Consider the following 72,089-nt stretch of genomic DNA (forward strand, 5'->3'; position numbering starts at 1 on the left):
AGATATATTATTAAAATTTATTATATCTGATTCTTTTTTACCTTTAAAAAACTTTCTTTAATGTTTATTTTAGAGAGAGGGAGGGAGGGAGGGAGGGAGAGGGACATACAGAATCCGCGAAGCAGGCTCCAGGCTCTGAGCTGTCAGCACAGAGCCTGATGTGGGGCTCAAACTCACAGACTGAGAGATCATGACCTGACTCGAAGTCAGATGCTTAAATGAGCCACCCAGGTGCCCCTCTTTTTTACCTTTTTAATGTAGCTATGAGAAAATTTAAAACCACAAAAATTTCTGCCATGATAGTTTTGTTAGGCAACACTTGTCCAAACCAAAATCCTGCTTTTACATCTCTTCCCCAGTTTCACGTACTACTCTCAGTTCCTATAAAGTATAGTGCTTGGCGTTTGCATGTATTATTTCTTCTATCTAGAGCACTTATTTTTCTCCATGTCTTTGCAATGATCTCTTCACCCTATGTCCCCCTAGAATTTAAGGTCTCAGTTAAATGATCACTTCAGAAAGATTCTTTAGATCTCTGAGTAGGTTAAATTCTTGCATTAAAATCTCTCATGGCACCAGAGGTTGCTCTGTCATGATGTCATTCACAGTCAAAATTTTAAGAATTTATGTATATTTTTTTGTGTTTTTCCCACTGTCTTAGTCTGGGATGCCATAATAGAAATACCATAGACTGGGTGGCTTATAAACAACAGAAATTTATTTCTCACAGTTCAAGAGGCTGAGAAATGCAAGATCAAAGTTCCAGCAAATTCTCTATCTGGTGAGGGCCCACAGCTGTCTTTTTGCTGTGTCCTCACATGGTAAATGGGGAAAAGGGTCTCTCTGAAGTCTCTATTATAGAGGCACTAATCTCATTCATGAGGAGGACCCTCACAACCTAATGACCTCCCAAAGGCCCCCACTCCAAATACCCTCACATTGGGGATTTTCAGTACATGAATTCTGGGAAGCATAAACATAGTCTGTAGCATCTACTGAGTGGTGTTCTTTATAAGGGCATAGGCCATGTCTGTTTTTGCTTACCATTGTATGCTCAGCCTCGAAAGCAATACCTGTCACATGCTGAGAGATTAATAAATAGGAATGAAAACAAATGGATCAAACCATAAATATGGAAATGTGGGAAGCCATCATAACTATATCTTCTAAAAGGATCTGGCCAGAGATAAAAATGGGGAAGCTGAGAAACTTCTTATACTACTTTAGGTTACTGTACAGCAAATCATCACCTCACTCCCCCCTCTGTGGTCCTACTATACTTCTGGGATCCTTGACTTTGAGATCAGTCCCGTTACTTGCTTTGTTTAAAGGGAATTTAGGGAGACATTAGCATAAGTAGAAACTTGATTTGTGCGTGCACAGGGAGCTAATCTTCACACTTCCATCAATAACATGTGGAAGACCTTCTCCTGGGTAGATACTGCCTCGTTAGCCTGGACCCAATTTTCAGTAAAACTCACAGCTTCGATCCAGTCTCAATCAGCTAACTCATGTGCAAGAATAAGTTGTTGTTTTAAGGCACTGAATTTGGGGATTGTTATTTACACAGTAATATAATTATCATGGCTCTCATCTCAGGAGCCTAAATGTAACTTAAGCAAAAACAATATTTTGAATAGTGGAGTAGTTGGGATATATCCCTGGATTTAATACTGACAAAGTTGGCCTTAATGTTCCTCTCAGCTTGTCTAAACTTTAGGCAGGTTTCTTCCTGACTGTAGGTTCCTTACTTCCCTTTCCTTAGAGCATTTACTTTAGAAAGTTTTCGATTATAAATGCTTTCCCTGCTCCTTTGAGGAAGCACTACAACCTAGGGGTATCTTTCACAGAGACCTGAGAACCATCTTTTTGAAATGTAATCATCAGGAAAGGTAAGGCCCCTATCTCCTAGTCTCTGTGAAAAGATAGGAATCTGTCATAAGCACCAACTAGCAAACACAAATGACTTGGTCACATTGACTAACTTCCCCACAAATATTCTCCAGTACTTTTCTACTAGCTTACTCAACACTCAAAAACTTCCCTGCCTTTTTTTCAACAGAGTTGGATTCAGTCTCTCCCCAATTGCAATAGTCTTGAATAAAGTCGTCTTTGCCTGTTTATTTCCACCTGATGCAATGTGCCTTTGGTAATACACATAGAATTGTTTTCTAGGGAAAAAATTTAGTACAGGTCATGGTCATGAATAATTTAAAAGTAAGTTCTCATGCTTTACAGAGACTATTAGTTTTGTAATACATGTGATATCCACAATCTGACAAGTACTATCTTTCATGTAATAATGAAACCAGCTAATAATAATAGTGGTGGTAAAATCTATTGCAAATTTATATTAGGTATAATTTTAAGGACTTTATAATATCTGATTTTTATTTTTTATTTTTAGTATACTTTTTTAAAGTTTATTTTGAAGAATGAGTGGGAGAGGAGCAGAGGGTGAGCGAGCAAGAGAATCCCACGTAGGCCCCGTGCTCATTGTGCAGAGCCTGACATGGGGCTCAAACTCCCAAACCATGAGATCATGACCTGAACCGAAATCAAGGTTGGACACTTAATTGAGCCACCCTGGTACCCCTACAATGTCTGATTTTTAAAATTTTAATGTGAACACTCTTTTGGTATGGTTAGTATTATGGCCATATTCTACACTGATAAAATAAGGCTTAGCAAGGTTAAATATATTCCTCAGGTCACAGTTTATGCATAAGGAATCTCAAATTTTATTTTTTTAAATTAGTTTCTATTTCCCTATACAAAATATCTTACTTTCAACAAGCAAGAAAGGCATGTGAAAAATCAAGAGAAAAGACTGTTAAGAGGTAAAACAATTTACAGCCACCCCTAGATGTAACATAGATGATGGAATTAAACAGAAGTTAAAATAAGTATTATTTTTTTAAGTTTAGTTATTCATTTTGAGATAAAGAGCATATGTGTGTGTGTGTGTGTGTGTGTGTGTGTGTGTGTGTGCGCGTGAGTGAGGGACAGAGAAAGGAGACAGAGAATCCCAAGCAGGCTCCACACTGCCGGTTCGAGCCAGATAGAGGGCTCAAACTCACAAACTCTGCAACCATGATCTGAGCTGAAACCAAAAGGTGCTTAACCAACTGAGTCACCCAGATGCCCCAAAATAACTATTATTAATATATATACATTATTTAGTTAAAAAGTGGACAACACACATGATCAGCTGGGTAGGTTCATCATAGAGATAAGGAATTTAAGGTAATATGAAAGAAAATGCTAGGATACCAGAAACACAGCAAGAGAGTGGAAGTGTGGCTTGAGAGGGGTTATTTGTAGACTTGAAACAGTCAAAGGTAGAATCAGTGAATTTAAAAAGCAATCTGAAGGAATTTCCCAAATTGAAGTAGAAAGTGAAGAAAAAAAAATAGAGCATTCAGGAGTTATGAGAGAATATCAAACAACCTAATATACATATATATTTCCAGAAAGAAAACTGGCAGAACCAATGTTTGAAGTTATAATGGTCAATAAATTTCCACAATTGACAGCCATGAAACTGATCCAAGAAGCTCAGGAAACACCAAACTGAATAATACAAAAACATGAACAAACAACACATACACACCCTAGACATATGATATTCAAACTAATAAGACAAAAATCTCAAGGCAGCCAGAGGGAAAAGGACCATGACATAAAGAGGAGAGAAAAAAAAAAGATACAAATTATAACATTTATTTGTCTTTTTTTGTCTGATTTATTTCACTTAGCATAATACCCTCAAGGACCATCCTTGCTGTTGAAAATGGCAGGATTTCCTTTTTTGTTTTTAATGAATGAATAATGTTCCATCATGTATGTATGTGTATATATATATATATATATATATATATATATATATATATATATACCACCTTGTATTTTCCCATTGCTGGACACAGGTTACACCCATGTCTTGGCTGTGGTTAAGCCATGCCGCAGCGAACATGGGAGCAAGGAAGTGCATCTATCTTCTTGTGTTAGTGTTTGATGATTTTCAACTTCTGTAGCATAGGAGGCCAGTGGTTGAAAAGGAGGAAAAAAGGGAGGATTCAAAAATTTGAGAAGGGAGGCAATATGAAATACACCTTGTGTTAATTATCTTACTGCCAAAATAATGTAGCTGAAATAAGTGTTTTCAATTCACATTTCATAAGTGGAGGGACTGGTTTAGGGACATTAATGTGCAGATACCCCATGTTTCATGAAACCTGGACTGTCCGACTCCAAATAAGTGTCAGTTTGTAAGTGTTCAATGGATACAGCATATTACCTGTAGCCCACATACTTCTTTCCTATTTGAGTGCTTGTTTACAAGGAAGTTCCTTAGTTAAAAAGAAGAAAGCAAGATCATTCAGATGCTTTAAAAAAGAGTAATTTCTCCTGAAGAAGAGGCACAAAATCAAATGAAAGGAAATGGGAAAGTGCAAAAAGTAGAATTCAGAATGGCTGCTCTTTGTTTTGTTGACATTGATTGTTAAAATTTCACTTGTTTTTTTTTTTTTTTTTGGAGAGGATAGTATTAATAACTTTTGAATATACCAGATAAAATCCAGTTGTTGGATTTTTGGTTAGAAGGAAATTTAAACCTAAAAGGTACAAATAGCCACTAAAACATTTTCTATAACCTGAGGTGTCATATGCAGATTTCCTTTTAATTTGATTTTTTTTTCCCTCTAGCAAATAATTTTGCGGTGAGGTCATTTATTCAGATAACAAACTAGAACTAATAATTTTCACATGCCTAAATATTGGAGTTTCCTTCTGACTTGGAATTTCACTTTTTAAATGAAATCGCTCCCCCGCCCCATACATATTCTTTTTTTTTTTTTTCTCCTTAGGAGGCTTGCCATGACGTGTTGTACAGCTGTTCTCTTAAATTTTTCATCTTGTATGTACATATATTTTAGGTGTACATTTTATTTTATATAGGTTATTTTCCTTTCATACATTAATTTTTTTGACATATCCTTCAGAAGAAAGGAGGAAACTGAGTAGAAAAATGAACCAATGATACAAATGGGCAGTTCATAGAGTGGAAAACCAAATCACTAACAGTGCTGAAAGGATACTTAAATTCATACTCACTTAAAAAAAACCCTGCAAATTAAAGTGTGAATGACCTATTACTTTCCATCTATCAGGTAGGTAAACATTATAAATCAGAACAACACTAAATGCCAGAAGAGATGTTGGATTGTAGGAATCCTCATGGTATCCTACTGGGGAGGTAGACTAGAAAAGTCATTCTGGAGAATTATCTGCCAGAACTGAGTGTAATAAATCAGGCATATGCATACTTTGTGACCAACAGAGGATTTCATTACAGCCTTTCCTTAGAAGCAGGAAGTTGTAGGCAATCCTAGTATCTGTCTCTGGTGTTGGTGATAATGCAGTGTCGTAGATACACATTTCTGAAGCACTTACTAGAAGCACACAAAATAACACAAATATAAAAAATAATCCTTTTGGAAGAAAGAATGGTCTGAGGCACGTATGCAAGTTAAATGCACGTATGCAATTTATGCAAGTTAAATATATACAAAAACAATACATAAAAACAATGTAATGTTTTATGAGGACATAGAATAATAAAAAGGAAAGGCACAAAAGGCTTTAGACTAGTCATATAAGTGGTGAAGGAATACATGTGGGGAATTAGGACAAAAAGTAAAATAAATTCAGTGAGGGGAGGGGGTCTTCCTAGTATAGCCAGAGATTACAGTGTGTCACAAACAAAGAATAATTAATTAAACCTGTAAATTAGGTTGAACAAATGACAAACTAAAGTTAACTTCAGGGTATGGCCTTGCCTTCACACAAAAATAAGTGCATAAATATTTAATATTAAATCTTTTGTTATTAATTGAAAAGATGGATACTGGAGGATACACCATGGAAAATTAATGCAAGAAAGCAAAGATTGGGAAGCATTCATTAATCAAAGAATACAGGAGAAATGCTTGAGATCACCTGTGAGAGTAAAAAATCTTATTAATGGATTAAAAAGGATTAATGAAGAAACGAATAATTCTTGCAGAGTATTTTCTGAATTCTAAGAACATTGTAAGAATAAAGGAGCATATTACAATAGAAAATGGAATCATACCAGCTGTGAGCTTTTCTTCTGCAACATTGGAAACTAGAATAAGGTTTTCAAACTTGATGACAGAATTGCAAAGAGAAAATGTGATAATCCTCAAACTCTCAAGAGAAGCAAATGTAAGACAATTTAGAAATGCAACTTGAGAATTTTTACAAAGTATACCTTTGGTGGAAAATACTCAAAGAACTACTGCCATATGAAAATTGAAACAAAAATGAGGCAAAAAATTAGTGAATTTGCTAAATAAAACAAAGACCTGGTTAATGTTTAACTGACCAAATAAATGGGTAAATCATTGAAATTATGACCCAGAGAAGAAGAGGTAAAAAGTGGAGTCTATTAGTTGTGAAAGAAAAGGTGTTATCACAGATGATATAAAGGACAGTGTGCCCATTCTCCCTTGCTTCAGAATATGAGAAGGCACTAAGTAGATGGGATGATTCTCTGTGCCATAGAGTTTAGGAAAATTTAAAGAGATGTGCAAACAAAAATGGTTTCCTTTTGGCGCTTTGCTGGGAGAGTGGCGTTTTGCCTGCTGCTGTACCGCTGCCCACAAGGACAGAACCCATAGTGTACCCTTCTCACCAGAATACTGCTGCTTAGAATGCTCTGGAAGCTGAACCTAAAACCTGATGCAGACAAAATAAAATCACGGTACACCGTAAAGAGTCCAGTGATTAGGGAGAGGAAGAAACAGTATTCATGATAGAGGAAGCCCTTAGCGAAGCAGTCCTCCTAAAAGGGATCTAGGAGTCAATACTAAAAATGAATTTAAAAAAGAAAACACACAGTCTTCCTAGAAGTAGCAAATATAATGTTCAGACTAATAATATCAGAAAAGTGACTGGTGAGGTCCTAATTAGTGGCCTTGAAAAATCCAATGCAAGGAGTGTGAATAGCATCAGTCACTAGGGAACTGCAAATTAAAACCACAGTGAGATACCACAGCACACCTACTAGAAAGGCGACATTAAAAAGACTGTACCAAGTGTCCATAGACATGTAGAGAAACTGGAACTTATTACACTACTGGAGGGGATGTAAAATGGTACAGCCTTTGTGGAAAACAGCTTGGCAGTTTCTTAAAAGTTAAGCACACATTTACCATACAGACAGTGGACAGGCAACCCACTTTTTAAACACTCTAGTCAAAAGTCACATACATCATTTCTCACATTCTATTGGTGAGAACTAATCTCAGGTCAGGCAGGTGAGCCACCTGAGGCATGGTGTTTAAGGCTGCACATTCTCTCAGGTTTGCATAAGTCAGAGCTAACAAGACCCTGCGAGAGTAAGTGCATCCTTAAATTTTGCCTCACCCTAGTGCTGGCCCTGCACTGGGCCAAACCTGAGTGCAAGAGGGGCTGGGAAATGTAGCTCTGTCTAGGCAGCCCCCTCCCTGGGCAGTGCCTCACTCTGGAAAGCAGAGTGTAAGTTCTAGTGAATAACTTGCCTTCTCTGCCTTTCCCGCCAGTTGGAGAGGTCTTGAAAGCAGGGCCTGTGATTACCTGTCTTATCCCCTGGGCCCAGGATAGTAATCACTGAAAGAAAAAAAATGTATTTCCAGGGAAAAGAGAGAGGAACAAGGGTCAGGGGACACTTCTGCTGTGCCATGTCAACAAACTGAGACATATTAAAATTGTCCATGACAAAAACAATTATGTTACATGTATAAAACACTCTAAATTATTTCATTTGACTCTTCCACAACTCCCAGTGGGAAGAAGAGGAAAACATGGTAGCATAATTTTACAACAGGAAGGTTGAGATCTCTTTCAGGCTACCTATTCTTGTGTCAGAATCCGGTTGTCAATTTACATTCCTCTGTCTGGCCTCATATCTCTCCCTATAGTCATATAGGGAGTTGCAGTAATCACCTTTTACGTGCCATCTATAGTGAGAACTAGCCCAATTTGTGATTAAAATTTATCTTTCATACCTGGAAGTGCAATTGTTAAATATTTAAAAAATGTTACTCTCTTTGTCATACCTTTATTATTATAAAATAAGTTTTCTGTAATAGACATTTTTATTTTCATTACACTTAGGATTTCTCCAGGTACTACATTGCTTCAGTTTTTCTCAAATATATAAAAAATATTATTTTAATTTTCTCTTTTTGGTTATAATTTAGATAATTAGATATAACATTTACATAACAATTACATTAGTTCTATCATTTAAATAATCAGCTTCCTTTAGTGCTTTGTAGATGTAGAAACATATTTAAAAGATAAGTGGTAGGTTCCCTGGCATTGTGGTCAAATGTATTTCATCTGTTCTACATCAAAAATGATATGACAGCCTCAGGCCTGCTATATGCCAGCACATTCCTGTGCCTCCTTTAGTGTTACCTTCTTTAACACAAAGGCTTTCATTTGTTTGAATTTTTAAGTCTGATTTTCGCTTGGTTTAGAATAATAAGCATACTGGGAAAATGTGTATATGCATATATTATGAAAAATAAATAATGTACACCTAATTATTAAAAACACACTATCTAGATCATCTCTGCCTTGTGTTTACGGAGCTTTTCATACAAATCTTTTACCAGTAATTTAAATCATTCTTCTAGTAACTTCTGTACACGGTGGGGAATTTAATTGTTATTGTCCTCTCTAGTAATTTATTCATCAGTGGGAGACATACTTCTAAGAATCTTGATTGAAAACCTGCTTATTTTCTTAGCTGGAATCTAGTAACTAAAATGTGTTTGTGGGGTATCTTAGGGAAAGACCAACAGGAGTGCCATTTCAGAAAACACTTGGTAAAGGAAGTAATTTCATGAACACTTAATTGTGGACTACCTGCTTCACCATATAAATAATTATTTATGATTGAACTACTGAAATGAGGCTAAGGAAAAAAATCTTGAATCTACACATTTGCTTTAAAACATATTTTGCTACTCGACATTTCACAGAGCTTTTTGCGTGATGTATTAGAACTGATATGTGTTTTTACTGCGTGCATGTGCACCTGTTTATGTGTATACGCAAAGCGTATCAGATATGCATTACACACTGTATATATGTAGGAGAAAAGACATTTAGTCAGGTGCATATGTAAATATATGTACGGAGATATGCATATAAGAAGTTACAATCTAAATAACAATATACATACAACTGAACACATACATACTAAGAGTAACCTAGGATAGTGGCAAACGCGTCAAATTTGTGGTATGGGCACAAGTTGTGCAAGAAGGAGCTTTGAGAAAGCAGAGTTCGCTTCAGGGGAAAGCAGCTTGGAGGGAGGTTGGATTAGGTCCGAAGGGATTCGCAGCACGTGGGAAATTAGAGAGAGGAAGAAGCAACGTGGTGGCCTCTGAGTGAATGCTGGGTGAGAATGCTGGGGCAGCCTCGGGCGCAGTGAGCGAAGCGGTGCGGACAGAGCAAGGGGTTTGCGTGTATCTTAGAGGTGGGCCGTGGACGTTCTGTGGTGGAGTGTAGTATCATCCGAATCCAAAGGTCACAAAATTAGGTTGCCCTGCGAGCAACACTGTCCTCCCGTTCGCGGCTCTTTACACCATTGTGGTGACGTAAAAGCCAGCTGTGGATAGCAGCACCTACTCCACATTTTTCTTCGGAACACCGGTGTCCTTTGTTGTTAAGTGGTTTCTCCAGCTCTCCTGCCCTTCACTTTGCTCTTCGCGCCAGGTTTGGTGTTTCATTCCGGCCCTTGCCACTATCAGTGACTGATTCTAAATCCTTATCTGACTTACGTCTGCCTCCTGCACAGGCTAGGGAAGAAGAAATCTTGCTGGTCCTGGTCTCACAGATATTTCACTAACTGGTTCCACGGATGGGGGATCCATCATATCAGACCCACAAGTGGTGGTCTCATGTGTCTATAACTATAAATAACCAAATGAGTGAGGAATTATGCAATTCCCGTTCAATATTTATTGAGCAAATAAAAGATTTAGTGTAGAAGAATCTTTGGCCATTTTTTAGTGCCAGCCCAGATGCATTTTCTGCCTCTCTTTCATTTTCCATTCTCTCATCTTCTGCTACTCCACACTGTACTGCTGACAAGACTCCCTCCTTGCCGGAGCTCATGTTCCCTGCCTCCTCGCATCCGAAGCCCTTTCACAAATCATCACCTCTCTCCAAATAGCTTTCTCAATCTTATTTCCAAAAATATGTCACCAGCGTCTCCAAGAACTTACTGACTACTCCTCTTTCTTTCTGACAGTTTTTAAAAACCATTCCAAAAAAAAGTTTGACTAACACTCCATTCATTCCAGCAAATACTTTTACGGAAGCTATGCCAAATTCCCACAGTGCCTTCCCCCTGCCCTTTCCCTGTCTGAAGTTTATCTGTTTATCCAGCTTCGGTCCTAGCTCGCATCTATCTTCATGGACCTGACCACCCCAGCCCCAAGTGATCCCTCCCTCTTCTGAACTCTTGTAAAATTTATTGTCTGAATAATTCATCTGGCAATGCATCATGTCTGCCTTATGACATCTCTTTTATAACTGTCTGGTGCTGTTATTTAAATATTTTGGTGTTTTTTTTTTTTTTTTTTTTTTTTTTTTACTTCACATGGTTATGTGTTTTCTTTTCTAACAAAGCAGCACTTGTATATTGTATGTTTTCTACAGTTCCTAGCTAACAGCCTTGAAATGTAGGCATTTAGTAAATATCTATTGATTTTTGTTGATTTCTGTTTTATTAAAACTTAGTCAAAGTCATTCCTATCATTCCCCCACTCCCCCACTGCCCCATCATCGATTTTGGTTTTTATTTTACTTAAGGATTGTGGCTCATTAATCTGCTTGAATCTATCCTGTCTACAAATGACACGATTTTGAAGAAAATCATATTAATGAACACAGGGTTGGAACATTAATAATGGTGAAGTTTCTCAGTGTAGTTGGGTCACATCAAAAGGTAAAGAGGTGAGATGATAGTTATGAGGTTATAGGATTAGTAGTTAAATGAAAATCCACTTGAGAAATATATAAGCAAAAAAGATACAACAGAAAATTTAAAAATATCAGTGATTAGAAAATAAAGATTCTGGTGCGCCTCGGTGGCTCAGTCAGTTAAGCATCCAACTCTTGGTTTCAGCTCAGGTCATGATCTCATGGTTTCATGAGTTCAAGCTCTGCGTTAGACTCTGCACTGGTAGCACAGAGCCTGTTTCGGATTCTCTCTCTCTCTCTCTCTCTCTCTCTCTGCCCTCCTCCGACTCTTATTGTCTCTGTCTCTCTTGAAATAAGCAAAGAAACTTAATTAAAAAAAAAAAAGAAAGATTCTATTCAAAGTCACACAGCTGTTTAGTGAGTAGAGTTTTAGGCTTTTATGTTGTGGATGAAGAACAAAATCAGGACCTGTCATTCTAATGTTTTTAAGTATTAGAGAGGAGTTAGTCATAGAAGTGTTGCAGGCAAGGTATATATCGACACTGACTTAACATCACCGAGTGTGAGATTGGCACAAACGGAGAGAACAAGGGCACAGTTAGGTAGTTTCATAATAGGTGGTAAACTGTACCCAGAGTTCTTACTGATGGATCAGTGCCAGCCTGATGGAGTACTGTGGAGACTTTATATAAGTCTCCTTTATAGTCTTTGTACCTGTTAACATTTATTTATTTAGAACTGAAAGAATGTTCGTGATTACCTAGAAGCAAGGAGAGACTGAAAATAGGGGTCAAACAGTTGGTACTTGTGGTCTAATTTTACAGATAAAAATTATATATATGTATGTAACACAGACATAGTACATTCATTCTGGGAATCTCTCTCTCTCTCTCTCTCTCTCTCTCTCTCTTTCTTTCTTTATCTCAGTTCATCTAGTTCCCTAGTACAAGTTGCACAAAGGTTGGAGAACATCAGAATGGAGGGTATGATGGGGCTACTCAGAGAAAAGACATGGAGTTTTAGTTATTCAAGTTCAGTATGAACTGGACTATTGAGTTTTACACACTGCATTACAATTTTTTATTTTGCTTATTTTCATTTTAATTTGAATTTACTTACGGGAAATCCACTAGAATATTGGGAGGACTTAGAACTGGTCAAATGCAAGGTAAGGAAGGGAGTTTGTTTAAAAGGAGAGGACTTTGGAGGCCTGCACTAGCTGCTTTCAGATATTTGAAAAAAATGACAGAGAAGAGGGGTCCCAGTCATGGTACTCCTGCTCTGGGGGACGGAGCAGTAATCAATGATTGGGAGTTATGAGGAGTTGAATTTGGTTAAATGTAAGAAAAAGCTGACATGTGGAGCCCAAATCAGGTGAGGTGGCCAACGGAAGTTCTTACATTCACTGAGGAGTATCATCTAGGGAATCTGTTTAACAAAACCTGTTTGGTTAAATGACTCTTCAAGTTCCTTCTACACCTGAGACTAATTCTAGGACTATCCTGGTTTTCCAATTCATCTTCGATGGTATCCTCTTTCAATTACGGCTCTTACTGTACGAAAACACAGAAAACCAGTCACATACCTAGTAGGGGTGCCCTTTTTATGTATTATGGAGGCTACCTACAGATACTGTGAGAAATGTGTCTTCTTTGTGATTTTACTTTAAAATTGCTTCTATGTCTTTTCTAAAATACAGTTGTTTTTACTGTTTATTTCAAAATATAAAGTGAGGCTAGGAGTAAGATGGTCTCTGTGAATTGTCTTCAGGAACATTTTCTTTTCAGCTTTTAAGGCCCTGGTCCCTTGTATACTCAGTGGCATCTGAACTTAATTTCAGAGACTGTTATTAAAACCTGGTCTCTCGGATGTTGGATGCCTCCTAACTGCTGCTAGGAGGTTAGGGCCTTATTACTTCACACTCACACTGTAGTTTTCTAGTAATGGCTTGATTTCAGTTTTTCCTTCCTAAACTGACCTTTTTTATGACTACCTTACTGAATATCATTTCAATATTACTACAGAATGAACCACTCCAAAATGAGCGATTTACAGTGACAACCATTTTTTCTTGTGAGTCTCCCAGTTTGCAAGGTTGTTCTAGTGACTTGGGCTGGTCTGAGAAAGACTTACACTCGTGTGTTTGATCAGCGTATGGTCAGCTAGGTAGCTCTGTAGATCTTTGCTGGGCTCTGTATCATGTAGGGCATCTTTCCTGGACAACTGGACTGACTTGGCTCTGCTCGATATGGCCTCCCATACCTCCATAGGCACACTTGGGTTTATTCTCATGCAGGTTTCTGGGTTCAAGGAAGAGTGAAAGAATGGAAATCTGCTTAAGGTTTAGCTCAACAAGCATGTGGTCACTTCCTTTGCACTTTACTGACTATAACTAGCCAAAAGGCTAGCCCATACTTAATCACATTGCAAAGAGTATAGCAAAGGGGTGGAGGATTGGGAACATTTTTGCAAGCAATTCACCATATAGATCTCTTGAGAATACACCAGTTTTAAAGTAAAGAATTAAGAGACTGCCAAATCCCTAAACTGACGTAAATTCAAACTTTCCAGCCTGGAGCCAAGGACTTCTGCATTCCTGCCTAGCCTTCTCTAACAAGTCTCAACAGTAAGAACACTCTGCCTCTAGAAATGTGATGTGGCTTGGCAGGGAGAGAAGGAGCTATGGACTCAGAAAAACTGTAAATTAGGAGTCATGTTAAATATTATAGCATATAATTTATAATTTGTACCCTAGAACTGTGTCCTCTCTTTCCTTCCTCATTTTGTAGTTTTGCTGTATGTCTTGTTTACTAAATTGAAATGCACGGCAGGAAAGCTTCTAAGATGGCCCCAAAGGTTTCTGCCTGCCTAGGCATTCGTGACTTAGTGGAATCTTCTTCCCTTAAATTACTTGCTTCTGGCCAGTAGAACGCACCAGCATTGATGGATGCCACTTTCATGCTTAGGTTAGAAAACACTTAGAAAATGATTGTTTGGCATCCATCTTGCAGATTCTCTATTGCTTTCTCAGCGTGTACACTTTGATATAGCAAGCTGATGTCCTCGAGAGGCTGAGGTGGCAAAAACTTCAGGGCGGCTTCTGGCCAGATGTCAGGAGGAAACTGAGACCCTCAATTCAACAGCCCATTGGGAACTGAATCTTTCCAATAACCATGTGAACTTGGAATCAAATCCTTCTCTAGCTCAGCCTTAGGTGACCATAGCCTAGCTGGTGACCCCTTGATTCGGAGATCCTGTAGCAGAAGGCCCAGCTTAACTGTGCTCCAATTCCTGACCCACAAAAACTGTGTGATAGTAAATATGTGTTTTAACCTACTGAGTTTTGGGATTCCTTATTGTGAAGCAAAGATAATTAATACAGGTTATAAGGGTATAAGTAGTTTGTATTAGAAAACTTCAATTTCATGAAAAGAAAGAGTCTGCTACTCAGTCTTTATGCTTTCAAGCATGTGGCCAAATTCTATTTCATAGAACTCTATTTCATAGGATTATTGTGAAAATTAAATAAGATAGCAAATAGTCTGTACACTGTGTGAAGTTGTACAGTGCATTTCATCTGTCTTGCTTTCTCCTTTCTCTTTCTGGTGTTCTCTTTGCAATTTTCCCCTTAATGTTCCTCTTTTACATTCCGCATTCTTCAATATTTTTGAATGAATCAACCAAAGAAAGATATACAGGTAGAGAGTGGTGAAATTGAGTAAGTTATTCTTTTTTTCCTGAAGTAATTTTATGAAGGATGACAAATGATTTGTCTTAGCCTGGGCTCACCTGAAAGACCAGTGTGAAGCCATGGCTTCGTTGATCCTACTTTCTTTTTTTTTTTTTTCTTTTTTTCTTTTTAACGTTTATTTATTTTTGAGACAGAGAGAGACAGAGCATGAATGGGGGAGGGTCACAGAGAGAGGAAGACACAGAATCTGAAACAGGCTCCAGGCTCCGAGCAGTCAGCACAGAGCTCGACGCGGGGCTCGAACTCACATACCGCGAGATCGTGACCTGAGCCGAAGTCAGAGGCTTAACCGACTGAGCCACCCAGGCACCCCGATCCTACTTTCTTAAGGAGTTTGAGCAGGAAAGTAGGGATGAGCAACAGGAGAGCCAGGCAAAGGTGTGTTCCTGAGCTGGGCTCCACTAAGTGAGACCCCCTACTTCTCAGTCCAAGAGGCTGGGGGCTGGTGGAGAGAAAGGAAGGGAGGGTTTATTTGTCAGCTTCTGTCCCCACTGGTGTAGGTTTTACACTGTGGAGCGCTAACTCACCCCTTTCTTTGCACATCACCCGTGAGTACTGGGAGTCCTGTGGCCTCTGAACTTAGGTACCAACAAAGAAGCCTCAGGGCTGGAGACAAAAGGTAAGAAGCTTGGGCCTAAGATCAGGCACTCTTAGACTGTCTAGTAGCTGCATGAAGGTAGTCAGAAAGCCCTGGCAGAAGAGAGAGCTTCATCTGCAGGTTGGAACTGAAGATAGAAGAGCCGAGGGGGCCCAGAACATAACGATACACATGTGGAGAGAGAGGTAAAGCGTTGAGTAGGACAGTTTTCTGAACGGGATGCGCTATAGACTATTTGTGTCTCCCCAAAACTCGTATGTTGAAACCTAGATCCCCAATATGGTAGTATTTTGAGGTGGGGTCTTCAGGGGGTGATTAGGTCTTGAATTAGAGTAGTGCCCTGATACAAGAGACCCCTGATAGCCTTTTAGCTTATCTGCCATGTGAGGACATTATCAGAAGACTATGAAACAGGAAGCAGGCTCTACCAGAAATCAAATCTGCCAGATGCTTTCATCTTGGGCTTCTGGGCTCCAGAACTGTGAGAAATACATTTCTGGTGTTTATAAGCCACCCAGCCTATGGTATTTGTTATAGCAGCCTCAACACACTTAGGGAGGTTGTGAAGACAACCCAGTTGCAGGTAAGAGGTGGCAGGGATAAATTGTAGAAAAGACCATGGAGACAAAGATAGGATTTTGCTAGAGATTAGGTAACAAAGTGAAAAGTGAAATGCCAATCCCCATTAAGATTGGGGGCCAAGGAGATCAGAGGGATGACCATTACGTACTCTAAAAGACAGAGAAGCACTTTGTATGGGAGCAAAACATCTTGGGAGAGGAGGAAAATTTGACACAAACCTGGAAAATAATACAAAATTAAATATACATAGCCTTCTCAGCTAAAATTAATGAGGGACAAAACTGCTTCTAATATCTGAAGGGTGTTAACAGGAAGAAGGGAGCATAATTACTTAGCACCATACCAGTAAACATAATTAGGAATAATGGTATGCAATTAAGAAAAGAAAAATTTAGTCACAACATCATGAAAGTTCCTCTGTGCTAGTGACATCTATTAAACTATGGCATCGTTTTCCAAAGCAATTGGGAGGAGTCCTGTTCCCTGAGGCACACAGAATAAATGAAATTAGGCTGCAAAAGAACACCTCATAGTGTCAAAAATAAAAAACAAAAATAGATGCTATAGAAGCTTGAATAGGTCTGAATCACTGATTTTGTTTCTTTGACCTGGGGACTAGGAAATTAAAGTACCAGGGTTTCTTTTATTTTTTTTCTTTTTTTTTGGCAGGGGGAGGGGGGAGGGGGGGCGGGGCATGGAGCTCAATGTGGGGCTTGAACTCATACCCTGAGATCAAAACCTGAGCTGAGATCAAGAGTCAGATGCTTAACCAACTGAACCACTTAGGCACCCCAGTAGGGTTTCTTTTCTTATCTCATGTTGTTACTTGCTGCCCAGGACCTTTCTGTTTGTGTACCACCAAAAAACCAAAGCATTGGCCCAACAGTTGTCCACGAGGCTGTACCCATCTCTGTGCAGGACTTTGAGGTGTTTCCTGTGCTTCTGCGGTGAAAACTGGCAGTGGAAATAGTACTTTGAGGGCCATTAGACTCCTCAGTATTCTTTTCTTCCACCTGAAACATCTTGGTGAACTCCTTTTAAAAATGGATGGGGATTAAGTGGCGATCTGTTGCTGGATAAGAGAAGGGCAAATAAAGGTGACTGGTCTCAGCTTCAAGATTCCAAAGTGGTTACTGCAAAAGTGGCAGGAGAGTATAGGAAGGAGAGGCCTATTAGAGAGACCTCAGGTTGTTTAACAGGAAAGTAATGGCTGGGAGAAAAGGGTAAAGGGAATTGAATGGTAATTTTTTATAGTCTACTTTTAAAAATGCCAACGTTCCAATTTAGTCTTGATGCTTTAATAACTCATAAGACATTGAGGCTTTTGCAGGAAGTGTGCACATTGAGGGAGCTGCACTTGGCTGCAATGTATTTGCAAAATACAATGTATTGCAAAATATTCTCTGACTGATTAGTATGAAAATGGCCCTTCCTTCCCACTTTCCTTTGTGACGCTGACAAGAAAGTGACCTGATAGCTGCATGAATTATGTATTTGCAGAAGACAGAGCTGCTAGAAATGGAAGACAAGAATGCTTACTTTATACTGTTTTGTGCTTTTTCTGCAGTGGGTATCTGCGTAAATTGGCTGTGGTTAGTTTATGAAGGAGGCCATCTCTGTTTACTATCCAGGGCACAGAAATTTGTTTTTCACACCTGAATTTCCAGATAGTATAGTATATTTCTGGAAAGCCAGCTGATCTGTGCCTCTTCAAAGGAGTAAAAAGCAATCAGAATTGGTTATGAGTTGGATAAAACTAGAAGGTGTATTTCCCACTCAGATGTCTTTCCCATCCAAAAAGTGATGGTGTTTAAATTCTCCATTTTAAATTCAGTTATTTTGGTGAAGGCTTAATTGACTAGTGCACCCTTTATTAAATTTTTACTTTTTAAATTTATTTACCTTTGGGAGAGAGAGAGGGAGACAGATCATGAGCAGGGGAGGAGCAGAGAGAGGGAGACACAGAATCCGAAGCAGGCTCCAAACTCTGAGCTCTCAGCATAGAGGCCGATGTGGGGCCCGAACCCACAGACTGTGAGATCACGACCTGAGCCAAAGTCAGATGCCCAACTGACTGAGCTACCCAGGTGCTCCTAATTTTCCCATTTTAATATCTAAATATTTTGTGGCTAATAACAATGTTTGTCATATGGGAGTCTTAGGAGGATTAAATTGAATGACTTAATGTCCATAAAGTACTTAGCATAGTGCTTGGTACATGGTAAGGATTCAATAAACACTGGATATACTTTATGATGAGGATTATGATTATGACTATGACTATAATTATTACATTACCTGTATGAAGTAACAACTTACAGTGCTTTAATGCAACAACCATCATTGACTTGTGACTTCTCTAGCAGACGGTAGGGCCCTACGAAACAGGAGACAGGTAGGAATATTTTTGTGAGGCTGTGAGAAGACCAATTTGGATAGCTCTAGATGCTGTTTCCTCCTTACTTTGCAAAGTTAGCCAAGAGTGGCTTAGTGGTATGTTAGCTCAACAAAAAGCCTAGGTCAATTCCAGCTATTGTGTTCTATGACTCTACCTTTTAAATAAGGCCATTTCCTATTGTTCCTTTGTAGTATAAATGTTTCCTGTCTCCCACCTTACCCCCAACCCCCACATCTGTTCCACTGAAAGTACAGACCATTACAGGTTTGGGATCTCTATCAACAGGATTGTTGGCCATGATGATTTCAGACCATATGTGCCCAGCCTAAGCTGTAAGACCATAAGAGTTTAGAAGATCACATATGTTCCACTCCTTCTCTGCCTGTGAGTTGTGCACCAGCAAATCGTGTATGTGTACCGCATGGCGTTAGTAGCATGGGTTCTTGGACACTTTGCAGAGCAGGTTGGGTGGGCATTGCCTTCATGAAAAAAATATAAGCTCTTAGGTTTCTCAAGAGCATTGTACCCTGTTGAAAAAGAGTGGACAATAGAAAGGTCATTATGAACTCAGCAGAAATTTCACAGCTTTACCTTGCCCTTGTTACAAGTATCATTAATACTAACATGATGGCATTTTCCAAGGAAAATTGATGTATGAAATTTTAACTCTGTTTCTCTTTTTCTCTGATCTCCCTGCCCTGATGCAGTTTGTTTATTTCCATCCCGTCTAATTCAGTTGTCATCAAAGAGAGCATTAAAAAGTTGGATTAATAATTAGTTCTTCTGATCAAATTGTTATTATAGTCATTTAAAATATTACAGAGGCATATATTATTATTATCTATTTCAAATTAGAAATCATCTACCACTAATTAGAAATGAATGACACTTTATTAAATAAGGGCTTAAATATAATGAAGTCATACTTGATAAGAAATAAGAAAATGCTAAAAGAGGCCCACAACCAAAAAAATGCTGAAATGGAAAAAAAAAAAAGATCATTATGATCTCAGATACATTAAAGTGTGTTTGAGATAGACGGAAGAAATGCCTTTTTTCAAAAGTTCACTAAAACAGAAAATATAGAGAGAAATAAAACCACTCCCTTCTGACATTGAAGAATGCCCATCTCTTAACAGCAAGTATGAAAAATAAGTAGGTCATAAAGATGAGAATGTAAAATGGTATGATATTGGCTCCTTATCTTTAAATGAAATTCTAATTTGACTCTAGCACAAGGAAGGGGAATGAATATGGTATGTTTTCCCGTGCGAGCTGTCAGAATGATAAAACTGGATATGCTCTAAATCAGCTTTTCCATGGACAGCTGGTTCATCATCATTAGTATGTATATCCTTATTAATATCTAGGCCACTCAACTATATAAAAACTAGATTGCTGTTCTTTGAAATTTAGCACTACTCTAATCAACTGCGAGGGTCTGTATACAAATATCATGTTATAATGAACAAAGAAATATTGTTTGTTCTTGCTGGTTTCTTCTACAAAGGAAAAATATTTTGCTACACCATTCAGCTTTGAAAATATTCTAAAAGCTTTTTTTTTTTAATAGTATAGAATATATGTGTTTAAAGCCTCCATGTCTGTGTATTCCTTATTCCCTTATCTTCATGAGGAGCTCAAATGCTGGTGAGTCAATGCTTTTTCAGCTGGCTAAAGTGGCCTGCCAGAGAGCAGAGGTCCTTTAAATTTCAAGTGAACTGGATTAAAATAATTGACTGTAAGTTTTGAGTTCCTACCTATGAGTTTAGTCATATTTTTATTGCCATTATTAGACTGTGTTTAAGTAAAAAAAAAATCATGTAAAATAGCTTAAATGATCAATTTCAACATTCACTACAAGTACAGAAATGGAAACAAAGACAATTAAATGAATTATTGAAGGATGCAGCACAGACCTAGGTCAAAATCCCAAGACCCTTCCCAGTATTATATTGGATTGAGGAATATGAAAATGTTTCCTGTTGGTTCTTGTCAGCATGCCCATATGATTTCCTCAGAGTTGGTATAGAATTTCTTGTATCTGGACTCCAAGAATATACTGTGGCTTAGTCACAATAGAAAGTTTGCTTTCCTACCCACCTCCTTTCTTCCTTCCTTCTTTTATTTTTTTCTTAACTAAATGGTAGTTGAGTTCATTTGAATAGGCTATGCCTCATATGTCCATTCCTCTGATAAACTTTAAAATCAAAGGGATTTTTTAAAATTTAAATGTTCTTTCAGTCTTATTTCCTATTCTTACGCTACAGAAGCAATTTACTTTTCAGATTTTAAAGATCCTGAAATTTAGGACTGTTCTCTTTCACCTCTGCTATCAAACCAGGAACTCTCTCTTGAGTTCACCTCTTTATTGTGTGACTTGAATATAAGGAGCAATGAGTGAATTAAACACCTAACATTCTAGCTCTTTTTACCTACCTCCCAAAGTAATTGTTCTGTAGGGGTGTTATCTCCTTCCATTGTTATATTTCAAAGATCGTATTCAGAGGTCTTTGAGAAAGATATTTTCTGAGTCATAACACTGGAAAGAGTCTGGGAGAAGACTTACATACATTTCAAAGGAGCAAGAAGAGAATTTACAGAGCTTCTAAGGTCAAGCTTCATCACCAGCTGAAAGAGAAAGAGCAGAGAGACTGGTACATCCAAGGTGTTTATTGACCAGAATGGCACATATCACTTCTCCCCATCTTCTCAAAATAGCTCCACCACATAGCTCTGTTATCTTCAAAGGCAGCTAGCCATTGTGGTCTTGCTCTGGTCTGAAGGAAGAGAGAACATGGATTTTGGTGAATAGCTAGCAGTTTTTGCCAGCCTTGAGTGTTTACCAGGTCCTATGCCAGATCAACAGCTAGATATATTAATTAAATACTGTGACAACAACCTGAGAACTAGGTATTTGTGTTCTCATTGTGTAAAGGAGTTCTAAAGTTTAGAGTAATTAGTCACTTGCTCAAGGTTGACTTGAATAATCAATAGCTGAGTCAAGATCCAAATTGTATCTTTATGACGAAACAGCCCATGATCTTCACCACTATGCTACATATACATGTAGAGATGCAGAGAGAAAAACAGAGAATGTATGTGCGTCATGATATGTGGAGAGTGAAAGAGACAGACAGACTTTTCCATTTAATTGTTTGTGCCTCATAGTAGTTAGCTATATGGTACAATATGAATGGCATTAAGATTAATCCCATATATTCTGTTACAGGTTTTTCTCAATCCCAACACAACTGTACCTCCCTAAATGCTTCCCAATCTCCCACCCCCATTCTCTCAGGGTATTGAGTCTCAGGTGACTCAAACTTTATTTGAATAGAGCCATTTTAATGCCTTTTCATCTTAAAGTAATAAACCTTCAACAAATCAGGCATGTCCAAAACACAAAAGGAATATAATTTTTGGAGCATGAATCTCAAGCTTTCAATGATCAAAAGATGTTCATCACTGCAAAATAATGGAAGAGGGAATAGAAAAAGGACAGAAGGAAAAGAAAAAGGAGGAACAATTTTAAAAGCTGGGCAGGGGGAAGGAATCCAGAAGGCAGAAGAGTAAAAAAAGAGAAAGAAAGTTATGGATCAGATGAAGAGAATACTAAAAAGGAAGAACTGGTCTTCAGTTTGGACTGTAGTATATATTTCCAGTAACTTAAAAAATTGAAAAAATAAATGCAATATTTTGAGGATTTAACTTTAAAAAAATTAATGTTTATTTTTGAGAGAGTGAGAACGAGCATGAGCAGGGGAGGAGCAGAGAGAGAGGGAGACACAGAATCCAAAGAAGCTTCAGGCTCTGAGCTATTAGCACAGAGCCCGACACAGGGCTCGAACTCATGAACCATGAGATCATGACCTGAGCCACAATCTGATGCTTAACAGAGTGAGCTACCTAGGTGCCTCCGAGGATTTTTAAACTTTTTAAATAATGATGAAAAAGGCATACTTTCTAATTTTTCCCTGTTGGACTTGACCTTGGGCATATTTTATATAATAGACCAGAGTCTATGCAGTCAAAGTATATGAAGGACCTTTCTAAAATACAAGTGGTGGTTATCTGCCATAGAATAATGGTGTACTGTGTGACTTACGGTCCACTTTTTATGTCAAACCACAAGCATTGCTCAAGTTTTCTGTCTCTGGGACTGATTTTTTATATGGCTCAGAAATAGTTGAGCTAAACTGCTAAGGATAAACATAAGAATAAGCTGTTTTTAATTTAAATCAGAGGATATAGCTATATATCTATATATCTGTCTATATGCATATATATGCATACACACATTTTTGCAGTCATTTCTAATTCTGCATTTTTGTATAGAATATAGGTTTGCTTTTAGCAGTAATGTTAGTCTGCATTTACATGTTTTAATGGCAACTTAAATATCCATAAAAACATGATATAGAATTGCCATGTTAAAATACTTCACAGAGAAATTATGTTTTGTAGATATGTGTGTATGTGCATTCATGCAAAAGTAATTATGGATTAAGCCCTGTTCTAGGTGATGAGGAAGCAGTGGAAGCCAGAACAGACATAGTTTTCATAGAACTTTTATGTTCACATATAATTATATGCCTGTGCTTTAAAAAATACACATTTATTTAAGAGAAAATATTAAATTTGGTAATTTATATGAATATGTTTTGTGCCTTATAAAAACTCTACTACAGTGAAAATAATAAGAAAACAAGAATGGTATTAAGCAACAGGGATAAAAATAACAGGAAAGACAGCAAAGGAGTCTAAATCTCAATATTCTCCAAAAGAACGGAGAAGTAATATTTGGACAAAATAAAAACGGTATGTGTTGTCTATGTAAGAGTTTGGACACATGGATCCTATGGGTGGGGGAACATGTTCCTGGACAGTTTTGAAGGATTCTGTGCTTAGAGGTAACAAGTACTCCAGAAGGCACAGGGAGCAGCAGATAGCTGAGACTACTCAGAAGTCTGTAAACAAAAACCTTAGATTTCCAATGCTCTCCCTTTTCCATGCAGCCAAGCAACTACCCTCTCCCACTCCCCAGGAGGTGAGAGGAGCTTTATTTTTTGGAGAAATTGGAGCAGAGATATTCCCAGCTTATGGGCACTGAACATGGTAGGGTTACCAGACAAAGAATCGCTTCCAAAGTCAGGTTCGGCTGCTCACCGATTGAAAGTAAATAATAAAAAGACAAGTGATGGTGGGAAAGGAAAACTGGCTTTATTCAGGAAGCCACCAACCTGGGAAGATAGTGGACTAATGTTTCAAAGACCATCCTCCCCGTCCAGACGAAGTTAGAAAGTTCTAAAGAGAAGGCATGGGAAAAAGCGAGGGGAGGAGCACTACGTGCAGGAGAAGCAGGTGTCCAGGCAGCCAGTCGTATGTGGCCTGACCCTGAATTGATTTGCTGGTGTCTGCCACAGCTGTTTTCAAATGTAGTCAGGCCCTATCTTCTGGGAAGGTTAGGTCCTTTACTCCTTCAGGCCATCGTCTGCAAATCTCAAAAAAGTAAGTTAGTTCTGCTGCAGATCAAGGAACTCAGGTCAACAAGCAAGGAGTGCATGAGCTTGAAGCAAGTGAACACTTAAAACTAGTTGGAATGCTGTTACAGTGGAAGGCAGGAATGAAACCAGCAGTGAAAATAGAAAAAGTCCACAAGCAGGACTATGGGATCTGCAGCCTTCCCTGTTTTGCTTTTCAGAGAGAAAGTGACCAAGCTATAATGTACTTTCTCCCTTCTCTAGTAGAGTAAATGCTCCTTCTCTGTTGAATCTTAATTGCCTAGCAAATAGACCTATGGCATTTTTGGGTATCTTAGTTTTTCAGGGCTGTTCGGTATCTGGTTTGGGGCTAGGAGTCAGGATTAGGCTCTCCTACACTCGGCTATACTAATCTTTTAATGGAGACTAATCTTTTTAATGGGCTGGAAATTCTCTGGGATATCTTATGGATGTTACATTTTGTAATTCTGTTTTCTGAACAGAGAGTGACATACAAAGGCATTGTGCATATGGGACTCCTGGGTGGCCCAGTCCATTAAGCGTCTGACTTTGGCTGAGGTCATGATCTCGCTGTTTGTGAGATCAATCCCTGTGTCAGGCTCTGTGCTGTCAGCTCAGGGCCTGGATCCTGCTTCTGATTCTGTGTCTCCCTGTCTCTTTGCTCCTCCCCTGCTCATGCTCAGTCTCTGTCTCTCTCTCAAAAATCAATAAACAAAAAAAAATTTTTTTAATTAAAAAAAGGCATTGTGCATAAAAAAAAAAAAGGATTCTGTATTGTTCCTCTAGTGAAATCTACCAATTAAACTAGAAGTTAACATTCAATTTTTATTCCAGGCATTTACCTTCAGAATTGGAGTAGAGAGACATCTCAAATAATTTTAAATGTGACTTGCCTCTGTATAAACTCTCCACATTTAGAGTTCTGAAGACCTATCATGAAGGTCTATGGAATAGAATGAAACTTAACATACAGCTGCCCCTGATTTCAAAGGGGAGGAGGAGAGCAGAGGAGAAGAGAACAGAAGATTAAAAAATTGGTGGAGTGCCTAAGTGCCTCAGTCAGTTAGGCCTCCCACTCTTGGTTTTAGCTCAGGTCATGTTCTCACGGTTTGTGAGTTTGAGCCCTGTGTAGGTCTCTATGCTTACATTGTGGAGCCTGCTTGGGATTCTCTCTCTCCCTCTCTCTCTGCCCCTCCCCTGTTCATGTTCTCGCTCTCTTAAAACAAACAGACAGACAAATAAACACTTAAAAACATTTTTTGGTTACCTGACCAAATGTGGTTATGTGTTTTGTTCAAAGGGTTTTTTTTTCTTTTCTTTTCTGGATATGTAAATGTTTCTCTGAACTCTCTATTAATAAAATGCAAATGATGGATTTCTTTTCTCATTAGTTTCTTTCTTTTTTCCCCCAAGGCATATGGTGTATTATTACTTAAAAATATTTTGTTAAAGCAAGAAGCAGTTTTCCAGAAAATTCCATAAAGGTTGCCATTGGAAAAAACAAATAGGTTGCTTTCCAAAATCTTAGGAACAATTTTCTCCCAACTAGTGCGTTTTCCAGTTATGACAGAAAATGCCTAGTTTTTAAAGCTTAAATACTTAACCCTTAATTGTTTCCAACTTTGTTCAAAATCAAGGAGAGGGGCCACCCTTGTGTAATGTACTGCTGTATCTTAGTTTTAGCTTTTTGGACATTTTAATTGATGCCCATCTTATTCTCAGCTCCCAGAACCTTATCTAATGAGAGATTTTCTGGTTCATTCCATTACCTTATCTGAGCACATCATATAATGTACCAGCTCTTTCAAAAGCCTCTTTTAATAAGACTCTTTGGCAAAAAAAAAAAAAAAAATTGTCATTCTGATATAAACAAACTCTACACATGATGACTCAAATACAGTCATGAGATGGTATGTCCTGTTCTTTTTAATTTCATTTAAAAAAAAGCCCCAACCTAGCAGATGGTTAATAACAGAATCCTTAATTGTTCTGCAGAGAGACATGAAATAGAAGATATTACTTTGATCTATTAAAACTTCTGTTTCTGATCTCAGCTTTAAGTATAATCTTAGGCTCTTTTTCAAATGCTAGCATAGAACTTCTATTTGTAAGAGACTTTCATTTAGTACATTGCTATTATTTTATTAATTTCAAGCTTTGATAGGTAATGTTGAATAAAGCTAGGATATAATTATTTGACTTACTTTTTAATATTTTTTTCTTTCCAGGGCCTAGTTTTGTACATAATGCATATTTTTCTCATATAACCTATTTTAATGGGTGATTTCTTAGTTTACATATTTATCTACATATCATTTTCAAGATTTTTTCTGTTGTAACTCAGTTTTCTCTTGCTTTGTGTATATGGTTAAAATTGAAACACACTCTTCAGCCCTGACCCATTTTAAAAATTCTTCAAGAATCCTTTTAAATAATCTATATCATTAATCTTTTACCTAAATGTGATTTTTCGGAGGTCTCTGTGTTGAGCTAAGTTTAGGTGGATTTTTAAAGCATGATTCAAGGAAGTTACCTGACCTTGGGCCACCAGGGTGGTGGTGGGCCTGGGAAACTGACTTTGATTTGTTAGGTAGCATGAATATCTAGAGCTATCACCAGTTTCTTGGTGAGCGGGAGGGATAAAAGATGAGTTATATAGCCAACAGGCCAAGGATAGTTAGGAGAAAAGAGGGAATGAAAACTTTGTGAGGATGGCGGGGGTGGGGGTTGCATCTCAAAGATCTCAAGCGGATCTTTACCTTGTTCAGATATATCACTACAGGGATGCATAACGGCACAAGTACCATTTATTTATAGGTAGGAACAACTTCAGTACTCCACTAAATATTATGAATTAATTGGAGACCTCCAGTAAGTAATGCATGGACATAAGTTTTTAATGCAAATAGAGGGGAAGGAAGAACTTATCTAGTATAAATATATTTGGAATATGTCAGCTGTCCATATTCACTTTGCTTTTACCTTGATATAAGAGACACTCAGGAGACTTACTTTTACTCTTTATTAAAAAAATATTTTATTTATTTATTTGTTTGTTTGTTTATTTATTTATTTATTTATTTATTCATTCATTTATTTAGAGTGAGAGCGAGCACACACATGCTGTGGAGGGGCAGAGGGAGAGGGAAAGAGAGAATCCCGAGCAGGCTCTACGCCCAGCATGGGAACCCAATGCAGGGCTCTATCTCATGACCATAAGATAATGACCCAAGCTGAAATCAGGAGTCAGTCTCTCAACCAATGGAGGCACTCAAGAGCCCCTTACCTTTACCCTTTTTGATAACCATTTCCTCTTGTGTTTCCTTGCACATTATCTTCCCTGCTCTCCTTACTTTATGTTTTCAAGTATTAGAAAAATTGTATTTGACTTTTAGTAAACTGCCTTTTATTTGGTTATTTCTGATGGTAAAATTAAGTAAAAAGTAAATAATGCTTAGAATTAATGGAGGAAAATAACAACAAACACTCTCTTTATTTCATGGAAATGTCATAAATTGACATATTTCCAGTTCTTGAATGGCTCAGAACCAAAGGTTTTTTTCCCCCCATGTTCATCTAGATCACTTACAGTTTCTGAAGTAGAATATAGTAGTGATTGATTTTATTTTATTTTATTTTATTTTATTTTATTTTTCTTCTTATTTTTTAGAGAGAGCAGGTGGGGGAAAGGGACAGAGTGGGAAGAGAGAGAGAAAGTAGAGAGCATCTTAAGCAGGCTCCATGCTGAGCACGGAGCTCAATGTGGGGCTTGATCTCATGACCCTGGGATCATTACCTGAACTGAAATCAAGAGTCTGGATGCTCAACGGACTAAGCCACCCAGGCAGTGATTCATTGTATTTTAAAATGAGCTACTCTTCTTCCCTTCTCCGTATTCATCCCTGTTTGTAATATCTTGGTTACTGTTTCCTTAGGAGAGTCATAGGAAGAACTTATCATTATTATAGAGCTCCATGGTGTGCATTTACTTTCCTACAAATAAAATGGGCAGAACTTATTGTCATTATTTGGTTGCTGAGCTGATGCACAAAAAATAACTCAGGACTGGTGTGCTGTTACCTGAAGATCAGGTACTTACATAGGGTCAGGGAGGTGAAGTCAGTGAATTATTCAATTTTAAAATTCTTTTGGCAATAACATCCCTAGCATGCAATGGATGAAATGAGTGCTATTTAACACTTCTAGCATCTATCTCAAAATAAAAAGAAAAAAAACAAAACGTGAGGTACTCTTAAATAGTTCTTTTGCCTACTTTCACTTGTCTAATTGTATAATTATAAATTCTTTTTTTTTTCTTTTCTTATCCAATGTTAGTGTTCCTTTAGGGAGGGGATACTTTGATCATTATATTTAATAATGCTTTTATATTTTCATTCTGTTTTTATATTTACTTGTGCAAACTTGGCTAATGCTTCTTTTCTGAGTGCATTAACAAGTAGGGTTTCTCATTAAAGGTTTAGGAGCAGATATTGTAGCAGGGAAAATTTATGAAGGTCTTGAATGTTAGTGTGAGAGGCCAGATGGGCCATTTATTACATTGTAATCATCCCAACGTGGGCATATGGATTCATGAATAAGTATTTCTAATTTTTAGAGAAAGTTAAGATGAAATCAGAGAGAGTAGTAGTAGACTGTATTTCTGTGCCTCTGGCTCTTACTTGCTGTTTTTATTTTAGGTCCTAACATTGGGTGCACAAAATTCCCTTTCAAAGTCCTCCACCCCACATTATTGAGAGAAGCTCCTACTGGGAGTGTGTAAGCTTTAAACATATCCTGCCAGCTGCCATGTCTTGCCCTATTTGTTTGTTTGTTTGTTTTTCCTGAATCTTCAGCTGTAGCTCAGGTCCTCTTTGGAGACATCTGACAATGAAGATCTTTTGTTTCAGTAATACTATGGACATCTTGAATTTATGGATACCATTTTTATTCTGTCCACCACCCACTCCTGTTTACTCTTCTTTTCTGGTTTGGAGTCCCATCATTTGTGATGACCATTATGTCTTATTACTACCACTTATTGCTGCTTTGCAAATATTCTCAAATATCTTTTCTCTTTTTTTCTTCTCTTCAATCAGCAGCCCTCCATGAGCCCAAACTTATACCTTCTCTATGCTTACATCCGTGTTACTAAATATTTTGGAAAAAACAAAACAGCACAAACACACAGCCCTGTTGATGTCATTAGAAATGCATAATCATCAACTTGAAACAAGACTAAATTTTCTGTAAACTCATGAAATTCCTATTCTTTCATAAGTCATCGCAGTCCTTATTCTATGTGGAATTTCACCTGATGCTCTTTTATTCATGGGGAAGATGGAACTTCTCATTTGTAAAGGCCGTCACCAAATTATTTATCTGTAAGCGACTGCACCCATCTCCTCCTGCAATCTTGAAGAAGAGCAAGTGTCCCTGTTCTCATCAAAGGACAGTGTATTCTCACTCAATTCCAGTCAGACCCCCTTCCTCCTTGTCAAGACTTTTCCCTTCCAGTCATTTCCACTCTGCCCTGCATCATGTGTTTGTCCCTCTCAAACGAAAGATGATCCTCAGAGTCCATATATGCTCCAGAACACATCAATTGAAGTTTATTTTCTTTCATTCAGTCTTCACTCTTTATGAAAATGTTATTTGCATTTGCTGTCTCCATTTCCTCAAATGTCCTTCTACCCTGTCTGCATCTAGTTTCATCTCAGAACCCTTTTCTGATCTTTCCCTGGTAGAGTCAGCTAGGACCCTATGTTGCCCAAATCAACAAATTACCACAAACTAAGTGGCTGAAATGACACAAGTCCATTCTCTTACAATTCTAAAGATCAGAGATCCAAAATGAGTCTCATAGGACTGCAATCAAAGTGTCAGCAGTTCTGGATCCTTCTAGAGGCTCTAGGGGAGAATCCGCTCCTAATGTTTTCTACCTTTAGAGACTGTTTCATTCTCTGATCGTGGTCCCACGTCACTTTCCTTTTTCTTCCTTTCATTCATCATCGCATTGTCTTCTGCTCTGACCCTGTGTCCTTTTGTGTCCCTCTTAGGATCATTGTGATTATCTTGGGCCCCTAGATTACCCTCTAGATAACCTAGGCTAAGGTTGCATTTCATGAACCTTAACTTAATCATATTTGCAAAGTTGTTTTTGCAGTATAAGCTTACATTCACAGGTTAACTGGATTAGTGCCTGACATATTTGGGGCATCATTATTCAGCCTACCACAGTGTTTTTATTTTTATTTTTTAACATTTATTTATTTTTGAGAGCTAGAGACAGAGAGAGACAGAGAACAAGGAGGAGAAGGGCAAAGAGAGAGGGAGACACAGAATCCAAGCAGGCTCCAAGCTGTCAGCATGGAGCCTGACGTGGGGCTTGAACTCACGAACCGCAAGATCATGACCTGAGCCGAAGTCATACGCTCAACTGACTGAGCAACCCAGGCACCCCCTACCACAGTGTTTTTGATAAGAGATATTTTCTTGTTAAGTGGTGATTCAGAAATTCAGGGGGTATTTCTTTTTCTGCCTCTGTCATCTTAAGCATGAATATCCCAAAGTTGCCATTTTTTCTTGCATCAAATAGGAAGGGGAAAGAGCATGGAAGCTTACAAATGGAAAGTGTTTAAGGTGAGGCCTAGAAGTGACCATTTTCATTCCCTCACATTCTACTGATTAGAAATATTTTATATATCCAAATATAACTGAAAAATCAGCAAAAAAAAAAAAAAAAAAAGAAAAGAAAAGGTGGGGTGGGGGGTATAGTCTAGCTGTGTGTCCAGAAAGAATAAGAAGCAGATTTGGGGCACCTGAATGGCTCAGTCAGTTGAGCATCTGACTTCTGCTCAGGTCATGATCTCGCAGTCTGTGAGTTCGAGCCCCGCGTCGGGCTCTGTGCTGACAGCTCCAAGCCTGGAGCCTACTTCAGATTCTGTGTCTCCCTCTCTCTTTGCCCCTCCCCTGCTCATGCTCTGTCTCTCTCTCTCTCTCTCTCTCTCTCTCTCTCTCTCTCTCTCTCTCTGTCAAAAATAAATAAGCATTAAAAAAAAAAGATTTGTTAATCTGCTTGGAATCTCTGCTATATTATTTTAAATGATATATATATTTTTTAATCTGAAATGAGAGTTTTTGATTTATACCATCCTTCTCTGCCCTCTGTCCACAAGTGAGCTTGTGGACTCACATCTATCTATTATTTCTTCTATTCCTTTTAACAATATGGTATTGTAGTTACCATAGCATGCAAAAATACTGATCACTTATTAGATATCGGAGACTGTAGTAGAACACAAGTATCGGTTTGGTCTTTATGTCTAAAGAATAATGTTGGTTTAGTGTAAAGATGGGATTAGAGAGAAGGAAGACCATGTGCATGTCAATTAAGGAGTGTTTCAGTAATTCAGAGAAGGCATGATGGTATTTGGGACTAGAGGGATCGATGGAGGAAAATCAGGAGGATTTGAGGTAATACGGCAACATACCGTAGTGAATGTATGATCTGGGGGAGGGGGAGGAGGGGCAGATAGAGGAGGAGGAGAGGGAGGAGGAGAGGGAGGAGGTGGAGGAGAAGAGGGAGGAGGAGGAAAGGAGGAGGAGAGGGAGGAGGTGGAGGAGAAGAAGGAGGAGGAGGAGGAGGGGGAGGAGGGGGAGGAGAAGAGGAGGAGTCAGCACAGGTTCTCAAATTACTTATTTAAAGACCAGGTAAGCAGTGGCTACATCTGCTGAGAAACAAGAATGTGAGGATTCGGTGGAAAGAGGATGATGGATTTATTTTTGGATGCACCGAGAACAAAAAAACTGGAAAACATCCAGGTGGATATGCCCAAGAGTGTTGGACACGGGAATCTGGAGGTTAAGGGTAAAGGTCTGGCTTGCAGCTACACGCTTGTGATGTGGAAGAAATCAAGAGAGTAGAGTCAGTTAAATGAACATGGAGAAGTATACAGAATAAGAAGAGAGGAAGGCTTGGGACGAAACTGAGGAATGGTAATAATGAAGAGCAGGACTTGTAAATTTTTTTTTCTGCATTGGGCTAGATGGCAAATGTTTTTACATTTTGCAGGTCATGTGGTCTCTGTTGTAACTACTTAATTCTGCCATTGTAGCATGAAAGCAGCCATAGACAATATATTAACACATAAGCAAGGCTGTTTATTTATTTTAAATGAAACTTGTTTCATTACAAAAACAGGCTACGTTTAGCCCAAGGGCATAGTTATTAGCCATTGGTTGAGAAGATGGGAAAGAAACAAAAGAAGAAAGGAAGGTAAAGGAAAGGATGGTAAAGAAGAAAGGAAGGCCAACAGGATGTGATGTAACAGAATACCAGGGGAAAGAGTGCCTCAAGAAGGGGAGTGGTCTAGAATTTTAAATATAATAACAGAAGGTGTAAGACTTTCAGATCAGTGTAACATTCTTTTCCTGGTAGTGAACTCTAATCACATGACATCCAAGAATAAATCTTTAACTTTTGGCTGTCCTTTATGCAAACTTGGAAACTTAATTCTCCCTGAACTTCTGTTTTGTAAAACTTGTTAATTCTATAGATTATTTGATACATTTAAAAATTATTTTTGTTCAGCCTTAGAAATTCTTTTATATCATTTACATAAAAAATTCACCGTATCTATTTAGAGATACTTTGTATTTTAGCTTAAGAGTTAACAGAATATCTTTAGTTTGTCAGCTCCCAGCAGTTCTTGCAAATATGTAGAAAACAATACATTTTGCAAGATTTTAAGTTATTATTTATTTATCACTTGTCTATGGGGAACCACATGGGCTGCCTAAGTACTCAGTCTGTTTGGAACATTACATGAACAGTGTGTGACCAGGTCCGATCCACAGAGGTAAAACATTGCCAGCATTGCAGATATGTATGGTTCCTTCTCTAAGCATGCACAGTTACCATAGATGTCTTTTGTGAGGAAACAGCATGGATAGAAAGATGTCTTTGGATGTCCCCTATATTAGTTTGAGCATTATGCTTCCTTTAGGACTTTAGGATTTGGGTATTTTCTCAGGTAGCATTGGTTTCTACTGTATACCTATTGTTACTAATGTTTTGCTCTAAAAGTACACATCCTCATCTCATTTCTTTTACTTCTTTTATTTCTTTCCCTAATTAAAAATACTTACATGGTATAAATGATTAGTCTTTTAAAATCTATTATTTGATTCATCTAAAGACTGTCAGGATTAAGTCTTCAAGTACTTTTCATAGAATCAATGCATAGTATGTTTTCTGAGACTTTACATATCAGTGAGTTTAAGTCCAGTACCTTCACAGAAAAATGATGACTTCATTATGTTTTTTGCAATCTCTTCTCTTTGCCTGTTGAACATCATTCAATTATTGTTTTTTATTCATTTAGATGTAGTATAAGATGCCTAAGCCTAGTTTTCATTCCTTTGTAAATAGCCCATTTTTCCCTCTGTTTTTAAACCCTTGTAGAAATTTATTCTTTAAACATGTATCTCAAAAAAAATTGCCACCATACGTTTTTATTTCAGCTCAGCGATATTTTTCTTGTATATTTATGGTTATTTTTGGAAAATTTTAAAATGCCTATTTTGTTCCATCATTTTAATCTTATCCATTGTGCTCTGCACAACTGATTGTATTTTCTGTGAGGAGATTCTAATCCTTTAAAACTTCCAATAGGCAGATTGAAATCTGATTTAAAATTGTAGTGTTTTCTCACTACACTTTCTCATTTATTTGTGTTCTCAGCTTATTTTAGTTAGCTTCCCTTTCACCTCAGTTTATGTACCCGTCTGTCACTTTGCATTGCATATTTTATTTTCTGTGTCTTACAGTCCAACTTTTTGTTTTATATTTTTCTGATAACATATACAAATTATTTGGCTTTTTTCTTTCGTTTTTGGTATTAAACCTTTAAAAAGTTTTTTCTCATGGATAGAGGATTGCCAACATTTTTTTTTCATACTCCCCCTTTTGTTTTCTTTTTTAGTCACTCTTAAATGTATCCTCACTGTCAATTTGAGTGTAAGCACAATAGTATTTTTTCACATTTTAAACTAGATGTCAGGTTTGTATGTAAGTCCCAGTTTCAGTTAGGGTTAAGATCAGGCTGATAAAGACCCCCAAATATGGTTGCTTAAATAAGATAGAAATTTAGTTCTTCTCCCAAAGTTGTCTGGAGGTTAGTGAGACTGATGGGGACTGTACCCGACAAGACCATTCAAGAACCCAGGTTCCTTCTGTCTGTTCATCTCAAATAACGTTTTCCTTATCTGTCAAGTCAGAGCTGTACAGCTACCTCACCATGTTTCAGTCTGAGAGAAAGGGAAAGTGAGCAAGTGAGTGAAGGTCAGGTAATTTTCTTTTAGGCAAGTTACTCGTGCATCATCTCCACTGACATATCATTGTTGAGAACTTTATTATATCCCTATCATCAGCTGAAAGAGAAGTTAGATAATGTTGTCTGTAGCTTGATAAGTATATGCTCAATTCAGACCCTATTGTTGTGGAATAAGGAGACATAGGATTGGATGGAAGATGGTGCCAGCCTTTAATGATTCTGCTCACAATTCTTGCTTTTCTTTTTATTCTGTAAGTAGAAAGTTTTCCTAAATAATATGTATGAACTGCCATTCTACTTTTCTTGGAAGCACTAGAGTGTTTCCCTAAGCTCTACCTCTTTCTCACCTTATTGTTGACTTCACATCTCAGAATATAATGCCTTACTTTCTGTCTCCTTACACTGTGCCCTGTCTTATTGTAGTCCCTGAATGCTCATAAAAAGAAAAGGCTGATAGAATGAAATTGTCTTGAGCCCATAAAAAGAATCATTGAAAATTTGCAGCAGGGACAATGAAAAGTGGGAAATAGGAGCAAAAGGACATCTGCTTCTGTGTATTGAATGACAGCAAGATGACTCTGTACGAAATAGCTGAAGATATTGTAGGTTAGATGGAAAAAAGTTAGCCTCCTTTCTACTAGAGATGAAACCACATTATTGGAGTCACTGGGGAAGATAAGGAACAGGATCAAAACTTTATAACTTCACATTCAGAAAGTGAAATGTTTTCTTACACCCTACCTGATCAGTCACTAAGCAATTATTTTTCTCAGTGTTTAGAGGGCATTTACTGCAATGGGGCCTTTCAGAGTTACACATTTTGTTCTTGCAACTGTTGTAGCTACAGTTAGTAGATAATTTACTTTCTTAGGAGGCAGTTTACAGAGAGGAGATTGTCCTAACCTTATCTATCTCCATGGCAGAGAGGGCTATATATTTTGAAACAAAAAAAAAAATCACAAAAAATTTGTGCATTTTTTTTTTTTTTTTAGGTTATATTACTGCCACAAGGGCCTTGGGAGATACAAAGATACATAGGGGACAGCAATAAAGAGACTAATTTTGTTTTTCTTTATAAACATGCCAGTATATGTATAGTTACATAAAATAAATTTCATCTACAAAGTAATTTGCTATGGAGAATTTGGTACAGATAATTCCAATAATACTGTTATTTTTAAAAGAACATTTTAGAACTTTCTGGAATTGGGTTTTGCATAGGAAGCATATTTCTGTTCTCTAAAGATGACCCACCCTTCCTTATTTGTTGTTGTTGGTAGTGGGTTTAGTTTTGGTAAATTACCAAAACCATTCTTTTCAATGTTATTAAATATGATATGCAAGCACGTTTACTAATACTATTTGTAGTTATATGTGAATTGACAACAATATGAAGAAATTGGCTTTGCTTCATTGAATGCATGAAGGACAACACCAATAATTGATGCTCCAGATTAGGAAAACAAAACATGATAAATAAATATGTCAATCCTTTTTATTTAGTTATTTAACTAATTAAAGTTAATAAAATTCAAAGTTGTGCTTTTTTTAAGCTTGAAAATTGTACAACAAAATTTATCTGGGTAAATAAATTGCCAAGTAATTTTTTGAAAAAAGGACAATGACTGGGAACTAATTTAATTACTATGAAATTTTATAAAAACATATAGAAGTAAGACATTTGATACAATTGTAGGTATACAATCTGATAGAACAGAATGAAGAATGTAGGAATAGAGACAAGCACATAAGAGAATTTATTATATGATGATTAGAATTAAATATTTTAGATTCTACTTCATACTATGTACTATGCTGTATAGAAATAAATTCCTAAGAGGTCTACTTTTGAGCTCTTAATTATTTAAATTCTTCTTTTAAAATGTTGAGATGTTTGGGGCACCTGGGTAGCTCAGTTGGTTAAATGACTCTCGATCTTGGCTCAGGTCATGATCTCGTGGTTTGTGAGATTGAGCCCCGCTTGTGGCTCTGTGCAGATATTGTGGAACCTGCCTGAGATTCTGTCTCTGCCCCTTTCCTGCTTGCATTCTCTTCCTCTCTAAATAAATAAACAAACAAACTTCAAAAAATTTTGAAATGTTGAGATGTTTGTGTAGATGTAAAGGGTTTCCTATATTCCAAATTATGCTATATTATTCCAAGTTTTCTGTATTTTTATAGTTTTTAAAATGCTTATTTCTCTTTTGTGAATAGTGTAATAAAACTGTTAAAATAAAATCATAGAGTTGAAAGAAAACATAACATGGGAAATAGATGCAACATATATTTAGATAAAATGATATTCATGGGCTAAAATATATTTTATGAAGGAAAATAAATAAATTTAGGAAAATATATGTACCTGTAGCTTTTCACTATTTATTTATTGTTTATTCAATTTGAATTATTTCCTATTAACTCTGTATTCAAATTCTAGATTTCATTCTAATTTCTTTCTTTTCTTTTTTTTTTTTTACAAATGATTTAGAAGAAAATTAGATTGTGTTCCTTTTCCCATAATAAATAATCTGATGTCTGTATTAATTCTCCTTCTCTTACTAAAGTATAAAAAAAAATAGACCTTACAAATTTAAATGTACAATTTGCTGAGCTACTATGTGTTTGTACAGCCGTGAAACCATTACCACATTCATTTTATTTGGTATTTGGTATGAAGTATAAAATTCTTTTTGTTTCCTTTTGACTATGGAAAGCCAGTTGTTCTCGAGCCTTTTTTTGAAAAAAAAAATCATTCTTTGATTTATTGTTGCAACTTTGTCAAAAATTGTCCATTTGTTTGCATGTATGTTGGTCTATTTGTTTATCTGTATGCAAACACAACATTGTCTTTGCTTTTTTAAAAAAAAATATTTTGGCTGTTCTTCAGATATTCTAGGTCCTTTGCATTTCCTTATCAGTTTTAGTACTGGTTTTCCAGTTTCTACCAAGTAAAAAAAAATATCTGCTTAGGTTTGGATTGTGATTACATTGAGTCAAGGAATCAACAAAGGAAAAATTGACACTGTAGCAATTTTGAGTCTTCTGACCTACAACAAAGGTCTATCTCCCTCTTTCCTTAGGCCTTTAATTCCTCTCAGCAATGTTTTTAGTTGTTAATGTGGGGGGTTTCACACATTTTTTTTAGATTTACTCCCATGGATGCCATGTTTCTCATGTTATGCAAATGATAGTTTTGTTTTTGTTTTTGTTTTTTTTACGTGCACCCCTATGCTTATTTTTTTCTTACGGTTTTACTTACATTCCATAGTTAACAGTGTAATATTAGTTTTGGGTGCACAGTGTAGTGATTCAGCATTCCCACACACCAGAGCTCATCTTGACAAGTGTACCCCTTAATCCCTGTCACCTACTTAACACATCCCTCCCACCTACCTCCCCTCTGGTAACCATCAGTTTGTTCCCTATAGTTAAGAGTCTATTTCTTGGTTTGCCCCCCTCTCTTTTTTTCTCCTTGGCTCATTTGCTTTGTTTCTTAAATTCCATTTGTCTTTCTCTGACTGATTTATTTTGCTTAGCATAATTCTATCTTTAGCTCCACCCACGTTGTTGCAGATGACAAGATTTCATTCTTCTTAAAATGGCTGAGTAATATTCCCTTGTATATATACATATTGCATCTTCTTTAATGTTGATTTATTTTGAGAGAGAGAGAGAGTGCAAGTGAGCGCACAAGCAGGGGAGGAGCAGAGAGAGAGGGAGACATAGAGTCCAGAGCAGGTGCCAGGCTCTGAGCTGTCAGCACAGAGCCCTATGCGGCTGGAACTCAAGAACTAGGAGATCCGATCGGAAGTCAGACGCTTAACCAACTGAGCCACCCAGGCTCCCCTCTACCACATTTCTTTATCTGCTCATCAGCTGATGGATACTTGGGTTGTTTCCATAATTTGGCTATTGTAGGTAATGCTGCTATCAACATTGGGTGTATGTATCCCTTTGAATTAGTACTTTTTATATTCTTTGAGTAAATACCTAGTAGTGCAGTTGCGTCTGCACAGTGAAAGAAACAATCAACAAAACTTTTTGCTTCATGTATTTTGAGTTCTGTTATTAGTGGGAAAAATTAGGATTATTAGGTTCTTTTGATGACATAATTTATCATTATGAAATGTCTGTTTTTAACCCCTGTTAATTATTTTCTGAAATCTACACTGTTTAATAAAGCAACTACAGCATTTATTTCACTGTTATTAGCATGGTATATCTTTTTCTATCATTTTTACCTTTAAAATACTTATGCCTTTACATTTAATGTGTGTTTTGTGTAGGTCCTCCAGACTTCTATGCTTACTATTTGCATGCTATTTATTTTTCCTCATTATTTATTTTTATCCTGTTTCTTTATATTTAGTTTCCTGTAAATGGCATGTAATTGGGTCATGTATCTATTCTGATAGTCTTTGCCTTTCAATTAGAGTATTTATGCTATTGATAATTTAATTATTAGTATGTTTGGATTGTAATCCATAATTTCATTATTTTCTCTATTTGTACCCTTTGCTTGTATTTCCCTCTCCCTCCTCCCCCTTCTTATTTTTTTAATTTATTTAAATACTTATAGAGTTTTATTTTACTTATGTATGGCTTTAAGCCATACCACTTTACTCTTTTTGTTTTTCAGTCCTTACCTGATCATTACTTTGATATTGTTTATAAATCTGGTAATCTTTATATCAACAGTAGAACAATCACTTTTTATTGATCCTTGATTAATGTTTTATTTAAATTGAACTGATTTAATAAGTAGTCTTATTCATAATCTTGAGTAATTAAATTGCCTATAACATTTAAAGTTGCATTGCACATTAATGATTTCAATTTTCTTTTTAAGTACTTCAAATGCCAAATAGGTTCTTACAAGGAAACTTTGCCTAAGCGTTTAGGCAAGTCTTTTGAATTGAATAAATTAAACTTGGGACAGTATATTCTAAGTTTTCTAATATCGTTTACAAAATTAGACCCATTGCCTTACCTCTTTCAATATCAAATAAGAAATATAAAGTCATTTCCATACCTGAAGTAAGAGTCACAAGTCTAATCTCCCAGATGCCCTAACATGCCGGATTTGTTTTAATTTTGCCACATTGTGCATAAATACACACATATTGTTTATACTCTTCCATGGAAATATTTGCATTATGGACTTGATATGCTTTTTCATCTTTATTTAAGTCTTTATTTTTTCAAAGTTGAAAGGTTACTGACTCAACTATTAGGGCTAATTTTATTGTCTCAGATTGAGGGTTAAAGATCTGGATTGGCATACGATTGTGTATCAGACGTAGACTTTATGTGAGGGCACAGCATATGGACACCACATGATTTCAGGATGAGCCTACCTCACCAGAGAGGTATATTATATGATGACTCTTTTGTTTTCTTAATCACTGCTCTGTAAATAGGTGAACTGTAATATATTTCTTTCCATCGAGATAGGTTTCTCAGTGTTTCCTGGTTACTATTTAAAGTTGCAAGGCTTGATTGGATTCAGTAGATCTCTTTAGGCTTTATTGAAATTTAATAGCATCATATTTTGGACATATTATTTTTTAATGATGTTCCATTTCAATTTTACATTTCTATTCTGTGTTCTTATAGCTGCATGACCTTGAGCAATTATTTAATTTCCCTCAATCTCATTTTCTTCATATGGAAAATGAAGATGGTAACAGAACAGGTTCAGAAAACTGCTGTGAGCATTAAATTAGGCAATACATGTAGAGTGCTTAGCTCAGTGGCTGACAGGTAATAAATAATTTTAGCTAAAATTATTATTACAAAAATACTGCTACTGATCTTCATATTAAGGCAAGGACTTTGAGGTGCTTTTGTTTGTTTTTTAATGAAGGGACTAGATTTGTGATGATGTCAACTCCTACTGAGATCAGTAACATATTCATAGTGACTTTCTTGTTAAGGTGCATCATTTTTTGGACAGATTACCCTGCCAACACCCTGCCGCACATGTGTTTTAGTACACATCAGTCACTGAATCTCTGTCCTCTGTGTATGTTTGTTTTTCCAGCTTACTACTAGATGTCGCTTGTACACAGATACAGCAAATATCACCATATGTGCTTGTTTGGTTTGGCTTTTTGAAAGGATTTAACCAACACTGACATAGCATCATTAATTAAAATAGTAAAAGAGTGTGATGTGATGTATAGTGTTTATTTGGTAGCACCAAAGAAACAGTCAAAGGGATTGAATTAGTGAAATGACAAGGATTGTTATATTATAAGGTAACTTTGTAAGAGGCCCAAAATTACAAACAAATAAAAGAAACTGTGAAATCATATTTAGCTTTGGTGTTTTAGTCTTCATAATTGGAAGTAAATATTTGGTTAAATTTTTTTTAAATAATAGTTAATTCCTCATGTTAGCATAGTCTTCTCATTCATTAGAAACTTTAGTAATTCTCAAAACACTGCAAAATTGGTCCATGGATATATGTATGAGATGCCAAATGTTTAACTTGTTAGAGCTCACAGAATCGTGGACTTTGTCACTGGACAGGGCAGTTGATACCAAAAGCAAACACTTTGTTTTCCATAAGAGCTAAGGGAAATAAGCTATGCAAACTAGCTTAAAAATGAAAATTCTACTACAAAGAAGTGTTCATTAATTTAAAAACTTTTCCAGCACAGACTGCTATTAGTTCTATGGGAATCAGTAGGGTGGAATACTTGTAAAAGTTTTACCAATTGTTTTATCAGAATACTTCTTAAAATAAAATTATTATTAGCAAACTATAGCAGTTCAGAATATCAATGGAACTTTATATTTAGATAACTCAGTTCTTGTTTCTTGGCGTTATAGGCTTCACTGGAGCAGAGAGGAGTGAAAGGATTTTCTACATTTATGCTGTGCGTTTTTCTGTCCTCAGGTTGCATTAGCTTGTGCTTTAGAGTTCCACGTTTTTAGTTTTTTTAAAGTTATTCTTTTAATATTCATTTAACATGTTGAACTAATAATGTAGTCCTGAGAGTCTATACTTGACTAAAGACAATGGAATTAAGCTCACAGCTGAAATTTAATTTTATTCCAATCATTTTACAAACAAAGCAATAAAACTTTCAGGTCATTTAAAACTTTGCAGTATACCTATGTATAAAATATGCACTGTGTCATTTTACGGTATGATATTTATTTTGGAATTAAAATCTTAAATGCTTCTTTATCATTTATTATAGAAGCAGAGATAGAAGATAATGATACAGGATCTCTTTCCAGTTCTTTGATCGCTGTTATTTTGCTATTTGTATACCTTTCTTTTATTTTTTTATTATGATTTTTTAATGTTTATTTTTAAGAGACAGAGGCAGAGTGCGAGTGGGGGAGGGGCAAAGAGCAAGGGAGACCCAGAATTTGAAGCAGGCTCCAGGCTCTGAGCTGTCTGCACAGAGCCTGACATGGGGCTGGAATCCACAAACTGTAAGATCATGACCTGAGCTGAAGTTGGACACTGAACCAACTGAGCCACCCAGGCACCCCCCTTTCTTTTATTTTTAATGTGCCTTTTATTCTCAGTATCTTTGAATACTTACCAATTTATAATGCTGTTTAAGCTTGGAGGGACATTTTTATTGTAAGTCAAATTAATTTTGGCTAAGTATTTAGTATGTTTTCCCAAGGATGCCTAATCAATTTTCACTTAAAAAAAGAATCAACTAATAATTAACTCTCTAGAATCTATCATCCTCAGGCAGAGAATTTATTACTAGGGTTGCATTTCCACTGAAACAGAGTCATGCATTCACAAAGATTCATCAGTGCAAGTGATTGAAGGCAACAATGTCTTAATTGTTCTGGAAATATAATTTTTCTACCAAGTGTTATATGTAGCTGCTTTAAGGACTAGCCTTCTACCCTCCCATAGTAAAAACAGTAACCCAGTGGTTTTATGTTAATCTTGTGAAAACAAAATATTTTAACTTGTAGTTTCTTCAGAAAATATATTTATATGCTACACTGATGAACATGTTGAGGACAAGCCATGCAAATTCTTAATTGAGATCCCATGTGTGAACTTTCATAAAGGTATGTATGATTTCCACATATTAATGCAATCCCTTATTCACATTGTAAATCCCATGTCAGTTCACCCCTTCCCCATCTCAAATACGTATCATATGAAAACATACTCAAGGGTTTGTTTTGTTTTGTTTTGTTTTGTTTTTAATCAAGAGAGGAAAAGGAAGAGCAATCACAATTTGGAGATACTGTACTATTTTCTGTATTGTAGCACACTTTTTTCTGTAGGCGTTTGGTATCTCATGGCATATAAATGTGCAAGATTGACTTTATCTATAAAAGAAGAAATGTGAGATGTTAGAAAACAAAATTTTACAGCTTACACAATACTATGCTTCTTATGCTGGGTGAATATGTATTGACCTCAATTATATTGTATTATTGGTAGCTACTTTCAAAGTCGTATTTCAACATTTTCTGCCTTTATAACGATCTATTTTATCTCGTACAGAGCTTTCTGACTGATCGCGTCCTAGCAAATTTCAGGTCCACTGTTTAGATTTACTTGTATTGCTTTGTTTTTCAAATCTGCAATTCAGTTATGTCTTTTGAGATGCTTTAAGTAGCAAATAATCTTGACTCAAACTGGCCTCAAAGATAAGGAGATTTATTCTTTTTTATCAGCAGTGGTACCCATGTTTTCTTCGTGTTCCCATCCTGTTTGCTAACTTCATCTTCAGAAGGTTTTCAGGATAATACCCATTCCAGTTCCAGGCTTCATATCTGGAAGCAATATCCCTAGGAAGATGGGGCTGAGACTGTTCTCCCCCGCCCCATGTCTTAGGAACAGTGGATACGTTCCCAAAAGTCTTGCCCAAACAGGCTTTCTCTCGTGTCTAACTGACCAGCAACAATTCATAAGCTCATTTTTTAACTGATCACCATCCAGGGAAATGAGAGTCCTGTGATTGAGACTCATATTTAGAGAAACAATTTGTCAAATTCCTGTCACCCACTTCCAAGAAGCAGCAATTGAATTTAATTCATGTATTAATTTGGGAAGAACTGTTGTTTTAATAATAATAGGTCTTCACATAATGGAAGATGATCCATTTCTCCATGATTTGGGTCCTGTTTTGCCATCGAACGTAATTGTGTAGTGATTCCACATGAGTTTTGTTATTGCTTTTATTCTGTGACATTTTATAATTTTGCTGATTTTTGCTCTTTCCATCTTTTTGGTTAATGATAGCAAAAAGAAAATTATTTATTGTTGGATTCTAATTGTTCTGATATTTTTGACTGAGTCTCTTGGGTTTCTAGTGATATAATCTCATCATTTCTCAAAAGAAAAAAAAATGCTGCCCTCTACTTTTGTCTAGGATTTTGTAATTTAATTTCTTTGCCATCTCTCATTGCATTAGTTAGAAAGTCCACATCATTGTTCAGCATCAGAAGGAATAATGACAGCCCTGCCTGTTTCCTTAATAAATGTGTATGAAAAGTAGACTTCGACTTTTGGTTTCTTCCTTGATACTAATTGATATAGAAACTTTCTAGTCAGTCTTGTTTAAAGATTATTCAGGTATGGGTGTTAAATCAGGTTCTTTCTAATGATTCTCCATAAAGTTAATTATTAAATATTTTAATAAAAGGAATTTTGTCAATATTTTAATGATTAAATCATTTTTTCATTCGTGGAGTAAGTCCTAATTTGTCTATGCATTATTCTTTTAAATGCTGGTGGGTTTGTTGTTGTTGTTCATCGTGCATTATAAATTTATCATCTTTTTATACATAAAATTGCGATTTTATTTTCTATATCAGTTTGTGATAATAAATGGAAGTTAGCATTGCAAAATGAAGTAGGAGGCCGTCTGCTCTATACTGTGGTATATTTTCAAACCTAAGGAATTACTTCCCACTTGGAAATTAAGTATTATTAATCACCTTGCATTTATTAAATAATTTACAATAAAAAACAGTGGTCTTTTGCTGAAACTTTCAAATATTTTTATTTGTTTCTCTTAGTGTATCCGTTTGTACTCCTAAACATAATTTTATTCTTTTTTATTTAATGAGGTTAAATATCATCTGCTGGCATCTTCTATGGAAGATGAGGATTTAGTATGCTTTCACCATCACCCCCTACTTCTATTTCTGCTATAATCACAATATATTCTGTATCATGTGGGGTTTTTTTCTGATTATATTTATTTAGGAAATTTATAGGACCAGTAATGAAAGGCCTTACATATTTTTATAAGGAGGTGGATTTTGTTATATATGAAATATAGAGCAATTAGAATTTTTTGAGTAGAAGAATGGCATAATCTGATTTGATTTTTAAAAGATTATTTCTTTTACTGTGTACATGTATTTAGGGAAAGCAAAAATGGAAGAAAGGGGATCACATAGGAAGCTATTGCAGAGGACTAGAGGAAAGCTGAAGGTGGTTTGAGTAGGGGAGTGGCACTGGAGATGCTGAGAAGTGGACACATTGATGGTATGATATGAGCGTAGAACTGGTAAGATTTTAATGGATTGGATGTAGGGGCCAAAAGAGAGTCTTCAGTGATGACTTCTAGGGTTTTGGCTATACCAGCTGAATGGCAGTGCTGTTTTCTGATATGAAGTAGACTTGGGAGGAATAGGTGGGAGGTGGATTGTGGGTTATCCTGAATTCTGCTTTTGGGTATATTAGTTTTGAGATGACTGTAGTGAACTGTATTTAAGCAATTTTTATTTTATTCCATCTTCCTGATCATTCCTTCTAAGTTTCCCTTATGGAGTCTTTTCCCTTTTCCTTATGAGGTTTTATAGGTTTTGCCTGTTTCTGCCTCTGCATCATACATACCGAATTTTACCTATTTCTTTGAATGTATCCTTTACCCCACCCCCATGTTTTGTGCTTTAAATATATGTAATTATAGATAGCATATGTCTATATTTGTATCATGTGTAAGCATTTGTTGGTCCTCAAACAACATCCCCAGTCTTTGCAGAGAAAACACCCTCCTTGAAACATCATTATTGATCTTGCCTACTGAAAAACACCTGTGATGCCCTCAAAGCAAATACTTTAAAATAGTATTATGTGATCTCTGCAGATAGAGTTTTCTATTCTCCTTCTTATAAAAGTTTCTCCATTGTAGCACTGATTACAGGTGTGCTGTGATGCTAGTCCAATGTCCATCTTCTTTTTTTTTAATGTTTATTAATTTTTGAGAGACACAGATACAGAGTGCAAGTGGGGAAGAGGCAGAGAGAGAGACACACACACACAGAATCTGAAGAGGCTCCAGGCTCCGAGCTGTCAGCACAGAGCCTGGTGCAGGGCTCACACTCACGAACCGCGAGATCATGACCTGAGCTGAAGTCGGACGCTTAACTGACTGAGCCACCCTGGTGCCCCTCAAATATCCATCTTCTAAAGATTGTGAGTTGCTTCGGAACAGTGATTGTTTCTCATGCACTGATGGCACCTGTGTTAGGTCAGGCACACTTGTGGAGGAACATGGTGATATTAGTTGATCCTTACTTTATAGACCTAACAATTTGATGTGGAGAAAACAACTAAATAGTATCAAATGGAGAAATAAAACACAAAGGAAAACATACCACGTTAGATAAGTCAGGTAAGTTCTTGAGTGTTGGATGAGGTCATGGAGAGGATGTGACTGCTGATCAACCTGCGAGCTGTACCTGGGCATTCAGAGGCTCCCCGCCCCTCTCCTGTTCTTGAATGTACATTCTGCCCACCATTCCCACAACTGGACCCATTTTCATGGATGAAGTCTTGGGAGAGCAATGTGTGGTTGAGACCATCTGGATTGAACCCAGCTAAGACCTCTATGTAAACATTTAAAATTGTGGCAGGCAGAGGTAGAAATTTATTCTCTTGTGGCTGCTGAAGACATGTGTCATAAGTTCCATTGCTCGTTCAAAATGCCACTTGATGATGAATATTGAGGAATGACTAAATATTTTATTTAAAATAAGTTCAATTTTAATAAATAGAATTAATGATCAAAATTTTATAAAATGTATTTGCATATAAAATTGCAAAATATCTATGTATGATTTTAATCTTTTAAATTTTATTGAGACTTGTTCTGTGGCCTAACATTTGACGTCTCTTGGAAAAAGTTCCATATGCAGTGAGAAGAATGCATATTTTGGTGTTGTTGGGTGGAGTGTTCTGTATTTGTCTGTTCAGGTTCAGTTTACAGAGCTTTTCAGTTCCTTTCTTGTTGAACTTCTTTCTGTCCATTTAAAGTGGGACATTGGGGTGCCTGGGTGGCTCATTCGGTTGAGTGACCAACTTCGGCTCAGGTCATGATCTCATGCTTCATGAGTTCAGGCCCCACTTTGGGCTCTGTGCTGACAGCTCGGAGCCTGGAGCCTGCTTCAGATCTTGTGTCTCCCTCTCTCTCTGCCCCTCTCTCGCTTGTACTCTGTCTCTCTCTCTCAAAAATAAATAAAGATTAATTTTTTTAATTAAAGTGGGACATTGAAGTCTACAACTATTATTATAGAATTGTCATTTCTCTCTTTAGTTCTGTTTGTATTTGCTACATATATTCTGGGGCACTGTTTTGAGACTTAGTTTATAATTTCTTGATGGACTGACCCTTTCATGAAAATATGTCATCTTTGTCTTTTAGACAATTTTTGACTTAAAGTATTTCAAAGTATTTTATATATTAGTATAACTATATAACAGTTTTTGACTTAAAGTATTTCAAAGTATTTTATATATTAGTATAACTATATAAGCTCTCCTTTGGTCACTATTTGCATGGGATATATTTTTACATCTTTTCACTTTTAATTTATTTGAAGTCGGACACTTAACCAACTGAGCCACCCAGGTACCCCTCTTGCTGCTTTTGAAACTATTTGTCTTTATATAGTTTGATTATATGTCTTGGTGTGGATATTTTTTATTTTATACCCTTTGGAATTTTTTCGGCTTCTTCGGTCTATATATTCATATCTTTCATCCAATTTTGGAAGTTTTTAAAAATTTTTTTTAATGTTTATTTCTGAGACAGAGACAGAGTATGAGTGGGGGAGGGGCAGAGAGAGAGGGAGACACAGAATCTGATGCAGGCTCCAGGTTCTGAGCTGTCAGCACAGAGCCCATTGCGGGGCTCAAACTCACAAACCGCGAGATCATGACCTGAGCCGAAGTCGGTCACTCAACCAACTGAGCCACCCAGGTGCCCCTAATTTTGGAAGTTTTAAGCTATTTTCATCATTTGTTTTTCTTCCTCCTTCAATTTGTAGCCAGACCATTTACAATTCTGCCTTAACCTTCATTTTTTTGCTTAACTGGAGACTAGAGTTTAGCCAGAAGTGGAATGTAAGGTCTTCTCAGATCTTTTCTGAGTATGTGCTGGCCCTTCTGGAATCCCTGGTGTAGGAGTTCTCTAAAAACTTTATTTCCTAGTGTATCTCCTTTCCTAGCTACTGTTTTCCTAGGCTTTCTGGGCTGCTGCTTGCCCCCTCAGTGTAGCTTGTATCAAGTGGCAAGTAGTATATTCCTTTCTCTGCTCAGCAAATGCCACAGAGAGATCTCTCCAGCCCCGAGAGAGTTTCCAAAGGAGGTGCATTAAGTGCAAGCCCTTGAGCAGATTCATTGGGGAGCCACAAGACAGAGTCCAATGAGTAATCATAATTATTTGAAAATAAGCTCTGAGTTCTTATACTGATGCTCCAAGAGAACCAAGAAGCTTCACAAAGAAGAAATGCTGCCCTCTGTATGGCCATCATTAAACTAGATGATGGAGAATGTTTAGGCAGGTAAACAAACAAAATCTAGCCAGTGCTCTTTTTATTAAGCACTCCTCTGATTGTTTTAAGATTCCTATTAGATTCCCAATGTTCTACAAAATTTCTTCTGACAGTTTTTGCCAGATCAGTCATTGTTTCAGTGGAGGAGTGGAACTTCAGTGCTCCTACACTTTCATTCTTAGTGACATCACCCTACTGACATTTTTTTCACGAGCAATATTATTTACATGAATGTTACTCATTTGTTTTTACTTAAATAATAGACACCTTCAAATGCTTAGAATGCTTAGAATTTGGCCAACACCCTTGGATTCTCAAGATATTTCCATATATGGGCTTACCATATTAAGAGTCAAACATAATCTATAGAGGGGGTTTCAAAAAAGGTTAAGCTCTGTACTCTTTGAAAACACTACTAAATACAATTAGGTAGATTTTTAAAAACAATCAAATCCACAAAGATAAAGGAAATTCAAGAGGAGAAAATAGCAACAAAATCTTGGACTGTGAAATTCTAAAGCATATGTTGTAACTGACATAGATGACTGGAGAGCATGAAATAAAGCTAGCAATACAAAACCCCAACATGTTTGCTCTTAAAATGCACCAGATACTCAGGAGTGATGGTGCTAAGGCTCTCTGAAAATGAGGGGTGAATGTGGGTATATAAACAGGAATATATCAATTGAATCTTTGTTTAGTAAGTTGCTAGACCACTAGTATTATACCTCTCATAGATGACACACACACCCCACAACCATACCCACACCCATACAAATGCTGGCAAAAGACTAGAGGATTATTTTCTGGAGTAGCTGATCCAAGTTGAATTTGAGCTGGTGAACACCAGCTAGTGATACCATATATGAAAGGAAAACCAAATCGGTTCTATGTACTGCAGAATGAATCACTTACTCCTCTTTCACTATTAGGTTTCCATAGTCGTGATGGTTTCCAGGAAGGGAATTGATAGATTTTCCCTTGGGAAATTTAACTAGTCCCAAAGAAACTATATAAATATACTACTGTTCAGTGTTCCCCTCATTGGATTGGCCCAGTAGGATCACTCTGTAGTAAATTCCAACAAATTAAAACCTTTTTCTGCAACACAGAGCTTCCTTTAAGCTTTTCACCACTACCTTAAAATATGGGAAGACATGTGGATCCCTAGATATCTGAGAAAGGTTTTAACATTAAAGACAAAGATGAAAACAGGGAAAAAAAGGTGGAAGGTATAGAGAAATAGAAGTTATTTCCTCTATACTCCTTGTTAAGACATATTGGTCATGTTTTATTTTTATTAATGCATTGGTGCACTCAGGATATTATTTTATGTTTGTAAAGACTTAGTTGGAAATATGTTTTATATATATATATATATATACACACATATATATCATATATATACCATATGTCAGCTTTATCAAGTGTGTGTGTGTGTGTGTATATATATATATATACACACACACACACACATACATATCAGCTTTATCAAGTTTTGGTATTAAAATAATTCATTATAACTTCTCACCATTTGCTAAAGTATTAGAAAATGTAATGCAATGATGGAAATGCTATATATATATATATTATTATATATATTCTATGTATATTATATATATAATATATATAATGTATATATATAATATATATATTATATTATATATAATAATAATAATATATATATATTATTTTTTTTTATAAGCCTGACCTAATATAGTATTAAATGTATCCAGTCTTGGGCTCCTGGGCAGCTCAGTCAGTTAAGCATCTAACTCTTGATTTTGGCTTAGGTCATGATTTCATGGTTTGTGGGTTCAAGCCCCTGTGGGGCTATCCTCTGTGTCAGCAAGGAGCCCTCTTGGAATTCTCTTTCCCTCTCTGTCCCCCCCGCCATGGTCTCCCCCCCCCCCCCCGTCTCTGTCTCAAAATTAATAAATCTAAAAAATTAAAAAAAAATCTATCCAGTCCTGGTCATTTTTGATGGATGTTAATGTGTGTGTGTGTGTGTGTGTGTGTGTGTGTGTGTGTGTATTGGGGATAAAGGGCTAGACACTGTGGGAAGACAGAATTTTCTTTAATGACCTTATTATTTCCTAAATTCAATCTGTTAGTACATTTGTACTTTTTCAGCTATTGTATTGATTTGTTAATGCATTTAAGTTATTAAAATCAATTTAGTTTATTCATTTACAAATAAAAATTTATACAGAATTATTCATTTTATATGTTGCCTCTTATATACTGGTATTAAGTTATACCTTTTATTTGTAATTTTGTTTTTTTTTAAATTTCACTGGGGTACCTGAGAGGCTCAGGCAGGTAAGCATCCGACTGTTGGTTTCAGCTAAGGTCATGATCTCATGTTTTGTGAGTCTGAGCCCTGCACTGGGCTCTGCACACACAGCATGGAGCCTGCTTGGGATTCTCTGTCTGCCTCTCTCTCTCTCTCTTTCTCTCTCAGATTAAATAAATAAAATTTAAAACAAACACATTTTATTGATTATATTTTTAAGAGTTTATTTCTCCTTAATCTTAAGAATCTGCATACTATTTGAGAAGACATGGTATGAATGATTAAAATGAAAAAAAAAATTTGCTCCATATGCTTTCCATGATTTTTGACATCTGAAATAAGTTTATCTAAAACTTTCTTTGAAATATAGCTGCAGTTATTTTAAATGTGTGCTGAAATCCACTTTACTTTGCAATGATTCTATAGTATTTGATACACTGATACAGGGTGTTTACTCAGTTTTTATCTTTTCCCATCAGTAAATTCAGCAATTGTTTATCATGTATAAAATCACAACAGAATAATACAGCAAAGGAAGGCTACACAGTTAAATGAAACCACATGAAGAATTTAGGTAGATGGAACACCACTGCCCAAGTTGGGCTATCTCATTCTGGCCGCACTAAGGCCTGTAATCCTGAGAAGTCTCTGTGATCTGTAGTAAACTTGGTTGGTTAGGTGTTCAGTTTGTTGTCTTTAAAACTTGCTAACTCAGTTCTGTATGAAGTTCACAGTCATTCAGGGTGAAAATATTTTTCATTGCCACAAAGCATTTGCTACAGAAATCCAGTGCATGTGGTATATGGAATCAGTTTTCAGTTTCAAAAGCAGTTCCTCAGGTGAAAAATAAAACTTTATGGTTTAAGAGTCATATTTACCACAAGCTAATGGGATATTTTAGAATATATTCACAACTGTTTTATAAGAGCATGAACATTTTCAAATACTTTTCAGTGAGGAAAATTAAAATAATGTTGACAGTTCTTAGAGTACAATACTGTGATTCAGTAGAACACGGAGTACAGTGGCACTTCCTGCCTACACAGCTCATGATAGAAATGAGATATTCAGTTATTTTATTTTGAAAGAGAATGATTTGTTAAATTGAAAAAAGTTATTTTAATATTGGAGAATTAATTAGGGTCTTATTACAATGATAGCTATAAAATATTAACAGATCCCAGTGTTGATATCATGTATGAATGGGATCTACTTGATTCCCTTAACAGATTACTACTAAGGAAGTTTTTAACAGATTTAGACCACCAACAGATTTAGTGCCTTTTCATTGGCAAGAGCAATGAATGACCTCTTCGTAGGCAGGTGTAGTCTTAATTGTTTATATCTCATATTCTAATGAGACAAGGTGGATTATGGTAAAAGTAAGAGTGAGATTACACAATGAGGAAATGACGACTGAAATTTCCCATTTATTCAGGAAATTGAGTCATTGTGTACTCGACCGTTTGTATATCTCTATAATTTTAGGTTAAATTCTTGTTCTCATTGACTAGTCTTTGCTTTATTCTGTCTCCTCTCCAGTCTTTATGAAGGTAGTGATACAATTTGTGGTATAATGCAGAAAATTTCACATTACATTCAAGTAATAGAAATTTGTTCTTCTTTCCTAAACAAAATCTTATACAAAATTTCAAATAGATGATAAAGGAGAACCCAAGTTACCCTCTGCTTGGCCTTACCCTTGTTTCCTTGAGCAGCCTTTCCTGAACTCTAGAAAAAGAATCAGTTGTCCCTAGCAGTCAAGAAAATAATGCATTTTGGTTTGTTTTAAAGCAGAGGCTTCCTCTGCAACTAATTGTAGCATTTAAATATATTTTTGGAAAGATATGTCTGATTTGACTTGCTACTCTTTATTTGATTCACATAGATTGTGTGTTGGGGGTCATACATTTTGGTGTAAATTGAAGAGTGGTACAACAACCAAATGGATTTAACACACTTAGAAGTATATGGTATTTCTTATATGATACCAACCGCTTAGTTGTTTGGGAATGTCTGCGCATTTGGGCACTATGAACAGATAATTTGAATACCATTGCAGACTAAAGCTCCATCTCCACTATCCAGGACTTTTAGTTATGACAAATGGAAGCACTTTGCTAGGTCAGACTGTTTAACAGTTGAAGATCTCATCACTTACAACTGTGTTATCGACATATTCCAGTGCATAGTGTGATGATAATGTGCTCAAAACCTATCTGTCCTACGTAAACACAGGGAGTGAGTTTTAATTTTCATTACTAATTTTTACAATTTAAAAAGTTATATCTACCGTTACTAGACAGCATATTTTAATTATTAGGTGGTAAAACATTGTTAAAATAACATTATTGAAATAAATTTTTAGCAAGGAATCCAAATTAGAAGTAATAAATGAAATCATATCATTTCAAACTCTTGGATGACGTTTTTAGTGAGATTTGTGATGGAATCGCAGGGTCATGTATTATGTCGTATTTGTTTTCTGTGTAGAAGTATGGAGAAGGTAGACAATGTTTAATAAAGCAATAACTCTAGAATCAAAACCTTTGATGAATGGCATTTATTTTATTTATTAGATTTATTATATGTTCCCTTTTCCCCTTGACCCACATCCACCCATCCCCTACCATTTTTTTAAAGTGATCAAATTATTTATAGTGCAAATAGAACAGCCTTGACTTGGCCTTTTCTTCTCCATGTGATTTTGTATCAAGACTGATGAGGGGCACCTGGGTGGCTCAGTCGGTTAAGCGTCCGACTTCAGCTCAGGTCACGATCTCGCGGTCCGTGAGTTCGAGCCCCACGTCGGGCTCTGGGCTGATGGCTCAGAGCCTGGAGCCTGCTTCCGATTCTGTGTCTCCCTCTCTCTCTGCCCCTCCCCCATTCATGCTCTGTCTCTCTCTGTCTCAAAAATAAAAAATAAACATTAAAAAAAAAATTAAAAAAAAAAAAAGACTGATGAGATGAATAGTTTCTTACAGTTCATTCTTAGTACTGCACATCCTCTGCTTGAATTGGTTTCATTAGTTATGCATCCGGCATTCAAGAGAAGATATCAAAATAACATGATGTTTGGTTTTAAAAACTCTTATTAACTCAGTGTTGAGTCCAGTTGAAACCGCTCATAAGGCCCTATGTATCATGTTGCCATAAGGTTCATTGGTACTAACCAGGTCCTATTTATAATGACACAAGCTACGGTGTACTATCTTCTTTAGCCTGCTAATTAAGATTCTGTGTTTGTGTACTCATTTCTTATATTTGATTCCAATATGTGTATTTGTATGTTCCAACACTACTTTTAATACAAGGAATTATCAGTACAGTCTTGTGTGTGTGTTTGGACGTGGTATGGTTTACACACTCTCCTTCAAGTATCAGTAGTTGAAAGTTTGGAAATGTTCTATGTAACACTCAATATATTGTTGGCTGGTTATCAATAGTGCTGATATTTTATGATAGAAGCTTTGACTTATATTAACATGGTATTAAGCTGGTGTAGGAAATACCCCTTTTTCTTGAATTTGAATGGCTTTTAGATATATGCTATCATTAAAAATTTAGGTAAGCTCATTAATTTAAAATATTTTAATACAGAATGTTTTTTGTTTTTTAAGTTTCTCCTCCAAAATGGGCAGACATATAAAAACTTTAGAGGGCATTTTTACTTTTATTTCTCATATGAAGGGGATATATTGGAGTTTCTCCCTTGTTTATGGAGTTGTAACATTTGATTCTTTAAAACTAATTTATTAAGAAATACCTGACAGATGTTAGATCTGTAAGATTGGTAATACAGGATCTATTTTATCTTTTTGGCTTGTTTTCTGTTTTGTTGTTAGTTACATTGAGAGCTCACCACACGTTCCAAGATCCTAATTTTGTCAAAATAAGTGTATTAAATCTGCTGCTAGAAAGCTCAGTGAAAGTGAATACTTGATTGAGTCTGTGGGGAACAGTTCCCTACTGAGCCTTTACAGGAGAACAAATGTTTAAAGAAGAATGGAAAGTAGAACAGACACAAAGTTAAAAGACAAATGTGCAGACTCCTGCTTTTAATGGTATTCAAGAGTTTAGCAAGCCATTAACTTTAGTGCTGTGCAATCGCTGAAAGGAAGGTTTAAAAATAAAAAGTGGTGGTTGTCTAGAGACTTAAGATGCTGAAGGATCCAGAGGGATCATTTGCTCTTGTAAAGGATCTCCAAGCATGGACAGTCAGAGTCCGTTGAAAAGAAATATGGAAATGCTAATTGATGCCCCTGGAAAAGCTGGTGACTATTGGGAGAGAATAAAGACAAGTAAATCGGCAAATCAATTTCAATATTGGAAAAGACACTTAGTAAATCTTCATAGTCTATCTGGAATGTTGTATTTAGTAAGGACGATTACCTTTGTGCAAATAAATTATCAGCAGTTATTTAAAGTGTAAAATTTTCATTGTTGTTGGTGACTTGCTTATCAAGTATCAGGGAAAATGTCCCATAAAATACCGTATTTTATCCTGCCAAAGTACCAATCCCTAGTACAATTCCACATCATGTAGACTGGTTAACTTCAGTGCATTATTCTATTATCCGTTTTGTCGTTCATTCTTCATCTGTCTTGTAAATTTTAAAATCTCACAAAGAGCCAGACATCTTGTTTTGTTGAAAATGAAATATCCAGTTTTAATTCTGGGGTTGCTATCAAACTGTCTGCTATCTGGCATGCCCTTAGTATTTTTAATTTTAATTTTTTATTTTTTTAAGTTTATTTATTTTGAGAGAGAGAGAGAGAGAGAGTGCGTGCGTGAGTGGAGGAGGGGCAAAGAGAGAGAGGGAGAAAGAGAGAATCCCAAGCAGGTTTTGCATAGTCAATGCAGAGCCTGATGCAGGATTTGAACTCATGAACTGTGAGATCATGACCTGAGCCAAAGTTGGATACTTAAACGACTGAGCCACCCAGGTGCCACAGTATTTTTAATTTTTAAAAAATGGAAAAAAGGGATCTGGTTTTCATTTAAATCTACATCTGCTATTTATAAAGTGGAGGGAAAAATTATAAATTATGCCTAGCCTTGATTAATTGGAGATAAAGATGATTTGTTATAAATCTTTGCCTGTGTTCTTCTTTGTATGAAAGGAAACTGATTTGGAGCCAAGTTACCAGCAGGTAGTAAATGCTCTTTACTGTTGTACTTATTCAGAGATAAGTCTTGAATTGGAGCCTCCTATGGAAAAGATACCATATGTGCGTCATGAAGAGAGATTGTGTTGAAGATGAAAACAGAAACTTGCATCCTACTGTGAAGGTGAATGTGCAGCCCAGAACAGAAAGGAAAAAAAAAAAGGTTTTTTTTGACTTGATGCTTGCTAGGTGGCAGTTATTTTTGTATATACTAATCCACTTGATCCAAAGGTAAACACTCTAAAACACCAAGAAAAGACATGGTTGTGTCATTAACCTGAGTGTCTGGTTCTGGAGTTAGGCTACTGGAGTTAGAATCCTTACTCTGTCATATACTAGCTATGTGATGTTGGGCAGAGGACTTATTTTTATGTGCCTTCCTTATTTGTAAAACAACCCATCAGGCTTATAAGGGTTAAAAGAGTTGCTATTTGTAGGCCTTCTGGAACAATGTGAACGCACAAGTGCTGGGTGAATGTCTGCTGCTACTAATGAAGGATAAAGGTTGAATATCATGAAGCACTACCTTATACCTCATTATAATCTCTAAGTTTATTTCTTTATTTTGAGAGAGAGAGAGCGAGAGTTGGAAAAGGGCAGAGAGAAAGGAAGAGGGAGAATCCTAAGCAGGTTTCCCACTGCCAGCACAGAGCCCCACACAGGGCTCGAACTCATGAAACCAGGAGATCATGACCTGATCTCCTGATCAAGAGTGGGATGCTTAACAGGCTGAGCCACCCAGGTGTCCCACACCTCCTTATAGTCTTTTTTTTTTTTATAATGTTTGTTTATTTTTGAGAGAGACAGAGACAGAGACAGAGAGTGTGAGCGGGGAGAAGCAGAGAGAGAAGGAGACACAGAATCCAAAGCAGGCTCCAGACTCCGAGCTGTCAGCACAGAGCCCAACGCGGGGCTTGACCCCACGAACTGTGAGATCCTGACCTGAGCTGAAGTCAGACACTTAACCGACTGAGCCAGTCAGGCGCCCCCCTCATTATAGTCTTAAAAGATGTAATATAAGCATAATTTGAAAAGCAAATGTATCCAACTTAATAATGTTACCGTCAATATTATTAATAGTTAATATCACTGTTAATAAAATATTTCCTTTAATAAAATATATTGTTTTCTGTATCACAAAATGATATGTTTGTTATTAATTGATTACATGTCATAGCAAGGTAATACAGGTCATGCTGATGATATACATAACAACTGACTAAAGTTTTAATTGCATTCTTAACCTGATTTTTAGTTTGCTTCATAGTACATGGAGTTTTAAGACATTCAGGTGCCTGTAAAAGGGAACTGGGTGCCTTTGCCATTTCATTGTTTCCCAGGTATTTTGACTTTCCACAGAAGGCCTGGGAATCTACATTATTATATGAGAAGAGTTTGCAAATGAGTTTCAGAAAGTCTTGAGGTAATACTGCTGCCTCTTGTAGACATTAACATACAACCAAGGATCTAACTGTCCAATAGATGCAAATTGTAAAGCCATAGCAAATACACGTATAAGAGTTTCTGTTCTGTAAGTAGTTTCAACTTTATAAGAAATTATGGTATATTGTTAAATGCCTTTGAATACCAGTGAATATTTAGTTTCTCTTTTGTTGACCTGCTCTCATATATCATATGAAAATATTTGTTTCCACACATTTCAGGTTTATATTCTTTTATTTGTAGGCAATCCTTTTGAACAATTTTTAAGCCCTATGTATTATTTCTAAAATAGGTCAAGAGTGACAGGTTCAAATTTTTGAAATATCTTTTGCTTTTGATGCTGAATAACTGCTGACATCCTCTTTTATAAAAGGACTTTATTTTAAATATGGAAATTCATAGCTTTGTAGTAGATGAAAATGGAATCTTAATGTTTTATAAGCAACTTCTTTTTCCATTTATAATAGAATAGTAAATAGGCAATGAATTGTTATTAAATTTCTTCAGTTTGGCTGATACTTAGCACATGGGAACATTTATAACTTCTTTAATTATTCTGTAATATTTTATGCATATAGATTAAGTTGTTAACTACATAAAAAGAGATAATAATTATTTTAATAACAATATTTTATGAGTTGATATTTTTTGACTATACAGCAAAATGAAAAAGGAACTGATTTAAAACCTTTAATGAAATATTATATCCGTATTTAATATTCTTTTGCTTGTGCACTAGTAATTACATTCATTAAAATTTTAATTTCGAGCAATATTGCCTAGATAAAATTAAGTAAACATCTCCTGTTAGTATCTGTTTATATACTGAACACCATTCCCTTTTAGCCTTTATTTCTTGCAATCTACATTCAATTATAATTATTTTTTCTTAATGTTTATCCACATATTGTAATAATGCTGCAAGTTCTGTGAAATCATATAGAGCTGCAAGAAGATGTGAAATATTTATTGTACATATAAAAATAAGCTTTATATATTCATCTAAACTAAGTTTCAAATTGATAATAACTGTGTTCTTTAAAACATTTAAATTAATATTCCTTGAGGTATATAGCCCTTCAACAGGTAGCTGTTTTAAATAAAGGTTTATATAACATTTGCCAATTTATTCAATAGTTTTTCTATTATACAGATAATTCTTTTTTTTAAGCTTATTTATTTTGAGAGAGAGAGAGTGAGTGAGAGAGCAAGCATGAGCAGGGGAGGAGCAGAGAGAGAGGGAGAGAGAGAGGATCCCAAGCAGTTTCTGCACTGTTAGTGCAGAGCCCGACACAAGGCTTGAACTCACTGAACCATGAGCTTATGACTTGAGCTGAAACCAAGAGTGGGACATTTAACTGACTGAGCCACCCAGGCACCCCTATACAGATAATTCTTGATGTATAATTCTTGATATTGCGTTCAGTAATTGCTGAATTAGCTCTTTTATCCATGAAATTGAGGTTGAGTGATGATCCCAAGGAAGCATGATTCATCTTTAAAAATGAATTTACCTTAATTTTTTTAGCCTATATAAAGAAGGAATAGAATATCTTAAAATTTCTTCCAGAATCTTTCCCATGTTGCCTTTGACAGTGACATCTGTATTATAGATTGTACATTCTGTGCTCTGATATGTGTAATGAAAGGAAGATAAACATATGATGAGAGAAAAAGAGATTTAGAGGATGGAACAAAAATAATCATAATGAACGTGGGATATCTCTTGTAGTGGTTTTTTAAAATCAGCTTAGTATGGAGGAAACACAATTTGAAAAAACCTAAAAGACTAGAGATTTACCTTCCCTGAACTTGCTCAGACAAGTCAGTTCATACTGACTGAATTTTTTCATTTTCTTTTTCATTTTTCATTTTACTTTTACTATCTAGATTATAATCAGGACCATCTTTTAGGAGATATTTGCATTTTGCTTGTATTTTCAGTGTGTTTATTATCAGTCAATACAGAAGTCTTCATTGTGTGGCAGTCTGAATGAAACGTGAAATCATTTTGCTTTTATGTTGCATATGGGTAGTTTAGGTCAACTCTCCAAAGCTTAATCTTGTCTAATGTAAGAAATTAGAACTTGGAGATGAGAAATATGTGTCTGTTTTTACTTTCATGTGATTCTGAATATCAATCAAAATGGACATTGTGATATATTTGTAGTTTAGGCCATTCCAAAATTAACTAGGTAAATATGTTAGTCACAGATAATATAATCATAATGCAGAAATTAATGTAAATCATCTTTCAGGTAGGAGGAGGGACTTTTTGTAAGTTAGAGAAATACAGGAGAAAAAAAAATGGCAGGTCTTGCCATGCAAATAAAATGTCTTATTTTTTGTTCCTTTTTTTTCTCTATCAGGTCTATAATATATAAGCAGATAGTTTCAGAATATCCAAGGATCCAAAGATATAGTCACATCTATATCTTAGGTATTGTGGAAATGCTTGTAAGATTTTGAAAGCCCTCATTTTATGTCCACAGTTCAGGCAGTGGAGGGGGGATATTACCACTGCCTTAGAAAGCAAGTGAACCCAGTGAGGTGGGGGGGGGATAGGTAAACAAAAATTGTCTTGCTACTTTAGCTCCTGTGAGAAAGGTGAAGACTATATACAACTTTGAGATTTGAGTGGTCAGAAAAATAATGCTTTTAAATTCCATTTGCTCACTTAATACTTATTTTATTTTTTATAATTATTTTCAGAGTGCCCTAATTATATTTTATGAGGAATAGGGATAAATTACAATGCCCATTATGAAACTATGGACAATTATTATTAGAAATTGTAAATATAGGTGACATTGGTTTTTAAAAATCTAGATTAGGCTGTGGTGAAAAAGAAAAGGAAGTGCTGCTATGAAATCATTGGTTGCATTATGGAAAAAAAAAACAACAGATGAGCTAAATGCAACTAAAAGATGACCGGGAAAGGCAGTTCCATGAGAGGAAAATTATAATAGATCTTGTTTTTAATATATAATATTTGGCATGACAGGGCGTTGAGGTGAATACATAGAGAAGATTGTTAGATCATTGTACTCAGGAGAGACATATACCATTCAGTTATGTAGTAGGATATACCACATATCCTACATACGCATGAATGACAGAAATGGCCTATGCACATGAAATATATGTGGATGCATATATGTACATTCATGCATTTGTATGTAGGCACAAATCTATGGAGATATATATATATATATATATATATATATACATATATATATATATATATACACATACACACATACATATATATATGCATTTATATGTCACATGAATAGTGATAAAGCGAAGCCGCAAAGTTTGGTGTGATCTCTGAAAAACAAATGGAGATTAAGACGTAGAGTGCTGAAGACAGCCTTGAAGCATGCTCCTTTTCAAGGAGTATAATGGACAAGTGGAGTGGGAGAGGAGGTGAGTGATGATGTAGAAGGAACGTTGATGTAGTGTAGGAGTCCAGTCTCGTGGAAGCAAAATGAGGAGAAATTTTCGAAAAGGTAAATGTGTAAAGTAGGAAGTCAGTGGAGACTTTCTCACCCTCATCGCTGATAGAGGCATTCACTGAGAGTCAAATTATAGAGGATAAAGAAACAAGGACTGTGAGAAATTGGGATAGATGGTATACATTATCAATTAAAAAGTTTGCCAGTGAAAGAAATGAGTGAAAAAGTACCTCAGTTTTTTGTATTTATATGATTTATGTTTCAGAGGAAATAATATAAACTTCTTGGAGTAACCATTAATCTGAAAGCTTCAGATAAATAATTGCACATTCAAAAATTAGGAGTATAGCCTACCTAGCCTGTATTTGCCATGTACCTTCTTGTTAATATGGCTGGAGAGAGTCCACAGATATCTCAAGGCTCAGGTTTCTCATATATGTCGTATTTTATTGCAGAACATTGATAAAAATTAATTCCACAGATGAAGTTTAACATTAAAAAGAATTGCACTGTTAACAAGGAAATACATTTGTTGCATGGAGTCTACAATTTTAGGAGTTCGTGCAGAAGTTAGGAGAAGAGGATATAGATAAAGGGAGATATTGTTAAGTTAGGGTAGGCATAACTCTATTATAGGTAAGGAAGAAAGAGCCCATGATGTAGAAAGGGTTACATCTTCAAGACCTAGATGGAATTTTAATTGATAATGTTCATAAAGAAAGGAAGGAATGAGATCCACAGTGTAGGTTAAGAATTAAGACAACTTTCATTTCTGTTAATGCATGTTATTTGCTTTGGAAAAATATATCTGGAAAATTTAGAGAATAGGGAATCTGATGTGGGATCGAGACAGACATTCAGGTTGGATTTCTAGTGTTACATTAATCCAAAATACAATGGGTGGTACAAAATTTTCTGTCATGCAAGTCTGTTGCTTTAAATCAGTTGTAATAAATTAGGCTGGGTGGTCTATACAGTGAATGCCTGTTTATAAGATATTAAAACATGGTTAGAGTTGGATGGAATTTTTGAAACTTAAAAAAGAGATCAGGAATAATGATGTTTCTTTAGAAACAAGAATGAATGTAAATTACCTATTAAGTTTTATTTATGTATTTATGTAGAGATACATTTCTGAGAAACTTTTAATAATTGTTCACTTTCATATTAATGAAAGGGAGGCATGGCAAATACTGATAATGATGGAGAGTGGAGGTAATGGAGAAACTCCCTTTAATCATGAGTTTACATACCTCCTCCTCATCCAGCACCAGAAGAGCTGATAAGCAGTAAAATGGATGGAGTTAAATTTTAGTAGTGTCTACTTTTGGAGATATTAATTGTAAGTAATTAAAAATAGAGAACATTTGAGAAAAAAATTGAAAGTGACTTAGTAACCAGCAAGCTGAATATACTGTGCTAATCATGATTCCATTGCCTTTTTTTTTTATAAAGAAGTTATTAAATAGTTCATTTAAACTCAGTATTTGTTGACTAAACATGTATCTATCTCTGTATCTCTGTATCTGTTTATATATCTTTATAACTATACTAACATTTACTATTTATTTTATCCTAAACTATTTTTTTTCCTCAACTGATTCTGTTTTTCCCCAATATAAACTTTTCTTCAGTTAATGTGAAATTGAGGCATTTCAACTGAAGGAGATACTTGACTTTTATAGTTATAACAGACTGGAAGGAACAGCTTAATTCAGCATATTGATTTTTGACTTAGATGGGCCCTTTTTTACATGTCCATTAACTTAAGTCCAATTTTGTAGAGGATTTACATTGGATTTTGTTTCCTCACCATGTGTCTTTCTAATAGAGGAACATATTAATTTATCTTGTTGCTTTTTATTCTGCACATAACACAATTTATTTTTATTTTAAAACCTATTAGCTCGCATCCTAAAATTAGAACTCTTACTAGAGCCTGGAAGGATAATGTTCTGTTTATTTTATCACATTTTCAACTAGTCACAAAACTATCACTTGTATTGGTTATTCTGTCAATTGTATGTCATTCAATGTTACTTGCTACAAGTTTTTTACTGTTACTCCTACATTTTGATTATTAACACATCGAAATAAAAGTTCTACCAATGTTAGTATTAAATTTTTATTAAAAATATATCATTTTGGGGATGCATGGGGGGGGTCACTTGGTTGAGTGTCTGTCTTTTGATCTCAGCTCAGGTCATGATCCTTTGGTCATGGGATCGAGCACCATGTTGGGCTCCACACTGAGCATGGAACCTGGTTAAGGTTCTCTTTCTTTCCCTTTGCCCCTCTCCCCCTCTTGCACACACGCACTCTGTCTCTCAAAAAAGAAATTATTTTTAGGAGTAGATTTTATGACCTAAATTAAAAGGAAGTTTATGTTGAGCTTTGCTGTCTTATCTCCATTTCTGACACAAAATTAATTCACAAAAGAATTGGTGCGTTCATTCAGGGGAAAACAAAAACACCATGAAATGCACCACACCCCTTAAATTTTTTCACAGTTGCAAAGTTCCCAAATTTGTGGGATATCTGTTCACTTTAATTTGTAATACACTTAGCAAATGTTACATGCCCCCACAGACAAAATATTTGCTGCAGAAATTTGGGCTCCTGGGAAAGAGGAATAAGTTTAAAAAGGGTAAAGGAAGTATCTATGACATATTCTAAGCTGATTCATGTGAGTTGGGTATGGAATGCATGTTAGGGTAATTCCTTAGAGTGTCTGTATTAAGTCTTTCTGAATTACCTCCAAGAGTCATTGCTTCTTCCTTAGGTTAAGCAGTTTCTTAGATGGGATGATTGGGTAGTTGGTTCATCTTTTTTCTGCTACATTTTACTTGAAAGGTTAATTCTTTTCTAAAAAAATGATCAGTTTCTTGTTGGAGTAGAGAGTTTGTCCAAGATGTTTATTGTAGATAATGATGATATAGAATATTGTTTCCTTTTGTGGCAAAAAGGACATCAATTTTAACAGTTGTACGGATTGCATGAGATATGGTTTTTTATATACTGTCTGTAGCCAGCGTTGATATATAATGTAAATGAATTTGTTCCACATTACAAGTAATTGTTTTTCTGTGAACTCCTTAGTTTCTTCTGTTTAACACTATATTTCTTTCTCTTCACAACTTCATTTCTTCAGCATCTTTGCTATTCCCCCTTTCTTGTGTCCCCTTGCCTTACAGAATAAGCCTACATTATATGCTTACACCATAAAGGTAGCACTTTAATGTACTTTTGGTGTTTCTATTCTAGTGATTTGTATATAAACTTTTAAAAATAATTATATAGATGATACTGTTTATATAATTATGAATTATAATTTTCATTTAACATTGTGTTAAAATAATTTTTAATATTAGTTATTCATATAAATATTCCATAACTATCCTATCATGTACATAACAGCTGTCTTGTTAGTGGACATCATTTGAGTCTTATGTCTGATATTATAGTGCTGCAAGAACACCTTTGTTCGTAAAACCTTATTCAAAATTCTACTTATTGGTCTAAGATATATTCCTAGGAATATAAATCATTGGATAAAGAGCATGATAGACTTTGTAACCCTTAGTATATATGACCAGATTGTATTCTGGAATATTGGATTGATTTATACTTCCTCCACAGTTACATGAAATCATCTTTTTATTCTACCTTTGCCAATAATCGTTTTCATTGTTATCTTTTAACTTTTGAAAATATATGTGTCTGGTAGGTTAGGAGCTTTATTCCAATTTTGGGGGGCAAAATCCTATGAGGATTAAAAGAGTTAATATTTGTAAGCACTGTGTTTTTAATAGTGATTTCATACAGTTGATGTTAAATAAGTTTTGAAAAAATTAAATGTCATATTTATTTTATTTCTATAATCCCCAGTACTTAATTACTGAATAAATGCTGCTTGAAATCAATTGATCACAGGTTCAAGTTGTAGGTCTTTAGGCAGAAACTTTGATTTTCCTAGTGATAAATTATGTTTCTATTTAAATGTCAATGGTCTACATTTTACTGCAAGGAGGATTGAACTAAAAAGAGATAGGGAGAATTTGAATTTTATATAATGTTTTGGAGGTAGAGCTGATATGACATGCTAATGACCAGAATATGGACTGTGATAGAAAGAAAGACACCAACATATCAAAGTATCATAGTATCATAGTCTTTTATACCAGGTACTTGGAAATGATGCCATCTATTGAAAAGCGGGATTTGGAGGGCTAGCAGGTTTTGGGGATGAGGAAAAAAAATACGATTCTCTTTGGCAGTATCAACTGTGAGATAACGATCTGACTTCCAGGGTGGAGATAGTGAAGGCTATTGTATACTGTGTACATAGAGTCTTGGACTTAACGGCTAAGTTACAGCATTAGAATCCGTGACAAAAAAATGACATGATCGGGGCGCCTGGGTGGCTCAGTCGGTTAAAGCCTCCGACTTCAGCTCAGGTCACGATCTCACGGTCCGTGAGTTCGAGCCCCGCGTCGGGCTCTGGGCTGATGGCTCAGAGCCTGGAGCCTGCTTCCGATTCTGTGTCTCCCTCTCTCTCTGCCCCTCCCCCGTTCATGCTCTGTCTCTCTCTGTCTCAAAAATAAATAAACGTTAAAAAAAAAAAATTAAAAAAAAATGACATGATCTTGGAAAAGAGAAATAAATGTAGAAGAGCCCTGAGTGAAGTTCTGAGCTGTCCACATTTATACATATAAAGCCAAATGGAGAAGATATAAGACTCTAGACTAAAGAATCATCAGAGATGTTTGGGGAATTGGTATTAAAAAATGATACATGATTTTGCGATCACCTTCAAGAAGTTAACAGTATAAACTTGAGCTCACCTCCAAATCATAAATATTTTGAGAATATATAACATCTAAGATATGTAAATGGCGCTAACTTGTGAACTAAATTCTTTCCTTTTCCTCCCTCATTAGTAGTCAATAATATAGTTTTCCAAATGGAGAAAGTTCTTAAAATTTATTCACATGAATTTTAATTAGTTAGTCATTTTCAGATGTCTTGAAAATTCTACATTTTGTGTTAATACAACATTGGTTTTCAGTGAGTTAAATCAGGGCAATAATAATAATTTTTCCATATGAAAAAAAAATCCCTATATCTAGAAAAAAAGCAGTGGATGCTGCATGCTCCTTGCTTATTTTCCAGGCCATCACTTTTCATTTTTATAGCCTTTAGTGCTCTCATTCTTAGCTAAAATTGTGTCATGTCTATCAAGTGTAATTTCCATATCTTTAACTTCCCACTTCTGTAATCAGTCTCCTGTGAATTTTTCAATTTCAATTAAGGTCATTGTGGTCCGGATCACATCCAATTTACTACAAATGTCTCCTGCATCCTTTCCATGTAAATCTGACATGTTGAGTATGCCAGTTTCTTGCCATTTTAGGGAAAAGATCTTAAGCGTTGAAATGCCTTTAATTTTTCTTTTTGATTTACAAAAATTTCATGACAAATTCAAAATTATGAATGGTTTGGTTTATTCTGCTTATTTTTACACATTTTACTTCTTAATAATGATAGTGTCAGAGTTTCATAATAGAAAATATTTCAGGGTCTGTAGAGAAAACTAAATTTTAGTTATTTAAAAACAACGAACTGTATTCCCTTTTATATTGTTGTAGGTATGAATCAATTCTTATAATTAAGGGTTGTGAATAGTAGGCCTCATTGGTGTAGACTCAGAATTAATAGAAGCATTGTATTATTTTTTCAAAGAGCCAAGTTGTAAGATATTCAATATTTTTGGAATGTTTTTTTCAAAATTGTGGTCATAAATGTAATTAAACCTGCCTAAATTAAACAATCTTGTCTCTTTGCAAGGTTATTATGTCAAATAGGAAATCTCTTAAGTAAATTTGTTAAGGATTAGATACCTGGAGGGAATGTTTTAAACTGTTGAATTAGCTTACTCCCAGGAGCTAGAGGAAAGTCAAATGAGTAAGTGTCTTTTTATTTATAAATCATAATCTCTAAACAGAATTTCATTTTTTTTATTATCCTGTGGAATTTCTGATGTGGAGAGATTTTATAGACATTTAAGAAACAACGCTAAGAGAAATCATAAGCACGAAACTTAACATGAGACTTTAAGATATTGATTCTATGTTAAGTACATACAATTTAATGGAAAACTAAACTACTAAGTAGGATTTTTTTATTCCCAGATAAAAAATTGTCAGATGTTATTTTGGGATTGTATTTTTTAAGATTAATTTAAATGAGAATAAAGTGGATAATGTAACATTTTTTCAGAGGCAACATATTATTTAGGCATTTTAACCTAAATAGATCAATCTTGAAATCCATCTAGGCCATAATGAAGATAAAATGAAGAACTGTAATATTAAAGGAAGTATGTCACCTTTGCTCATTATTACATCTCTAGCACCCAACACAGAATCTAGTACATGGAAAATGTACAAAATATATTTGTCAAATAAAGAGAGAAGTGTGCATGTACACACTCACCCACACACACTTTATATAATTATCGTCTCTCTACAAAGTTGTATCAGAGACCCTCAGTTGGCTTCAATATTATTTTCAGCAGAACTAGCCATACTCCTAGAAAGACTTTATACCACATCCTTCCTTACTTACTAGCAATTCCAACCGTGATGCTACACACTGCCCAAGAGATAATTCCCAAGTGGAATTAGAATTCATTATCCATTAAAACAATAATCATCTCTAGCAGTATAATGCCATCTAACGCTGTTTCCCTTAATCATCTCAAAAAGTCGTAGTTTCCTAGGTCATTTCTCATCACCTGGACCTTTATCCTTAGATTCACACCCTACACTGACCTGATTTCAACCCATTTCCTATCCTCTCAAAACCTTTTATGAGCTCTCTAGGAACTCACATTTCCTTGTATTCTTAAGTTCTTCTTTGAACAATACCTTCCCTTATCATAAATTACTTGGACTAAGGTTTGTAGAGACTCCCCTTGTGTACCATTGCCACCGCAGGCCATTTTTACCACCCAGTCCCTAGCAAACCACTGCCCCTTTGATGTGTGCAACACTATAGTCTGTCATCAACTACCATTTCACTGGGATTATCCTTAGCCCTTTCACTCGCTATTTGTATTCCCTTATCCACCTCTTTTCTTGCGTCCTTTTAAATGAGGACTTCAAACATTGCCAAATCCAAAATTCTGTCTGTAGTCTTCAACCTACTCTACCCTCAAAAATATCCAGTTGATCACTGTATCATTCTTGAAACTCTTTCTTCACTTTGTTATGGGAGAACACACACTCCTGCTTTTCTCCTACTTCAGCAGTGGTTTCTTTCCTGATTTGAACGATATCTTCACCACTTTCTGCATTTTAAATATTATCATGTCTTATGACTTACAACTTGGACTTCATGTCACTTCTGTCCAAATCTATTCTGTAAGTCATCTAACCCCAATCTATTATAATTTGAAGGCTAATGACTCCTAAATTTAATCTCAAGTCAGAGCTTTTTTCCTGAGATCAGCGTTCATATATGTAGTTTTGAACTTGATATATTTTTTGGTTGTCTGTTATGTATCTCAAATTCAACAGGTCCAAAAATAGTTTGTTGACACACTGTCCCTCACTACTCCCCAACATAAACATGTGCACCACCATTCACCAAATTGCTAAAGGAAAACACTTTAGTGACTGTCTTGAACCCTTCTTTTTCTCATTCCTTAAATCTAATCCAGAAACTCTTACTCTTTCCTTAAAATATTTCCTCAATATTTCTGTGTTCCAGCACTTCCATAGCTCTTATGCTTTTCCATGCTATCCTCATTAATTGTTTGGACTATTACAGAGGCCACTTTACTAGACTCACTGTTTCCATTCTCACACCAATTTATTTACCTTAGGATGGTCAGAATAATGCTTTTAAAATATAAGTGGTTTATCACTTGCCATGACTTTTTATGATAAAAAATTATAATAGAGTTCTAAATCCTTATGATAGTTAGGAGGTCTTATGTAATCTAATTCTGGCTATGTCTTTTATCATGACCTTCAACTTCTTCACTAGCATGCATTGTTTACTTTGTGGTATCTCCCAACAAGCCAATCACACTTCCATATCGGGCTCTGGTGGCTGAAACTCTTACCCACAGATATCTTCATGACTCATTCTATCAGTTCTCATGCCTACATCCTTCTTCTGTGAACACTTGAACTAAAAATAGTAACAGCTATCACCACCCATAGCTCACTCACTTTTGGTGTTATAATCACTCTTCATGGACTTCACCTGATTTGTTCTTTGTTGCGACCTGTACACCAAGAACACTGTCCCAGATAAAGGAACTCGATATTTGTTACAATAAGTAAATGAAAAGTAAAATATTTTTCATATAACAGAAGAGTTTTTTCATAGGAATCACATGGTGAATTAGTTTTACACAACGTGATTTTTCTTCTGAAGCTAGTATTTAGCAGGTGTTGGTAGAAGGGGCTTGAAATAATTTAAACCATCTGCAGCATATCTATTCAGTATGATATTTAGAAATCATTCGATGTGTAAAATATTTTAATTTTCAATTGATGGCCTTGTTAGAAAATGAAACAACATTTAAAAATAACTCTATGTGACTGTTCTGTAATGTATTATTGTTTTATCAAATCGTTTTGTCAAATGTGCATGGCCCACATCTCTTTGACTCTTCTGAAACCCCGATGGGTGTAAAACTATTTTGGCATGCTTCTGTATGTGGGAGGCTGCTCCAAGGGCTATGGACACCAGCTATTGTCTGAATGTTTTGTTCTATTTTTAAGACTACAAAGGTAAGAATAATTGTGTAAGTAAAACGGAGTTACTGACCGGAAAGGAGATGGAATTACTGAAGAGAAATATTTCAGTCTTACCTAAATACCTGGAAAGAAACATCCACATGGTCACACACAATAGATTTTACAATTGGATCATGAATTCAACAGCCACATGGCACGTGGCATGTTTTTCACATTGAAAGAATTTATCTCCATCTATATAATGGCCTTTCCACGTTATGCAAGAATAACCACATGCCTTTTTGACCCAACAGGCAAACTATTTTAAAATGTCTTGTCTTTGGCTCATGTAGCTTTCTAAGATGCAAATGCAATGAGCTTCCTCCCATTATTTGTTTACATTTTATAAGATATAATGATGTCTTGTAAAATAGTAATGGTTGATCCAGTGCAGTTATTGGAATATCAAGCAATTTCTTCTCTAACGAATGAAATGATATTTACACCCATATAAATGAGTAGAACAGAAATAACGTGGATATTATTTTGGAACAAAACTAAATTTACCTTTTTTGAACTAATGGATGTTTTATATTAGTCAAAATTTAGAACATGTGTTTTGGAAATTTTAGAAAAACATTTTATGTTAGATATTCTAAGACTTTTTTTTTACTTGTAGTCTAGAAAGCTAGTTTAATAAGTGTATTATTGTATGTAAGTGATGAATCACTAAATTCTCCTGAAACCATTATTATATTATATGTTAACTAACTTGGATTTAAACTAAAAGAAAAAAGAAAGTGTGTTAGTATTCTGTTGCTTCCTTAACAATCACAAATCTAGATTCTTAAAACAACACCCATTAAGTATTTCATTGTTCTTCATATGGTCTCATGGGGCCAAATTGAAGATGTCCACAAGGCTGCTTTCCCTAGGAGAGGCTCTATGGAAAATTTTTCTTTAAAACTCATTCAGGTTGTCAGTTCAATTTAGTTCCTTGCAGTTCCAGTCTTTGAGGTTTCAGTTTCCTTGCTGGATGTCAGATAAAGGGCCAGTCTTTGCTTTCTGAGGCTTCCCACATTTCTACCTATGCTTACCATGACCTCCAAGAGGCCTCTTACTGGGCTTTGCACTTCAGCCCCTGCATCTCAGAGCCAGCAACCGTGTGTCTAGTTCCTCTCACGCTTTGAGTGTCCCATTTCTCCTTGAGTCCTGTTTCTCTGCTTCTTCCACCACATCTCTCTGACTCCATCTGGAGAAAGTTCTCTGTTTCAAGGGCTCATTGTGAGTAGATTGGGCTCACCTGAATAAGCCAAGATACTCTCCCTATTGTGAAAGCTGTCATCTACAAAAACTCTTCTCAAACTAGTGTTTGATTGAATAATTGGGGGTGGGAATTTTGGGGACAATCCTGCCTACCACACTGAGTGTATATTTCAAAACTAAAGTATATGTTTTCCAGGATTGTTAGATTTTAAAAGTAATACAATGAGAAAATGTATTGCACAGTCTGCTAAATTAAAAAAAACGGGGGGGCAGACATGTTCATCCTATTACTTGCTTTGTAATGATTTGGCATCTTGAATGACTAAACAATGCTAAGTCTATCGAATTCCATTGAAATTCTAATTTTTTTTTTGAAATGTTATATATTAACTTCATGAGAAAATTTTACTTTTTTCTTCTCTTTGGCCTTCTCTTTCCTCTCTACTTTCTCTCTCCTTCTCTATCTCCTTTTCTTCTCCTTTCTTCTCCCTCCACATTCTCTTTTTGTTATTTTTCTTCTCTTCCAATCAACTGCTATTTAAAATCACTTTTCTTCATAAAATGTGAATTCTGTAAACACATATTTTATGTGATTCTTACAAGCATTCATTTTTGTGAGTGTATATGCATGCGTGAGATAGGAATATTTGGTATCGTTGCTGACATCTTAGTAAAACAAAACAGAAAATAGAGTTTTAAATTATTTTACTGAGTCCTCATTTGTTGTATGTGACAGAGAAAGGTCTATAATATGTGCATCTGCTCCTACTGCGATGTTGTACCCCCTGTACTGCACCATGGTTTGGCTTCTAATGAGTAAAAATAAAAACATGTCAGTTATTTATGTTATTAAATACTTGGACGGTAAAACTTAGATTTATAAATATATCTAACAAAGGTCTAAAAAACTTAAAATCTAAATAGCAAGACACCAGACACCATAGGTGAATATTGCATAGTTTAAAGCTAAATATAATGATACTAACTTTTAAATGCTATGGGAGTTCAGAGAAAGTACAAGGGTTCTGTAGAAGATAGCGTGTGATCAAATTCATTAAGATGGGATAGAGCTGGGAGTGATTGTGGAAAGCGATAGGAACTATAAATGAAGCAGATGTTGGGGAAGTGGAGAGAAATAGATTAGGAAGAAAATATAAGACCAGAGTATAAATTTCCAATCAAGTTAGATACTTGAAATGTCTTAAATCTCTTCTTGTCAGATCATTTTGCTGTCTTTTAATAAGTCCTCACATTGACTCGTCAACTTTGAATATATGCCATCTCCGTATCATGTCTAATATAAAATTATTGTGCCATAAATAGGTATAGGATGGTAGCATAAAAAAAAAAAGTGTAGAGAAGGGCATGGTCACACTGTAAAGTGAATGAACGTTGAATATTCTCTGTATACCATGTAGTGTTCAAATTTTAACTTACGATCTTAGTTACCTATTTTTACCAAGTATAGCCTACTATTACCCAAATCTGATGCAGAATTTTATCTTACTTGTTTGAATAGTCCATGTAACAGAGAAATCATATTCAAGACAAAAACAACTTGAACTCTGGTGTGAAATCATATTCGAAAAAAAAATAACAACTTGAACTCTGGTGTGGAGCATCCAACTCAAAAGAGAACTAAATTATATTATAAAAGGTAAAAGGAGACATATATCTAAAACACTTTTAACTCTAAATATATCTTCTCTTCACAAAACACCATATTTCATCTAATTTGT

Source organism: Panthera pardus, unplaced genomic scaffold (assembly GCF_024362965.1).
Source record: "Panthera pardus isolate Hobbes unplaced genomic scaffold, ASM2436296v1 HiC_scaffold_21, whole genome shotgun sequence".
Taxonomy (NCBI): Eukaryota; Metazoa; Chordata; class Mammalia; order Carnivora; family Felidae; genus Panthera; species Panthera pardus.